The sequence below is a fragment of the Pseudophryne corroboree genome, chromosome 9 (genome assembly GCF_028390025.1).
Source record: "Pseudophryne corroboree isolate aPseCor3 chromosome 9, aPseCor3.hap2, whole genome shotgun sequence".
Classification (NCBI taxonomy): Eukaryota; Metazoa; Chordata; class Amphibia; order Anura; family Myobatrachidae; genus Pseudophryne; species Pseudophryne corroboree.
The window spans coordinates 78,114,497-78,186,585 of NC_086452.1; the positions used below are offsets into that span (position 1 = coordinate 78,114,497).

Here is a 72,089-nt window from a genome sequence, read left to right on the forward strand (position 1 = left end):
CCCTGCCTCTGGGCAGAAAGGACGCGCCATTAACCCGCTTGCCTTTCTGGGGCCGAAAGGACTGTACCTGATAATACGGTGCTTTCTTTGGCTGTGAGGGAACCTGGGGTAAAAATGTCGACTTCCCAGCTGTCGCTGTGGAAACGAGGTCCGAGAGACCATCCCCAAATAATTCCTCACCCTTGTAAGGCAAAACCTCCATGTGCCTTTTAGAATCCGCACCACCTGTCCACTGCCGAGTCCATAATACTCTCCTGGCAGAAATGGACATTGCATTTATTCTAGATGCCAGCCGGCAAATATCCCTCTGTGCATCTCTCATGTATAAGACTACGTCTTTAATATGCTCTATGGTTAGCAAAATAGTGTCCCTGTCAAGGGAATCAATATTATCAGACAGGGAATCAGATCACGCTGCTGCAGCACTGCACATCCATGCTGAAGCAATAGCAGGTCTTAGTATAGTACCTGCGTGTGTATACACAGACTTCAGGATAGCCTCCTGCTTTCTATCCGCAGGCTCCTTTAAGGCGGCCGTATCCTGAGACGGTAGTGCCACCTTTTTTGACAAGCGTGTGAGCGCTTTATCCACCCTCGGGGATGTCTCCCAACGTACCCTGTCCTCTGGCGGGAAAGGGTACGCCATTAGTAACTTTTTAGAAATCACTAGTTTCTTATCGGGGGAACCCCACGCTTCTTCACACACTTCATTTAACTCATCTGAAGGGGGAAAAACCACTGGTTGCTTTTTCTCCCCAAACATAATACCCTTTTTAGTGGTACCTGGGTTAATGTCAGAAATGTGCAACACATTTTTCATTGCCGTAATCATGCAACGGATAGCCTTAGTGGAATGTACATTTGTCTCGTCGTCGTCGACACTGAAGTCAGACTCCGTGTCGACATCTGTGTCTGCTATCTGAGGTAGCGGGCGTTTTTGAGCCCCTGATGGCCTTTGAGACGCCTGGGCAGGCACAGGCTGAGAAGCTGGCTGTCCCACAGCTGTTATGTCATCAAACCTTTTATGTAAGAAGTTGACACTGTCGGTTAATACCTTCCACATATCCATCCACACTGGTGTCGACCCCGCAGGGGGTGACATCACATTTATCGGCACCTGCTCCGCCTCCACATAAGCCTCATCAAACATGTCGACAAAGCCGTACCGACACACCGCACACACACACAGGGAATGCTCTGACTGAGGACAGGACCCCACAAAGTCCTTTGGGGAGACAGAGAGAGAGTATGCCAGCACACACCACAGCGCTATATAATTAGGGATTTACACTATTACAGAAAGTGATTTTTCCCTATAGCTGCTTAACATGTATAGTTTGCGCCTAAATTTAGTGCCCCCCCCTCTCTTTTTAACCCTTTGAGCCTGGAAACTGCAGGGGAGAGCCTGGGGAGCTGTCTTCCAGCGGAACTGTGAAGAGAATATGGCGCCAGTGTGCTGAGGGAGATAGCCCCGCCCACTTCTCGGCAGGCTTATCCCGCTCTTTTATTAATATTATGGCAGGGGATTTTTACACATATATAGTTTATTAGATTATTAGACTATATTATGTGTTTTTTTGCCATGTTAAGGTACTCTAATTGCAGCCCAGGGCGCGCCCCCCTCCCCCCTAGCATCCATCAGTGACCGGAGTATGTGGTGTGCATGGGGAGCAATGACGCACAGCTGCAGTGCTGTGCGCTACCTTAATGAAGACCGGAGTATTCAGCCGCCGATTTTCTCCTCGGAATCTTCCGTCTTCTGGCTCTGCAAGGGGGGCGGCGGCGCGGCTCCAGGACCGGACGACCGAGGCTGGGCCTGTGTTCGATCCCTCTGGAGCTAATGGTGTCCAGTAGCCTAGAAGCCCAAGCTAGCTGCAAGCAGGTAGGTTCGCTTCTCTCCCCTAAGTCCCTCGTAGCAGTGAGTCTGTTGCCAGCAGATCTCACTGAAAATAAAAAACCTAATAAATACTTTCTTTACTAGGAGCTCAGGAGAGCCCCTAGTGTGCATCCAGCTCGAGCCGGGCACAGATTCTAACTGAGGTCTGGAGGAGGGGCATAGAGGGTGGAGCCAGTGCACACCAGATAGTACCTAATCTTTCTTTTAGAGTGCCCAGTCTCCTGCGGAGCCCGTCTATTCCCCCATGGTCCTTACGGAGTTCCCAGCATCCACTAGGACATCAGAGAAAGAAATAATATTAATTTCAAACTTAATGACGGGGCAAACATATTGTATGTTTCCCGCCAGTGCCTGCATTCTGGGATCTACACTGTTACTGTTGATGCAGTGACTGTCAAACCCGCACAAGAAAGATTCTGACTTATTTAGGGCTTGTGCAATAATTCTGTTTTGGTATGGATCATTAAGTGCAGAGTGCATGATAGAACCATTGGACCTGCCCAATCAGTACAGCTGTGTCCAGACGATGAACACACAAAAGTCATTTACAAGTGTTAGCAATAAAAATATGCTGTATTGCTAGTCTGGAGGTATGAAGCGCACCCTCATGGTAAACGTGCCCCTGACATGATGTGCTTCTTAAGGAGGCGTGGGCAAACCACAGAGAGGACGTTGGTGTCTTACCTAGTCCACCCTCCCACCACCTGACTTTCCCTCCATTATACACTGAATTTTGTTAGGTCAGCTGTCTAAATTCAAAACACAGTAGCGGAAATAGGCCTCAATTTGTTTCCCAGAAGATGCAACACCATACATCACTCACCTTTCAAGTAGTTTGCAAATCATCATCAACTGCTTAGTACAGGTTGAGTATCCCATATCCAAATATTCCGAAATACGGAATATTCCGAATTACGGAACTTTTTTCATGAGAGTGAGATAGTGAAACCTTTGTTTTCTGAAGCTCAATGTCCACAAACTTTGTTTAATACACAAAGTCATTAAAAAATATTGTATTAAATTACCTTCAGGCTGTGTGTACAAGGTGTATATGAAACATAAATGAATTGTGTGAATGTACACACACTTTGTTTAATGCACAAAGTTATTAAAAATATTGGCTAAAATGACCTTCAGGCTGTTTGTATAAGGTGTATATGAAACATAAATGCATTCTGTGATTAGACTTAGGTCCCCATCGCCATGATATCTCATTATGGTATGCAATTATTCCAAAATACGGAAAATCCGATATCCAAAATTCTTCCGGTCCCAAGCGTTTTGGATAAGGGATACTCAACCTGTAATATATCACCCATTTAACTATTGGTCAGTAATATATCAACCAGCGACCATCTATTGGTCAGTAATATGTCACCCAGAGACAACCTATTGGCAGTAATATATCACAATATAGGAACAAGAGAGCATGTGCACCATACAACCATTAGAATTATAATAAATTTAATTTTACATAATGTCTGAGGTTCTTGGCATAAATAGGCCAATACATTAGCCTGCCCACCAATCATCAAGGTGACCTCAACGGACAGGTCCATTACATTATAAGGGTTCGCCTCTGGGACGCAGGGCAACACCTACACCACCCTAGGACACAACACAAATAAAGGATAAGTGAAAGTAACTGCGGAGTATAAGAAAGAGGACAGTAGTAAGGTGTAGAGTGTTAAAAGGTGAGACTAGCTGACCAGCAGGGCTGCCATCAGAAATTGTGGGGCCCGGGACTGTCAAAATATGGATGGTGGAGGGGGTCTGGAGGTGCTGTGCGTGGTGGAGGGGCGGGGGAGTGGGAGCAGCAGGTGGTGTAGGGGGTCTGGAGGCACAGCGTGTTGGGGAGAGGTGGGGAGCCGCATGTGGTGGAGGGGAAGGTACGGAGGTGTGGTGCATTGGGGAGGGGTCTGGAGGCGCTGCGGGTACTGTACCTGCCAAAAAGGGAGTTGGAGGGTATGCAGTGACAGGGTCAGAACAGGGGTGACGGGGCCAGGATAAGGGTGACAGGGCAAGGCTAGGGGTTACAGGGACATGACAGAACCCAGGGCACGGGAGAGATTGGTATAAGGGACAAAACAGTGGTGACAGACAGATGTGTCTTACCGGAGCCACTGCTGCTGTTCCACTCCAACCTGTTGGGATCTGCTGCTGCTGGAGACTTGCCATGGCTGACTCTCTCAGGCTGGAGTCCTGCTTCCTCTGCCCACCCGCATCCCTCCCCCCACTCCTCAGTCACACACTGCGGACCTCGCGCGGCTACCAGGCACTGTGGTAAGGGGAGACTGGGAGTGACTGGTTAGCCCCCAGGAGACGCTACGGAAGGAGGGGGTCATAGCATGCACGCGGCTGCCGGGCACTGTGGTAAGGGGAGTCTGGGAGTGACTGGTTAGCCCCCAGGAGACGCGGCGGCTGGAGGGAGGAGGGGGTTGGAGCCTGCAAGCAGCGCAGACTTCTGCAGCGCTGCCCGCCAGCTAAAGTGTGAGAAGGAGCTGGGCGCACCTCACTGCGGGCAGCAGAGCTGCAGCTAGCGGTGGGGTTGCCAGGGCTGGAGATAACAGAGGCAGTACGGAACCTGCACAGCGGCAGGTGCCCCACAAAACTGCAGCTATGAAGCGTGGAGTGTGCCAGAAAGTGACGCTCCTCCGCGCCAGAGAGACCCTACTGAGTATGCTGATGTGGGGAGGGGGGGCAAGCACACAGTGAGCCGGTGCCAGTCTGTACGGCATACCCCCTCACACACCTCCATACCTCCCAAATGTCCCGATTTTCGCAGGACAGTCCCATTTTTGGGGTCTGTCCCGCCCACGGGCCGCAGTGTCCCCCGTTATGGGGGGGGGGGGGGGGGGGGCAGTTGGGAGGTTCCTGTACTCGCTGTTCTGCTTAGCAAAGCAGCGGTGAATAGACGCTGTGCGCACAGCGTCTATTTAGTGGAGACAGGAGGAGAGGGGGCATGCCAGCAGCTCACAGAGCGCTGGGCATGCCCCCTCACCGATGAAAATGGGGGCGTGGCTCGCAATAGCGTGTCCTCCCACGAAGCCACACCCCTTTTCCGTTGGCCACGCACCCTTTTCGCCGCGCGTGTCCCTTCTGCCTAAAGAAAGTTGGGCGGTATGCCCCTGCCTGTGCCATGCCCATACCATCTGCTTCTGCTCCTAGTCTCCTATAGATTTGCCCAGATCTGTGACTCATTTGACTAACTCCACCCAGCGTTAGCAAATGAGGCACAAAGTCACAGATCTGGGCTAATACATACATACATACATAAAATATATATATCTCTATCTATATATCTATCTATATCAAAAATTACGTAAAAAAATAGGATTTTAATACCTACCGGTAAATCCTTTTCTCTTAGTCCGTAGATGGTGCTGGGGATACTTCAAGAACCATGGGGTATAGACAGGATCCGCAGGAGACATGGACTTTAAAAGGGGTGTGAACTGGCTCCTCCCTCTATGCCCCTCCTCCAGACTCCAGTTATAGGAACTGTGCCCAGGGAGACGGACATCTCGAGGAAAAGGATTTATTTAATTTTTAAACTAAGGTGAGACACAAACCAGCTCACATCGCAAACACGCCGTACAACATGGCATTCAACAACGCATGCAACGGCATGACTAACATCAGCCACAGACTGACTGAACTCAACACAACATGTGTGTAACCATAACCAATAACTGCAGATACAGCCCGCATTGGGACGGGCGCCCAGCAACCTCTACGGACTAAGAGAAAAGGATTTACCGGTAGGTATTAAAATCCTATTTTCTCATACATCCTAGAGGATGCTTCAAGAACCATGGGGTTTATACCAAAGCTCTAGAACGGATGGGAGAGTGTGGATGACACTGCAGCACCGATTGACCAAACAAGAGGTTCTCCTCAGCCAGGGTATCAAACTTGTAAAACTTCGCAAAAGTGTTTGATCCCGACCAAGTAGCAGCTCGGCAAAGCTGTAATGCCGAGAGCCCGCGGGCAGCCGCCCAGGATGAGCCCACCTTTCTGGTAGAATGGGCCTTCACAGATTTCGGTATCGGCAATCCTGCTGTAGAGTGAGCTTGCTGAATCGTATTACAAATTCAGCGTGCAATAGTCTGCTTGGAAGCAGGAGCCCCAATCTTGTTGGGAGCCCACAGGACAAACAGAGCCTCTGTTTTCCTAATTTGAGCCGTTCTGGCGACATAGATTTTCAAAGCTCTGACCACATCGAGAGACTTTGATTCCATCAAGGCGTCAGTAGCCACTGGCACCACAATAGGCTGGTTTACGTGAAACGATGAAACCACCTTTGGCAGAATTTGCTGATGAGTTCTCAATTCCGCTCTTTCAGCATGGAAGATTAAATAGGGGCTTTTGTGAGACAAAGCCGCCACTTCAGATACCCGCCTTGCGGATGCCAAGGCCAACAACATGACTACTTTCCAAGTAAGGAATTTTAACTCAACCTTACGCAAAGGTTCAAACCAATGAGACTGCAGGAACTGCAACACCACATTAAGATCCCATGGTGCCACCGGGGGCACAAAGGGAGGTTGGATGTGTAGTACGCCTTTCACGAAGGTCTGAACTTCTGGAAGGGAGGCCAATTCTTTCTGAAAGAAAATTGATAAGGCCGAAATTTGTACTTTAAGTGAGCCCAACTTTAGGCCCGCATCCACACCTGCTTGCAAAAAATGGAGCAAACGCCCCAGCTGAATTCCTCCATAGGAGCCTTCTTGGATTCCTACCAAGACACATATTTCCTCCAAATACGGTGGTAATGCTTCGCCGTTACTTCCTTTCTAGCCTGAAGTAGTGTTGGAATGACTTCACTGGGAATAGACTTTCGGGCTAGGATTTGGCGTTCAACCGCCATGCCGTCAAACGCAGCCGCGGTAAGTCCTGATACACACACGGTCCTTGCTGTAACAGGTCCTCTCGTAGAGGAAGAGGCCAGGGATCTTCTATGAGTAATTCTTGAAGATCGGGATACCAGGTCCTTCTTGGCCAGTCTGGAACAATGGAGTATCACCTGAACCCTTGTTCTTCTTATGATCCTTATCACTTTTGGAATGAATGGAAGTGGAGGGAACACATAGACCGACAGAAACACCCACGGTGTCACTAGGGCGTCCACCGCTATTGCTTGAGGGTCCCTCGACCTAGAACAATATCCCTGAAGTTTTTTGTTGAGGCGAGACGCCATCATGTCTATTTGAGGAATTCCCCAACGACTTGTCACTTCTGCAAAGAACTCGTGATGAAGACCCCACTCTCCTGGATGGAGATCGTGTCTGCTGAGGAAGTCTGCTTCCCAGTTGTCCACTCCTAGAATGAAGACTGCTGACAGAGCGCCTGCATGAGTTTCCGCCCAGCGAAGAACTTTTGTGGCCTCCGCCATCGCCGCTTTGTTCCGCCATGGCGGTTTATGTACGCCACTGCTGTTATGTTGTCTGACTGAATCAAGACGGGCAGACCGCGAAGATGATGTTCCGCTTGCCGAAGGCCGTTGTAAATGGCCCTTAATTCCAGAATGTTTATGTGCAGACAAGCTTCCTGGCTTGACTATTTTCCCTGGAAATTTTTCCTCTGTGTGACTGCTCCCCAGCCTCAGAGACTTGCATCTGTGGTCACCAGGATCCAATCCTGAATCCCGAACCTGCGTCCCTCTAGGAGGTGAGAACTGTGCAGCCACCACAGGAGAGAGATTCTGGTCCTGGAAGATAGGATTATTCTCCGGTGCATGTGCAGGCGAGACTCGGACCACTTGTCCAACAGGTCCCACTGAAACACTCTGGCATGGAACCTGCCAAACTGAATGGCCTCGTAGGCCGCCACCATCTTCCCCAGCAACCGAGTGCATTGAAGGATCGACACTCTTGCTGGTTTCAGAATCTGTTTTACCATGTTCTGTATTTCCAGAGCCTTTTCCACTGGAAGATAAACGCTCTGTAATTCTGTATCCAGAATCATACCCAAGAACGACAGCCGTGTTGTCGGAAGCAACTGTGATTTTGGCAAGTTTAGGAGCCAACCATGTTGTTGCAGAATTGTCAGGGAGAGCGTAACGTTTTTCAGTAATTGCTCCTTGGATCTCGCCTTTATCAGGAGATCGTCCAAGTACGGGATAATTGTGATTCCCTGCTTGCGCAGGAGAACCATCATTTCCGCCATCACCTTGGTAAAAATCCTCGGACCAAACGGCAACATCTGAAATTGGTAATGCCAATCCTGAACAGCAAACCTCAGATAAGCTTGATGTGGAGGATATATGGGGACGTGTAAGTAGGCATCCTTTATGACGACCGACACCATGAAATCCCCCTCCTCCAGACTGGAGATCACTGCTCGGAGAGATTCCATCTTGAATTTGAATTTTTTTGTGATAGAAATTGAGGGATTATAGGATCAGAATCGGTCTGACCGAGCCATCCGGCTTCGGGGCACGAACAGGCTCGAATAAAAGCCTTCCCCCTGTTGTGACGGGGGTACCGTGACAATGACCTGATTTTGACACAGCTTTAGTATTGCAGCGCATACTACCTCCCTTTCTGGAAGAGAAGCTGGCAAGGCCGATTTGAAAAATCAGTGAGGGGGCACATCTTGAAACTCCAATTTGTACCCTTGGGCTACTATTTCTAATACCCAAGGATCCAGGGACGAGCGAACCCAGACCTGACTGAAGAGTTGGGAGACGTGCCCCCACCGATGCGGACTCCCGCAGAGGAGCCCCAGCGTCATGCGGTGGATTTGGCAGAAGCCGGGGATGACTTCTGCTCTTGGGAACTAGCCACAGCCTGTGACCTTTTTCCCCTTCCTCTCGTAGCAAGGAAGGAAGACCCTCATCCTTTTTTGTATTTATTGGGCCGAAAGGACTGCATCTGATAGTGAGGCATTTTCTTCTGTTGTGCAAGAACATAAGGTAGGAGCGATGACTTACCCGCTGTAACCGTAGATACCAGGTCAGCGAGGCAGTCACCAAACAAGACACTACCATTAAACGGCAGAGACTCCATAGTCTTCTTAGAGTCAGTATCAGCATTCCATTGATGAATCCACAATGCTCTTCTAGCTGAGACTGCCATGGCATTGGCCCTTGATCCCAAAAGGCCAATATCCCTCACAGCTTCCTTTAGATAGGCTGTAGCATCCCTGATATGACCCAGTGTCAAAAGCACGCTATCCCTGTCCAGGGAATCTATATCAGATGACAAGTTATCTGCCCACTTTTCAATAGCGCTACTCACCCATGCCGACGCAACGGCAGGTCTGAGCAGCGTACCTGTAGTGACATAAATGGATTTCAATGTATTTTCCTGCTTACGATCCGCAGGATCCTTCAGGGCTGCCGTATCAGGAGACGGAAGCGCCACCTTTTTGGACAAACGCGATAGAGCTTTGTCCACCCTGGGGTTTGACTCCCACTTTTCCCTGTACCCAGAGGGGAACGGATATGCTACCGGAATTCTCTTGGGAACCTGTAACTTCTTGTCAGGATTTTCCCAAGCTTTTTCAAAAAGAGCGTTCAGTTCATGAGAGGGAGGAAATGTCACCTCAGGTTTCTTTCCCTCAAACATACAGACCCTAGTATCAGGAACAGCAGGGTCCCCCCGTGATATGTAACACGTCTTTTATCGCCACAATCATGTACTGAATGCTCTTAGTCAGTTTAGGGTTCAATCTGGCATCACTATAGTCGACAAAGGAATCAGAGTCCTTGTCGGTATCTGTATCCGCTACTTGGGTAAATGAACGCTTCTGAGACCCCAAGGGGTTCTGAACCTGCGACAATGCATCCTCCATGGATTTTCTCCATGTCTGGTTCTGAGACTCAGATTTATTTAATCTCTTATTCAACAGAGCCACATTTGCATTCAAAACACTCAACATATTTACCCAATCAGCCGTCGGCGTTGCCGACACAGTCACTCCCTCAGTCTTTTCTGAGCCCACTCCAGCCTCCTCCTGGGAAGAGCACTCAGCCTCAGACATGTCGACACACGCGTACCGACACCCACAACACACTGGGCTATAGGGGACAGCAAAGCCTGTTAGAGAAACACAGAGGGAGTTCTGCCAGCTCACAACCCAGCGCCTATCCCGGTTCTGAAGCGTGTAATATACTGCCCAGACCTGTTAGCGCTTTTACGGTCAATAAATTAGCACCAAATCAACTGTGCCCCCCCCATTTTGCAACCTGTTGCTTGTACAGCAGTGTGGGAGGCCAGGCTCAGCATCTCTGCAGCTGTGAAGAGAAAATGGCACTGATTAGAGCTGTGGGGGCTAAGCCATGTCCCCTCAATGGCGCGCTTTAGTCTTGCTTATTTTTATATATTTATACTGGCGGGGGTCTGTATTTAGTGCCCAGGCACTGTATACTCTTATGCCAGTTGCTATTATGCTGCCCAGGGCGTCCCCCCTGCGCCCTGCAGTGCCTCTGTGTATGTGGGAGCATGGCGCGCAGCGCGGCACCTCAAAGCCGTCACTGAAGTCTTCTGATCTTCGTCTACTCACCCGGCTTCTGACTTCTGGCTCTGCAAGGGGGGTGACGGCGCGGCTCCGGAAACGAGCATCTAGGCGTACCTAGCGATCATCTGGAGCTAATGGTGTCCAGTAGCCTGAGAAGCAGAGCCTTGAAACTCATAGAAGTAGGTCTGCTTCTCTCCCCTCAGTCCCTCGATGCAGGGAGCCTGTTGCCAGCAGGTCTCCCTGAAAATAATAAACATGTCTTTTTTTTTTTTTTTTTTTTTTTTAACTCTGGAGAGCTCCTCAGTGTGCATCCAGTCTCACTGGGCACAGACTCTAACTGGAGTTTGGTGGAGGGGCATAGAGGGAGGAGCCAGTTCACACCCCTTTTAAAGTCTTAAAGTGCCCATGTCTCCTGCGGATCCCGTCTATACCCCATGGTTCTTGAAGCATCCCTAGCATCCTCTAGGACGTATGAGAAAAATAAATAAATCATGTGCACATACGCAGCAACACCATTTTAATGCCCCCCCAGTAGCAGTGCCGCTTATACACAATGCCCCCCAGTAGCGGTGCCGCTTATACACGTAATGCCCCCCAGTAGCGGTTCCACTTATACATGCCTCCAGTAGTAGTGCCACTTACACATAATGACCACGCACATACCCATACATACACTTTCTCATTCACTCAACTTACCTATCACAGGCTGGCAGGAGCTGTTGCAGATCATTCTCCTGTGGTAGCAGCCTGGTCCCGTGTAGCTCCGCCCCCTCCATTCTGTGTAGCTCCACCCCCTTTTATGCCCCTGGTGAGAGGACACTGCAAGCCTCAATTGAAAAATGCCCTCCCCAAAATGGACGCCGCCTCAGAGGAGACCATTATTAAAGATGCTATACTATCTTTAATAACGGTCTCCTCTGAGGCGGCAGCCATTTTGGGAGGGACGTTTACAATTGAAGCTTGCAGAGTCCTCTCCCCCTCCTGTGACAGTGTCAGAACTCGGGCATGAAAAGGGGACGGAGCAGAGTGGCGGGCAGACGGCTATATGAGCGGCCCAGGCTCTCTCCGTTAGAGAGGCCAGGCCTGGGACAGCTGTGCCTGCAGCACCCACTTGATGGCGGGCCTGCTGATCAGTGTTACAAGTGTAAAAGATGTGTGAAAAATTCTGCATAAATAAAAAACACAGGGTGATATAGGTGTTAGAAATAAATGTAAGATGGTGATGCCTCAAAGTGGCCCAGCTAGAGTAATCCAAGGAGCCCCATGCCCCAAAAGTTCACTTCTCAACTCACTTGCTAATTATTTATTAGGATCTTACCTGTAGCTTTTGTGCAGCCAGCATGTGCTGGGTCCCTGTTTAAAAGCTTTTGTACAGCCAGCACATGCTGACTGCACAAGAGCAAGAGTTTGGTTTGATTTTGGTCTTTTATGTAGCATTATGTTTTTCACACGAGAACAACCTTTTCATTTCCCAGATTCCAAAGCTGTGAAAAGCGGCCATATTCTGAGATCTGTACCTTTTTTCAAAACACATTTAACCAAAACGGCAGCGATCATTGATCATAAGAAGCAAAGAAATAGGACTGTCTGTACAAATAAATGATGTTTACAGGTTTTACTGTGCATTTATGGAATAAACCCTTCAGTCGCATCAGAGGTTTGGTACACCAGTGATCCACACACTATCAGTTCATCGTTCTGGAAGAAATCAATTTGAACACGACCTGCAAAGACCATGCACCTAAATCACCGTTTAACATAAAATAAAATAAAAGTAAACTACAAACAGGGCTTCTTATGGGATGGATACAATTGCGATATAACAAATGTATCACCGGGGTTGCAGATTTGGGAGTTGAACTGCTGAGAACAGAAGCTATTCAGTAATGGGTATTAAGCATTTTGAAGCACAGCCAAATCAGGGTTTTAAAGTTTAGGAATACACAGCTTTAATCTGATGCTGAGCTAGCAACACCACTTTGAAAGGCTGATGAAAATACAGTTTGAGTTTAAACAAAGTAAAAAAAAAAAAAAAATACTGTAGTGATTACATAAACATAAATGTAACACAAATGATAGTTAATCCCTTCAAAGTCAGCGGCCTTATGTGTCGGTGTGCAATCAGAGGCCTTGACAGAGGAGGGGTTAATACACAAACAAAAAAATAATATTATGCAGGGCATGTCCTTACATTGAATACACTGTTTAAACAATCAACCAACTTCATTAATGTATCATGTCGAAACGCTGCTTGATTCTACCTTGCGAGGCGAAACAAACGTAGGCGCTCTTAATACACAACGCTGTGCAGGTGAGCCTGTCCTGCAATATCGAAGTTCACCTTATAGAGACCTAACGCCATGGAATTCCATTTCCAATGTAAAGAAATAATAATTATAATAATAATATTAGAAGGTGCAAATATTTCCTCCGATGTAAGAGGAGCCAGAAGCCCGACATTGGGCATTTCTGGCAGCCAAAGGGTTAAAACTAGTTCGCCAGTCCTTTAAAAAAAAACAAACGTGAAATGTATCCACGAGTCTATGATTTGTCAGACTGCTTTGGCACAGCAGTGCCCTGATCCAGAGGGGTGTAGGTCTGCAAGAGAAAGAAACGCTAATACACACCAGGTTCCTCCACTATTTTTCGGGGAGGTAATGTATGGTGGAGGCTATAAACCGCTGTACGGACGTCCTCTCAGATATAACTTATCGGATGGGAAAGCAAGACGATGGGATGAAATGGTGAGTATTTATCAGCAGCTCCTCTTCTGAATGTCCACATGTAAAAACAACAAAAACCACCATAGCCTGGATGGCAACCCCATTCCAGGCCTGATATTTGGGACACTGTCCGGAACAGGGCAAGTCTCCACCCCATACATTTATAGACACGGACCCCAACAATTACACTTCGAACAACATAACAGGTTATTAGAGGAGAGGTGGAAGGTTCCGAGTATCTGTGAAATTTAGAAGGCAGGAAACAATATAATCAATATACACCTGCTAGTTAGGCCTTGTATCTAATGATAACGACACATAAGTAATTAAGAGTATAATTCCTTGCGCACATTAAGAGAAATAGATAATTATCCATTAAGCAGGAGCTGCTGCGTTAAAGTCTGCGGTAAGACAGGTTTCCCTCCTAGGCTTGTCTGCCAGCAGATACGTAGGTTCTAGGGTTGGTGTGCATTCTCCTAATCCCTATGCTGCGGCTCTTTGGGCTCTGACCAGGCGGAGCCTCCGCAGCGATGTCCCGTGTGCGGAAGTCCAGACACAGGCTCAGTTAGTCTCATAGGAGGACAGCAGTGCCGCATCCACTGGTTCCATGCAGGAAGGGCAAGTGAAGGATCGCATTAGCCAGTCGTCTATACAGTCCATATGGTAAATGTGCATGCAGGGGAGAAATCGTATGGGGTCGCCATACACAAAGTCCATCATACAGATCACACATCTGCAAAAAGAAAAGTAATTAGTCAGGTTACAGTAAATTCCGGATCGTTAGTCTTTCAGATAGATAGTATTATACTGTATATAAATGACATGGTATAATCAATAATACATAGTACAAAGTGTGAGGCTGGCAGGGAATGGAGGTCAGTATAAGCACCTATACGCAGCTGTGCTGGACACAATATAACACTGTCCAGTAATCAGGTGTGCGGTGTATGCTGGAGGTCTAGGACCCTATCAGGGAATAGCTCATTTTGCTGAATTGCTCTAAAATATAAAACAGCTACCTTCGTTAGTGTTCGTGTCATTATGTCAAGATTAAAATAGATACGTTCTAATACGGCACTAGAAGAAAGCTCTGCCTGGTCCAGTCGGTAAGTGACTACATACCATACTGCAGAGTGGTAGATGTGTGTACATACGGCTACATATCATACTGCAGAGTGGTAGCCGAGTGTACATACGGCAAAAAAATCATACTGCAGAGTGGTAGCTGTGTGTACATACGGCTACGTATCATACTGCAGAGAGATAGCTATGTGTACATACGGCTATGTCTCATACTGCACAGTGGTAGCTGTGTGTACATACGGCTACCTATAATACTGCAGAGTGGTAGCTGTGTGCACATACAGCTACGTATCATACTGCAGTGGTAGATGTGTGTACGTATGGCTATATAATCATACTGCAGAATGGTAGCTGTGTGTACATACGACTACATGTCATACTACAGAGTGTTAGATGTGTGCACATACAGCTACATATCATACTGCAGAGTGTTAGATGTGTGTACATATGGCTACGTATCATACTGCAGAGTGGTAGCTGTGTGCACATACAGCTACATATCATACTGCTGAGTGGTAGCTGTGTGTACATACGGCTACATATACTGCAGATAGGTAGCTGTGTGTACATACGGCTACATATCATACCACAGAGTGGTAGCTGTGTGTACATATGGCTACGTATAAAACTGCAGAGTGGTAGCTGTGTGTACATATGGCTACAGATCATACTGCAGAGTGGTAGCTGTGTGTACATACGGCTATGTATCATACTGCAGAGTGGTAGCTGTGTGTACATATGGCTACAGATCATACTGCAGAGTGGTAGCTGTGTGAATACATGGCTACATATACTGCAAAGTGGTAGCTGTGTGTACATACGGCTACGTATCATACCTCAGAGTTGTAGAGGTGTGTACATATGGTTACGTATCATACTGTAGAGTGGTAGATGTGTGTGCATACGGGTCCATATACTGCAGAGCGGTAGCTGTGTGTACATACGGCTACATATCATACTGCAGAGTGGTAGCTGTCTGCACATACAGCTACATATCATACTGCAGAGAGGTAGTTGTGTGTACATACGGCTACGTATCATACCGCAGAGTTGTAGCTGTGTGTACATATGGCTACGTATCATACTGTAGAGTTGTAGATGTGTGTACATATGGCTACATATACTGCAGAGAGGTAGCTGTGTGCACATATGGCTACAGATCATACTGCAGAGTGTTAGATGTGTGTACATATGGCTACATATACTGTAGAGTGGTAGCTGTGTGTACATATGGCTACATATACTGCAGGGTGTTAGATGTGTGTACATACGGCTACATATCATACTGCAGAGTGTTAGATGTGTGTACATACGGCTACGTATCATACTGCAGAGTGGTAGATGTGTGTACATATGGCTACATATACTGCAGAGTGGTAGCTGTGTGTACATATGGCTACAGATCATACTGCAGAGTTGTAGCTGTGTGTACATACGGCTATGTATCATACTGCAGAGTGGTAGCTGTGTGTACATATGGCTACAGATCATACTGCAGAGTGTTAGATGTGTGTACATATGGCTACATATACTGTAGAGTGGTAGCTGTGTGTACATATGGCTACATATCATACTGCAGTGTGTTAGATGTGTGTACAAACGGCTACATATCATACTGCAGAGTGTTAGATGCGTGTACATATGGCTACGTATCATACTGCAGAGTGGTAGCTGTGTGCACATACAGCTACATATCATACTGCTGAGTGGTAGCTGTTAGTGTTCACTCTAGGTGTCTTTCACAGGGCGCTGCGCCCTGCCCCTTTTTTAGACACCTGAATGCCGCCCTGCCCATTTGTGTGCGCCCTCCCGCCCCGCACTTTGCTGCCCGCCGGACCCCGCCAAGCCACCGGACACATTACTGCAGTAATCCAGTGTGCTTAATCACAGTCACACTGTCTCCCTGCATGAGAGACAGAGACCTCCGCGGCCCGCCCCGTCTGTACCGCCCCATCTGTCCCGCCCACCTCGTCCGTCCCGCCCGCCCACCTCGTCCGTCCTTAGTGGTCAGCCGCCGCATCTCCCCTCCTCTGCGAGAGACAGGAGGGCTGGGTTTGCCTCTCCCGCCGAGGCAAACCCAGCCCTCCCTCCTCTCTGTGTGCATGGCCAGACACCCGCGGGCAGCCCCCATCTCCCACCAGCCAGTGCCACTGGCCAGCGTACCCATCTACCGGAGTGTGACCCTCAGCTGCCAGAGTGTGAGTAAGTAGATACACACAAAGTAATGAACATGTATTTTAATGCATTGCCATATCCTGCCCCCACCCCCTGCATGTGACCCCATTTAACCCCAGCCTTTGTGTGTGGCACACTTTACCCCCCTCACCCTGGTTTGTGCGCCCCCCCCCCCCCCCCGTGTGTGTGACACCTTGTGCCCTCCTGCCCCCCCCAACCCCCTGTGTGTGGCCCCACTACCCCTTGTCTTATGTGTGTGCGGAACCATCTACCCCCCCCCCCCCCCCCTCCTCCTCCAATGTGTCTCAGTGCTTTCTACCTGGTGCAATGTTTCTCGGTGCTCTCTACCTGGTGCAATGTTTCTCGGTGCTCTCTACCTGGTGCAATGTTTCTCGGTGCTCTCTACCTGGTGCAATGTTTCTCGGTGCTCTCTACCTGGTGCAATGTTTCTCGGTGCTCTCTACCTGGTGCAATGTTTCTCGGTGCTCTCTACCTGGTGCAATGTTTCTCGGTGCTCTCTACCTGGTGCAATGTTTCTCGGTGCTCTCTACCTGGTGCAATGTTTCTCAGTGCTCTCTACCTGGTGCAATGTTTCTCAGTGCTCTCTACCTGGTGCAATGTTTCTCGGTGCTCTCTACCTGGTGCAATGTTTCTCGGTGCTCTCTACCTGGTGCAATGTTTCTCGGTGCTCTCTACCTGGTGCAATGTTTCTCAGTGCTCTCTACCTGGTGCAATGTTTCTCAGTGCTCTCTACCTGGTGCAATGTTTCTCGGTGCTCTCTACCTGGTGCAATGTTTCTCAGTGCTCTCTACCTGGTGCAATGTTTCTCGGTGCTCTCTACCTGGTGCAATGTTTCTCGGTGCTCTCTACCTGGTGCAATGTTTCTCAGTGCTCTCTACCTGGTGCAATGTTTCTCAGTGCTCTCTACCTGGTGCAATGTTTCTCGGTGCTCTCTACCTGGTGCAATGTTTCTCGGTGCTCTCTACCTGGTGCAATGTTTCTCAGTGCTCTCTACCTGGTGCAATGTTTCTCGGTGCTCTCTACCTGGTGCAGTGTGTCTCAGTGCTCTCTACCTGGTGCAGTGTGTCTCAGTGCTCTCTACCTGGTGCAGTGTGTCTCAGTGCTCTCTACCTGGTGCAGTGTGTCTCAGTGCTCTCTACCTGGCGCAATGTGTATAACGTGCTCTGCCTGGCGCAAAGTGTAGAATGTGCTCTGCCTGGCGCAATATGTATAACGTGCTCTACCTGTCGCAGTGTGTATAGGAGGTTCTACCTGGTGCAGTGTGTATTAGCTGCACTATTGTGTGGTGTAATGTGAATTGCCACTATTATGTGGCCATGCCCCTAACCCCACGAAAAACAACGCCCCTAAATTTTCGCCTTTGGCGCGCACTGCCCATTCTTTATCATGTGGGAATGGGAGGACCAAGCATTATAGTATGTACCTAATTTTGCCCTTCTAATTGAAAAATGTGCCCTCCCGAACGAAAAATGTGCCCTCCCGAATGAAAAATGTGCCCTACCCGTGATCAGCACCCTGCCCTAAAAAATTCCTAGAGTGAACACTAAGCTGTGTGTACATACGGCTACATATCATACTGCAGATAGGTAGCGGTGTGTACATACGGCTACATATCATACCACAGAGTCGTAGTTGTGTGTACATATGGCTACGTATAAAACTGCAGAGTGGTAGCTGTGTGTACATATGGCTACAGATCATACTGCAGAGTGGTAGCTGTGTGTATACATGGCTACATATACTGCAAAGTGGTAGCTGTGTGTACATACGGCTACGTATCATACCTCAGAGTTGTAGAGGTGTGTACATATGGTTACGTATCATACTGTAGAGTGGTAGATGTGTGTGCATACGGGTCCATATACTGCAGAGCGGTAGCTGTGTGTACATACGGCTACATATCATACTGCAGAGTGGTAGCTGTCTGCACATACAGCTACATATCATACTGCAGAGAGGTAGTTGTGTGTACATACGGCTACGTATCATAACGAAGAGTTGTAGCTGTGTGTACATATGGCTACGTATCATACTGTAGAGTTGTAGATGTGTGTACATATGGCTACATATACTGCAGAGGGGTAGCTGTGTGTACATATGGCTACAGATCATACTGCAGAGTGTTAGATGTGTGTACATATGGCTACATATACTGCAGAGTGTTAGATGTGTGTACATATGGCTACATATACTGCAGAGTGTTAGATGTGTGTACATACGGCTACGTATCATACTGCAGAGTGGTAGATGTGTGTACATATGGCTACATATACTGCAGAGTGGTAGCTGTGTGTACATATGGCTACAGATCATACTGCAGAGTGTTAGATGTGTGTACATACGGCTACATATACTGTAGAGTGGTAGCTGTGTGTACATATGGCTACATATCATACTGCAGTGTGTTAGATGTGTGTACATACGGCTACATATCATACTGCAGAGTGTTAGATGTGTGTACATACGGCTACATATCATACTGCAGAGTGTTAGATGTGTGTACATATGGCTACATATCATACTGCAGAGTATTAGATGTGTGTACATACGGCTACGTATCATAATGCAGAGTGGTAGATGTGTGTACATATGGCTACATATACTGCAGAGTGGTAGCTGTGTGTACATATGTCTACAGATCATACTGCAGAGTGTTAGATGTGTGTACATATGGCTACATATACTGTAGATTGGTAGCTGTGTGTACATATGGCTACATATCATACTGCAGTGTGTTAGAGGTGTGTACATACGGCTACATATACTGCAGTGTGTTAGATGTGTGTACATACGGCTACATATCATACTGCAGAGTGTTAGATGTGTGTACATATGGCTACAGATCATACTGCAGAGTGGTAGATGTGTGTACATACGGCTACATATCATACTGCAGAGTGTTAGATGTGTGTACATACGGCTACAGATCATACTGCAGAGGGGTAGCTGTGTGCATATACGGCTACAGAGCATACTGGAGATAGGTAGCCGTGTGCACATACGGCCAAAGATCATACTGGAGAGTGGTAGCTGTGTGTACATATGGCTACATATCATACTGCAGAGTGTTAGATGTGTGTACATATGGCTACAGATCATACTGCAGAGTGGTAGCTGTGTGTACATATGGCTACATATACTGCAGAGTGTTAGATGTGTGTACATACGTGTACATATCATACTGCAGAGTTTTAGATGTGTGTACATATGGCTACAGATCATACTGCAGAGTGGTAGCTGTGTGTACATATGGCTACAGATCATACTGCAGAGTGGTAGTTGTGTTTACATACGGCTACATATCATACTGCAGAGTGTTAGATGTGTGTACATACGGCTACAGACCATACTGGAGAGAGGTAGCTGTGAGCACATACGGCTACAGATCATACTGGAGAGCGGTAGCTGTGTGTAGAGTTCCCAGGGCACTTACTCTCTTATCTTTTTCTCTGAACCATCTCTACCAGGGTCGTACACTCCCTTTGGCAGGTGCTGTATGAGTCCTATCCTCTGCGCTATCCTGATCTGCTCCTCCTCAGTCAGCTGCGTAGCTAGGCGAGTCTGGCTTGGGGTTGGGTGATACACGGGCACTGGGGCTTGTTCCTGGAAAATAAGAAAACAAGTGTGCCAATGAGTTCGATGTATATAGATACCAATATTATGGTGTGCAGGGTACAGAGAATTCTGTTTCCTAATATTCTCGCTCTAAGGGGGCAATTTAATTCCAGGTAATGCACCATCACCTCTACAACACCAACTGTTCTGTGCGAGGTGGTGTGCATGTGACATAACACCACTTGGAACTGAACTGTCCCCTTTGTATTACTTTATACATCACATGCAATATCATTTAATATTTTTGATCATAGGCAAAATACACTTAACTCTATTCCACCAAACACTCTGCAGGAAAAGGCAATATCTGGCACAGAACTTTGAATACACAGTGAAATGCTTCAAGGAGCAAACAATGTCTGTATTGTCATGCATTTTACATAGATTGTGAATAGAACACGATCTCTCTGTTATAATATTGTGGACATTCAGTGTTCAGTAAAGACTTGCCACAAAGCCTGTAACTCTTCTATGGCCCAGGTTGTGCGTGAGCGCTCTGGGTGCCAATATATACGGCAACTGTTCCTTCTAACACGCAGTCATCGGAGGAACCCCAGAGTTGCAAAATCAGACTAGCGAATGGACCAAGCAGTTGTTATTGATATGAATACCAGCTGTGCCCACTGTAAAACTAAGGTGGCAAAACATGAGAGAACCAAATGTTGCACCCAAAGAGAAATAGCTTCAGGTTTCCACGGAACTCCAGAATATCTTTATAGGCACCGTCACAATTTTACATCTTTAAATAAGACACTATTTAGATAACATATTGTTACAGGACCATTTTAATCCATGAAAATTCCAGTGGCCATGCACCTGCATAAATATTCTATAGATCAGGAGTATTCAACACTCGGCTATCCAGCTGATGTGGTACTACACATCCCAGCATGCTGGAGTCTAATGACTCCGTGCTCCAAGATGAACAATTATAAAATATAAACCTCACATATATACAGGTTGAGTCTCCCACGTCCACAATTCCAAAACACGGAACATCACAAACTACAGAACTTATTGAGCGCGACCAGGATAGTGAAACCTTAGAATTCTGATTGCTCAATGTACACAACTGTGTTTCATGCATAAAATTATTAAAAATACTGTATAAAATGACCTTCATGCTGTGTATATAAGCAACAAATACATTCCGTGTATAGACTTGGGTCCCATCCCCAAGATATCTAATTATGCCATGCAAATATTACAAATTACGGAAAAATCAGATAACTTCTGTTCCCAAGCATTTTGTATACGGGAGACTCAACCTGTAATATTCCATAGAGTTTACATTTCCTTCATCCTATTAGCAACAAAGGACTCTGGCTCCGCCTCCTGTTACTAAGAACAGCATACATTGCAGTATCTGTGGGACTTTATCAGACAGGAACTCTGTACCAGACATTTCCACACAACAGCCTGGAGAAAGTTGCTGGATCCAGAAGGGTAGTATTTCTGTAACAACAGTAGTATTTCTGTAACAGGGAGCTGCCTGCTCTGAGGGTTAGGAGGAGGATATACACTGTTATGTAACAATGAATGTATGGAAGGAACACTGTGCAACCTTTATGTTTCAGCCTAAAACGAGTCCTGAAGCAATAATCTGCCCCCCATCTCCTATATATTTGCCCAGATCTGTGACTCTGACTCATTTACTAGCACTGGGCGTGGCTAAGAGCTCTCATTGGCTTAGCGCCAGGTCTATCACACCCAGCCCACAGCTGATTGGCCGAGAAACGCCCTCCCACACAGGTTACATCCAATGGAGGGCTCTGCCCTTTTGCCTGCTGCGTGTTCCCTGGACTCCACTCGGCTGCAGAGGGACTCGCCGTTGGGGAGAAGCTACGGCGCCTGGCCTGGCCACAGGCGCCTTCACCGCCTGCTGTAGGGAGCGCCAACAAAGGTCAGCAGCTTAGCTGCTTCCAGGAGGAGAAGTGGGTGAAGCATTAGCCGCACTTCCCCCATTCCCAGCACCACCGGCCCCCTCCCCCATCCGCAGCACCACCGAAGCCAATCCTCCTCCAACCGCGGTGGCTCCAGAACCCCCCCCATACCTGCGGCACCCCTGCAACCGCTCCTCTCCCACCTGCAGTGGCTCTAATCCCCCTCCCCCACCCGCCCCACCTGCGTCACCCCCACCCACAGTGGCTCCGGACTCCCTCCCTAGCCCGAGGCACCCCTACTCCCGGCCCTCCCACACCTGCCCCTCTCCCACCCGTGGCAACCTCGGACCCCCTCCCCATCCGCGTCTCCCCCGCACCCGCCACTCCCCCAACCACAGCACCTACTAGGTGATTCATCAGGACCTGCGTGCGCTGTTCACGCCGTTGCAAGGGGCTACGACCCCATAACCATCGCACGCCCTTTGGCCATGCAATATTTAACCACTCACAAAATTAAGATTGGAGGCAATACTCCATATAATAAAAATATTGCACGCCCCAAGGGCGTGCAAGGGTTAAAGGGGCGAAGCCCCTTCCGATGGTGTGAAGAGCGCCCGTAGGGCACAATGCGTTACCTAGTAAAGTAATAATAATCCACGCTCACTTCTAGGATAGTCTGGCCCCATCTGATGTGCACCAACTCATAGACTGCCACATAGAGGATCGGACTCTTGGCAAAGTACACCCACAGTGTCTTCCCACTGAACATATCGTCTCGATCCCTTCATGATACACTAGTCAGCGGTTATTCATACCAAAGTAAAATTGGGTAATGCTAAACATTTTCATGCTGTCCCTAATTAGTTTATTTAGTCTGGAATCAATTGTTTTTGTGTCTCTTTATGTCAGGTATTCCGCTGGATGGAGAGGTCTGACACATCCAATTATCTCAGGAGGCTGCTTGGCCGGGCAGCCTAGGCTTTAGATGCGATGTGCCAGCCAACAGTTCCTCCTCCCAGGCCAGCTGTCTCCCGAGACCATGCCAGTTGCTGCTGTCTTACACCATTAAATCACCAGACTGCTGACACACGTGCAAGGCACACAAAAAAGAAAGGAGGCTTTTGCTTCTATATTCCTCTTGGCGCTCAGAAATGCAAGCTCATGTGGCTGTAAAACAGTTGCGAAGCCCCCAGGAATATTTTAACACTTCAGATGATCTGTTTCTCTACTGATACGAGCAGTAAGTATGGAATTAGTCACCTAAAGAAAATCAATAGGAAAAGAAAAAGATTCTTCAGCATTCCAGATGCTGCTGAACCACGACTTGACCACCTAGCCACTAGTGAGTGCTCACGTCACACGGGGGTGAGCAGGGAGGGGGGACTCTAAGCTACACATCTCATCACACCTTGCTTCAGAGCCAGACGTTCCCCTGTTCAGACAGAGACTTCATGCAACCAACAAACAAAGGGGGTTGGGACAGATATTCATACATACTAAATGTAAAAAAGAAAATTGAAATAAAATGTTTGCGTAGGAATAAAAAAAACCTGTACTTTTGATGCGCAAGAAGGGGATCCAACCATATGATGTTCACAAGGGTGCGGCCCACATAATTCTGGCTGCTCGGTTTGGCACAATTTTAGCTTTTCCTGGGCTGGACTATCCCCAGCGCACAATTCATGTAGTTTGAGAGTTTGTGCCGTAGATGTTCCAATGGCCTAGTAGCTGAAAACAGAAAGGGGGCTTCCCCCACTGTACACTACATAGTACTTGCAACAATACTTGAAAACCAAATCAAAAGATATTTGTTGCATGTATTTGCAAATACATAGTAAGCTGCTGAGCCCCTTCACAGCTTCTCTCATCGGCAGTCCCTACACTGCATGATAACAGTACCCACTTGGGGCCCATGTCATTTTCTATTGTAAGGCCTCATGATAAAGGCCCATACAGAAATACATCCAAGTTGAAGGCTAGCTTACCTAGGAGCCACCCCTGGGATCACCAAGTAGCACTACAGGAACCAGCATGCCTTCACAATCCCATACAATGCCTCTCACAATTGCAAGCACAGTGATAGCTGCTCAATCAGTCTGGCAGCACTTATCAGGTGCATGAAAGGGAGGGGGTCACAGCTAACAGAATAGAGGGATGCTTTCCCCCCCTGGTATCCCTCTGCACACTAAATAGTACACACTCATTATACCCCTTTCACATCGCACAAATAACCCGGTATCGACAAGGCATATTGCCGTGTCGAAACGGGTCAGTGTGCGATGTGAAAGCGCCTATGCCGAATTAGCGGGTTGAATACCGGGTCAGGTGCAGTGTGAATGGGAGCCTTTTCGATGCGACATGGCTCCCATTCACAGCATAGGGAGAGGCGGCGCAGGAGATGAGCTTATCTCCCAGTGCCGCCTCCACCCCCGCCCCTTCTGCGCCCCCCGCTGCTATGGCAACCGACCCGGTATATTGTCGGAAAGCCAGCAGAGGAGAGCAAATGCCGGATCCCACCCGGTAAGGACACGTTTCTCTTACCGGGTAGGATCCGGGATTTGCAATCTGAAAGCAGCATTACTGTTGCGTGCACTGGTAGATAGACTGGGCCACTTGCTAATGTTTGCCGCCGCCCCCCCCCCCCTCCCAGCTTCATCCGCCTGTGTTCAGTGTGACATATCAGCCCCACTCTCAGTCTACCTTTTATATGTGGAATACTCAACTACCGTACGTAATGCCTACACTTAAGAAAAGTAGCCAAATACTTAAAATATCACTTTGCCTTTAAATACGAATGACGACCAAAATATCCTAAGAAGCAGCAAAAGAAAAACTGCTTATTACAAAGTCCAATCCTAAACCACAGCGTACATGGCTGCCAACTGTAAGATAAGCAGGGGAAAGCCAGAAAGGTACAGAGCTTCAGCCAGCACAACCCACCCTGACCCATAATAAGTACTGCTTACCAAACCATCACTTCCTAATGATAAAGTCCCCAAAACACAGTGGCTATACATATACAAAAACAAACCTTCTTCCGACGCACACATAGCTACGAGGCTGCCTGTGTACTAACACAAAGGCAGGAGAGGTCTTGCTCTCAGCTAGACAACATTATGTGATGCAGCATTTCTGAGATACACTCCCTGTACAGTGTTATTTTCCAGGGAATTAACTGGGTTTTTAGGTGTCAGTACCCTTAACGGAACACTTGTATCAATTCACATGTTCACACTTTGGGCCCATTAAAGCCACACAGGGTTTGCCCCAACATCATAACTAAACAAGATGGCTGAACTGCCCTTGGTATAGAGAGCAAAGAGGAAGTGATCACATCTTGTGCCTTATTAACTAAATAAACGTCAATTATGTTGCCAGGAAGTGGAAGTGCTCATTGTTACACCCGCAGTAATGTATACCTGGATACATATATTATATAGTCCTAATTAAGAAATATAATTTACACCCACCATAGCTCCAGCCCACCCTACTGAACTTTGGCACTAGTACAGTGTGACAGAGCTGTATCCTACTTGCAGGCAGAGCTACAAGGTCTCAGGTTCTATCACGCTTTACAACAAATGGTTAATCGAGGACCATTTTCCTCCTATAGGTCGTCAGATTAAACTAGGGATTACTCCAAACACAATTTGCTAAGTAATGTACTCGAAACCCCCCCCCCCCCCCCCCACCCCACTGACAGCAAAGTGCAATGCAGGCATTTCTAACCATCGACAAGGTGTATAACATCCAAACTTCACAAGCACTTGGTGTATGCAGAAGCTGGCCTGATCGAATCATGAGCGGGGATTAAAATCTAAACATTCGCTGGCAAACAGACGGAGTATGTGGCGCACTGGAAAAAAAGAGGTCAATCAGTGTTGGATGCAGAGCTCGGTGGTAATCCAAGGGATAAAGATTAGAGAAAGATTACAGAGCTCAGTACTTCTGGAAAGGAAAAAAATAAATAAATAAATAAAATGGCAGCCTAGACCCAGGGAACATGGCTTGTTAGAAATTATTCTAGTGTATAAAAAGTGAAAAGATGCCATAGATGAGATGATCGCAGTCTGCCTGAAATGGACCATATGGAGGTATTGGGAACAGCAAGTAGAGGAAGGGATAGTGTAAGGAGATCAGTGTCTGAAGGGGGGATCTGACTTAACCATGGGATTACATTCCGAGACTAACTTTCTAGGGCCTGAAATTTATCTGTTAGCTGCTGGACTCTATTCTGCAACACGTACATGCCTCCATGTAAAAAATATACCTCTACTATATGTGTACGGCTGCCTCATGATGAGTAGTCAAAACACCAACTGAGGGTACCAAGCGACTTATAAAAATAAAAAATAAAAACTATAAAAACACTACGCTGAATGATTTATTCTGAAAACAAAGGTGCTATCTAAAGGCGCTTTGCTGAAATATAACCACGCTTCCATATTTTGGCTGCTGAATGTTTTATATATCAGCCTATTGGGGAGGCATAGTTTTATATACAGATATTTGTCCCAAAATGACACAAAACACTGAACCATTTGGTCAAATAAGAGTATGGGGACTTAGATTAAAATAGACAGCTTTTGGGATAAAGTTTCATATGTAGGGTGCTCAGATTTATACAAGTATAAATACAAAGCAAAAAATGGGTAAAGGAATACAAAAAAAATAATTAAAGGGTAATTGTTATAGGCCCTACACACTGGGCGATATAACTGAACGATATGAACGTTCGCGGTCATTAATGACCGAGAACGTGTTCATATCTTTCAGTGTGTAGGCACAAACGATGAGTGGCTCCGCGTTTGTTCATCCTTGGTGCCCTTTCGCTTATGCAGGCCAATATGGACAATCTCGTCCATATTAGCATGCACTGCTACGGAACTTCACTCCCCCCGTCACTGCCCCCCCCCCCCCCCCCCCCGCGTCTCCCATTGGCCGTATCAGCAGTCGGGCAGCTCGGCGGCAGATCGGGTAATGTGTAGGGCTCGTAAGTTGTAGCGGCAATCTTAACTGACTCAATAGATAGACAGCTGTTACATAGAAACATAGAATTTGACGGCAGATAAGAACTACTTGGCCCTTCTGTCTGCCCCTTTTTTTATCCTTTAAGTAATCTCAACCCTATTTGAACCTTAATTCTTTGTAAGGATACTCATATGCCTATCCCAAGCATGTTTAAATTGCTCTACAGTCTTAAGGTGGGTACACACGGGAGATGTGTGCTGAGTGATCTATCACAGACCGCTCAGCACACATCTCTCACCCCACTCAGCACAGCGCGATGTGTGCTGAGCGAGGGGGGAGGACTGCTCATTTCACCCAGCGGTGAAATGAGCGATCTACTAGATTTGGCATGCATGCATGTCCAATCTAGAGCCGCTGTCGCCAGCACCCCTACACACGGAGCGATGTGTTCTTAATTTCTAAGACATCTAGTCAGATTGCTTAGAAATTAAGTGAACATCACTCAGTGTGTGCCCCCCTTTAGCCTCTACCACTATCCACCTACCCTTTATGTGAACTAATTTTTCCTGAAATTTCCCCTGAACCTACCTACCTCCCTCCAGTTTCATTGTATGTCCTCGAGTTTTAATATGTCTCTTCCTTTGAAGAATGTTTCCCTCCTGAACTTTGTTAAGACCCTTGGTATATTTGAAAGTTTCTATCATTTCTCCCCTTTCCCTTCTCTCCTCCAAACTATACATGTTAAGATCTTTTAGCCTTTCCGTGTAAGTTTTGTGATGTAGGCCATGCACCATTTTAGTTGCCCTTCTTTGTACACTCTCTACTGTATTTCTATCCTTCTTGAGATATGGTCTCCAGAACTGTTGACTCAGATGTTGCTCAGTGACAAGTCCCATATTTCTGTGAAAGTCTGGCTCATATACCAAGTTAATGACTCAGCCCTATCAATTATACAGTAAGTATGCTACTCATCCTTAAGCACGTCAGATCTGTAGAAACTATACATATTAAATTTGACACCAATCTGGCCCCTTACTGATTGGATCAAACACCTTCTAGGGACACATTGGTATGACTGATCAGGACAAACACATTCTGACCTGATTTCATATGCGGTCCATCCCATTCCAATAAGTTTGCAACAATAAAAGTCAGTGTACTTACGTACAGAGAATCAGTGACTTGAGGTCAGAGGCTTGGGATGCACTGTGATAGATATAGAGATATATATAGATATATATATATATATATATATCTATATCTCTCTCTCTAATAAAGATATGGGGTTCCCATACTTAACCATAACCAGCACTGAGCCAGCCAGGTGGGGTAATGCAATAGCAGGGAGAACACTCAGTGTGGGGTCCCCCTGCCATCACATTAACCGCTCCCAAGGAAAGTGGGTACCCCAGACAAAATAAATCTGCTTGTGAGCAGGGCCCTCTGACCTCTTTGTCCATTATTACCCAGTCTTGTCTTATTAAATGTTTTGTGCTCAATTGTAAAACACAAAGGAACATGTTGGCACTATATAAACAGCGGTTAATAAATCTAGAAGTATGGACTGGTTTAAACCTACCTCAGCAGTACAGTCACAACACTGCACAACCCACGCGTTTGTCTTTCCTCTAACTGCTTAAACACTCATGACTTTGAGAAAGGGAGGACATAGTGTCATGCCTCAAGATTCAAGTGGCAACCTGAGTAATTATGACCTTGCAAAGTGACATCACTTGGTCACTCATGACTAGCTGTAAAGGCTTTCATTCCTCTTTACACAACACACCCACTGTGTACACTAAACACATTTACTTATCTCTCTGGCTGCAGGAATGTCTGATACCTCGTGAGAAGCGTGCAAGGTAAACGCCACACTACAAGGTTCCATAATAGTCTACAATTTCAGGACCTTCCCAGAAAAGCAAGTCTGTACCCTGTATACGGGACTGGTGCTATTTTAATAAGAGTGGGCACTGAACAGACCAAGAACGTGACGGAGAATTGAGGCTATGTATGTGCCAGTTAATACAGCACAAGGAAGCATTCCAATATATAAATGACAGATAAAAGATTTCCGAGCAGCCACAACTGTATATGTATATATAAAAATTCCAGAAGCCTGACTCAGAAAGGAAGCACTCAGCGCTGACATGAAAAAGTCTGCATCTATATTATTCATGCAATGATGTGGCTATAACCTGGTAAGCAGCGACATCAGTACTGCTACTGTTTCAGTGACAGCAGAGACACTGCTTTAGTATCTCTTCTATTAAATATTGTATAGGTAAGGATATTCCACATTAAGAACACCGACACAGCCTTTATACAGCCATAGAGTACCGCAGAGCTATACAACAGCTAGTCTGCATCTGCTAAATGATTCTATATAATCTATATAGAATGTACTATACAAATACTGCGTGCAGGCTGCAATCAAATGCCCTTATTCTTCTATATAAGTGACCATCTCTTCCTCATGTGTAACCCTTTGTACAGGTATTTCTGACAGATCTCATCTTCGCTACAACATAAAACACCCTACAAGCTCTATGTTACTAGGTGCTCCTGGTATGTAATACGGCAGATCAGCATGTAAACTACACAGGATGCGGATTACCGTTCTATTCCCATAAAACAAGCAGATTCTGCTGGCTGGGCAAAATATGAAGGTTACATGAAGAGCACAGTAATGGGCTTAGCATGGTCTACAGTCTAACCAGAGAAATACAATTCTCACTTTATTATTTAATAATCCATTTTGCGGCAGCATCCATTTATCTCCAGGTAACCTTCAATCCAGCCCCCTACATTGAGTACTTCCTGGTGACACTGCTATATTATACATGGGTGGGAACAGTATAACAAAGGGCACTTTGTTGAGGCAAAAAAATAAAATAAAGGACTTTCTGTAATATTGTAACAAGATAATAGGGTTTTGGCACTTACCAGGTAAATCCTTTTCTTTAAATTCATAAGGGGTCATTGGAGTACTCTTGGGATATGGACGGTGCGATAGCAGGAAGAGAGGCACATTTAAAATATTTAAATATCCTCCATACTCCCATAGAGACCTCAGTGTTTTTTACGGAGCCCAAATAGGAGCGAAAGAGGCGATGAACAATAATTACATATAATAGTATAACATAACAGACAACTATAAAGTTGACACATAACATAACGGTCAACTAGAAAGTTGACACGGCCATAGATAACAATCACCTTAACATCAGAATAAGTTGGTGAAAATGTGTTACCATAAGGTTTTCTGAACTTACCACAAGCCAGGTGAAAACTGCTCTGGGTGGGCGTCCAGTGACCCCATGGATTCAAAGAAAAGGATTTACCTGGTAAGTACCAAAATCCTAAGTTCTTTTTCATCCACTAAGGGTCACTGGAGTACTCTTGGGACGTACCAAAGTTTCCCCCTTGGGCGGGAGAGCTGTTTGGCACCTGTAATACTAGACGGCCAAAGCTAGATGCCGCAAACGTATCAAACGTGTAAAAGCGCACAAACCTGTCCACTGATGACCATGTAGCCGCATGGCAAAGTTGTGTCGTAGAAGCTCCACGACCTGCTGCCCATGACGTTCCCACACATAACGTGTGGAATGCGCTAAAACTGATGCAGGAGGTTGTAGACTAGCATGAAGGCAAGCGTGACGAATGGTCAGCTTAATCCATCTGGCCAAGGTTTGCTTGGAAGCTGGCCAACCTATCTTGACTGCATTATAGAGAACAAACAATGTATCCGTCTTACGTACTGTAGATGTTCGGCCTACATAAACCCGGAGCGCGCGTACCACATCCAAAGAAGCTGGAGTTCCTGCACCTTCTGATAACACAGGAACTACGATCGGTTGATTGATGTGAAAAGAGGATACCTTTGGTAGAAAAGCAGGATTCGTCCGAAGTTCCGCTCTATCATCATGAAACACCAGATATGGTGGCTTGCATGACAAGGCACCCAATTCTGAAACTCGCCTTGCTGAAGCTAAGGCTAGGAGAAAAACTGTTTTCCAAGTGAGAAACTTAACATCCACTTGTTGTAAGGGTTCACCAATTGAAGACTGTAAAAACTCTAAACCCAGATTCAAGTCCCATGACGCTGTAGGTGGTATAAATGGAGGTTGTACTCTGAGGACACCTTGCAGGAAAATGTGAACTGTTGGTTAAAGAGCCAAACGCCTTCGAAAGAAAATTGACAAGGCAGAGACCTGCGCCTTTAGTGTAGATAAACGTAGTCCTCCATCTAACCCCGCTTGTAAAAAAAACAAAAAAAAAAACAAGAGACGGGATAACTTGAAAGATGTCGGAAACTTCTGAGATTCACACCAACCTATATAAGCTTGGCAAATTCTGTGATAATGAGCTGCTGTAACTGGCTTCCTAGCACGTAACATGGTTGGAATAACAGACTCTGGAATGCCCTCTCGTCTTGAGAGTGGTTTCAACAGCCACCCCCTCAAACGCAGCACCCGCTCAAACGCAGCCGCGCTAAATTGAGGTAAATTGTTGTAGTAGGTACAATGTAGATATAAATTCGGTGCTACAAAGCGGAGTGCAGCAGAAACCTATATGCCCACCCGCAGGACAAAAAGTAGTTATGGAAAACACCTTTATAAAGGCTCTGGAGAGCCGAAACGCATCGGTGATAAGCATCTGCCTGGAAAGCAACCCAGCTTTGGACTCGGACGGTGGATTCTTGTTCCAGGGAGACACCACAGATATTTAACAAAGCGAAACTTGGTGTGCATTATACACCTTCATTTAAGGTACGCTGCCAGCCACGTTTCAATTGTCATTATTCTTATATTAAAATTTAGTTACACTATTGGTTCCTCCTGTTTTTCTTTACATATATCGGAGATGAAGAATAACCACTCTCTGAATTTAATTTGAAGAAAAAATTGGAGAACCTATAACTCAAACGGATTTGAGAGAATAAGGGAAAAACGTACTTTGGGCTTTTTTATTGGAACCATATACTGTTAATTTAGAGGAATTCGAAGAACTCACCCCACCATAATACGTGGGAAGCATGAACATAATACTGTGACTGTATTACACCACAACAGGAGATTGCGTGAAATCACACCCTGTTGTAGTAGGTCTGGACGTAACGGAAGCGGCCACGGATGATCTGAGAATAAACCGCAGAGATTCGGGAACCACGCTCTCCGAGGCCAATGAGGCGCTAGTAGTATGATGGTCGTGGACTCTCGTTTAATCCACTTTAGCAACCGAGGAAGCTGCGAAAATGGTGGAAATAGATACACGAGGCTGTACGGCAACGCTATTGTGATAGGTGTATTTCAATATTGAAAATGATTAAGTATCTATAAACCCATGCACAGTTCCAGCAGGTCTAAGTCAAAGGGAAACCGTATCCTTTACCATAAAACATATTGCCAAGACATTAGACAACTGATCTTACAAGTTCAGCAGAAGCTCATGGTACTAACCGTCTTCCTTTAACTTAGTGAACCTTGACCATGGTAGAATAGGTCAGAGGGTATTGGCAGCAGGAGTAACCAAGCCCTCTTACACACAGTGGACACTCATGTGACCCTTCTTCCCGCATGGATGAAGATCTACTGAACATTTTAATCATACAAATATTAAATTTCAGGAAGATGATTTTCTTATGTTTGAGGCGCCACACAGCTTCTGCAATGGCACACAGGAAAAATACAAAAACAGAGGAACGGACGTAACAATGGTCCAGTGACTTTAAACTAAAATAAATGTGGTACAGTACATTGAAAAAACCCAATGTTACTTTGTTTTTTTTCTAACTAAAACTATGCACGAGCCCTAAGACAAATGTGGATGAGAACGAGTGACCTAATCTTGAAGGCTATGAACAGTGACTGTGCTCTTACTGAGTCACAGCTGCACAGACAGGTTTACGCAACAGATGCTGGGCAGAGCACAAGGGAAAGGTTTCCACAGAGCAGGAACTCTGGTCAGCAAGGTGATGGTAAATGCATGCTTCATGTAATGAAGGGACACTCACACCATCCACTAGGGAGTGGGCATTTATTATCATTATCAGCAGTGCTGCCATCAAATTGTGGGGCACCATTCCCCCTCCCTCGATGGCTGCCCTGATGGAATTGACCCAACCTATACTTGGTGCAAAGGATTCCCCTTGGAAACATTTACGCCTGCAGTTACATGGGCACATCCTCACTGAACTTGGGCTACGTGTGTATGCGTCACTACAGGCTACTTCCGCCTCTTCAGTCGCAACTATAGATGCAATCGGAACCCACAGAACAGCGTGTCACACCTACAGAGTACTGGAGCATGTGCTCTGCCAAAACATGCAAAATACGCTCCGCAAATAGGCACACATTCAACTATTCAGCTGTCCCAGAGTGTCCTGACCTTATTACATGTACAATGTTTTGAACAGGTGAGAATAAGTCTAGTAGGGCGGCTGGAAGAGAAGGCAATTATGAGTAAGTGCTCATACTCGCTGTGTGTGTGTGTGTGTGTGTGTGTGTGTGTGTGTGTGTGTGTGTGTGTGTGTGTGTGTGTGTGTATATACACACACACATATATATATATATATATATATATATATATATATATATATATCACAAGTTATAATTACTGTGTGCTGTAATCCTATACTACTCTGTATATTCATCTTTCACTTGTCTGCATGTACTTCGTGTTGGACAGCCGTATATAGTGTGAGCAGCCTATATACTGCTAGAATATGCACTGCGCTCCGTGACATGAAACCACAGGAAGTACTCAGCTATCAGTAGGCGGACTCAGAATGGTCACAGTAATATAAGAGGCATCGGACCTTCAGCCACAACAACTAATTTATATAATAATGCCTAGTATAGTTATATAGCAAAGGAAAGGCACAGTCTGGTTACGGAAAACGGTGCATTAGCGGTACACTGTAAATAGGCTTCCAGTCAGACTATCTGGCATTAGAAATTCCACATTGAAAAAAAGCTTGAATGGCAATTGCAGAGACCACGGACCTGAGGTGCACAATGGCAGTTTCAGAGACCACAGACCTGAGGTGCACAATGGCGGTTACAAAAACCACGGCTCTCAGGTGCACAATGGCGGTTACAAAAACACGGCTCTCAGGTGCACAATGGCAGTTACAGAGACCACGGACCTGAGGCGCACAATGGCAGTTAGAGACCACGGACCTGAGGTGCACAATGGCAGTTAGAGACCACGGACCTGAGGTGCACAATGGTAGTTACAGAGACCACAGACCTGAGGTGCACAATGGCAGTTACAGAGACCACGGCTCTGAGGCGCACAGTGGCAGTTACAGAGACCACGGCTCTGAGACGCACAGTGGCAGTTACAGAGACCACGGCTCTGAGGCGCACAGTGGCAGTTACAGAGACCACGGCTCTCAGGCGCACAGTGGCAGTTACAGAGACCACAGACCTGAGGCACACAATGGTAGTTACAGAGACCACGGCTCTGAGGTGCACAGTGGCAGTTTAAAGGCATGCACACAGTAGATGATTTTGTACAAATAAAGATAAATATTTCCCTTGAAATGTCTGCAGCTGCAGAATAAAATATAAAGAGTATACACACTGAACGACATAGTGAATAATACCGTTCAGTGACGTCAGCCCTCCCATCCCTGAACGGGTTGGGTATGTGTTACCAGCAGCCGGGATTCTGGCGGTCAGCATCCAGAATGCTGGTGGGGAAGGGGGGTGGGGCGAGCACAACAAAGCCCCTTGTGGGCTCGGTGGCGAGCTATGCTCCCCACAGGTTCTATTCCCACTCTATGGGTGTCGTGACTGTGGATTATTAGTGTTCGGGATGCAGGGGGAAGTATTGTGACCACCGGCCACATACTCCAACTACATCCCCCCTGAACATGCAGTAATGAAAGATATAGCCTAAATTGGACTACATGTTCAGTTGATAAATGATAACGACCAACAGGAGCGCTTTTCATACATATACACTTAACAATATGAACGAGAATATCTTTATTGTGCATATTGTCCACTTAAATCATTTAGTGTGTATGCACTAGAGACCACAGATTTGAAGCACACTTCTTCAGTATACCTGCGGCTGTCACCTGAAACCAAGAGGCCTCTAAATTTCACCTGAGAAAGATCGTAAAGACCAGGGATATGATAATCGCAAATCAAGATTTGGTCACGGCTACTGGTAACGCATCATGAAGTGCTTGCTTGTTTTTAACTAAGTATGTTGAAGTCCCATAAGGTTTTAAAGGAAATTACATTTATTTGTATTTGGTAAAAAACAAACAAAAAAAACTATTGTTAGTAATGGCGTTCCTTTTCTTCAATATGTGCAATAGCACCTGCTTGTTACTGACCGCGAGAATTCCCGCAGTCTAAACCAATATTCTAGGCACACGCTCCAATGAGCTAAGCTTGGGTCACAGTCCAAACAAACCCCACCCACCCTTAAACCTTGAATGTGTAATATATAGGTTATAGGTGATAGTAAACCTCATGATCCAGCATCATCAGTCAGGACTGAAGTCAATAAACACGACACTGAAAAGGAAAACCTCCAACATGAGCCGTCCTGTGTCTCAGGAGGAACAGAAGTACTCCTATAACTGGAACACGCATTATTATACAGATTATCTGGTGAGGACAATCATTCATACATTTTTTTAATTGTGTTTCTATGTGATTGGAACCCCATCTGTACATAACACCAGCACAAGTTTTACTTATTTCTATGCCTGCAGACTGATGAAACCCTCTCCCAGGCAAGATGCAACGAGTTTGCAAACTTATTTGCAGATAAAATATCCACCATACGGGCAGGAATCTCTACAGTGCCATCAACGGAGTGCCAAACTACAAAGCCTGCCAATATAAGCCACCTGCCTTCATGGACCAGCTTTGACCCATTGGATGTAAAGGACATTGCTGAAATTGCTCGGATTCGCGTCCCACCACCTGTGATCTAGACCCTGCATCAACCAAGCTTCTAATAGGTTGTATGGATATAATTGGTCCTGTCTTTGCAAAAATTGTGCAATGCTCTTTGCAGACAGGCATTTTTCCTGGACCCCTAAAGGAAGCAATTGTTAGACCTCTTCTTAAAAAAAAAACTATTTTAGATCCCGACTGCATGACCAACTTCAGACCGGTATCAAACATTCCTTTCTAGGAAAGGTTATTGAGAAAGTGGTTGCAAATCAACTGGAAACCCACCTTACAACCCATGATATTGGGTGTGGTGTGGAAGGCAGATAGTAACTAGGTCGACAGGGTCTCTAGGTCGACATGAGTTTGTTTTTTTGGTGTAGTTTTCTTCGTAGACTGACCGGGAACCCCAATTAGTGCACAGTGTTCGCTCGCCATGCTTCGGCAGGTTACCATTCCAATCGTAGTCCACGTGGACCGTTAAGTATGAAAAAAAGTGTCCAAAAAAAAGAAAGAAAAAATCGTGAAAATCTCATGTCGATCTTTTGACCTGGCGACCTAGAAACCCTTGCGACCAATAGTGGTCGACCTGGATAGTGTCAACCAAGTTACTGTTGATCTAGAGACCGGATCCCCATGATATTTATGATAGATTCCAATCAGGATTCAGGAGAAGACATAGCACTGAAACAGCCCTGGTGTGTGTGTTAAATGATCTTCTGACGGCAAGAGACAGAGGTGACTGTTCAATATTAATCCTTCTGTACCTCTCTGCAGCATTTGATACCGTGGACCATGGGCTTCTGATTGACCGACTGATACATTTTTGTGGACTGGATGGCACAGTCCTAAGCTGGTTCAAATCTCACAGGCAGGTCACAGAGAGTTATCGTCTGGAGTATACTCATCACCATCAGTGCCATTGACATGTGGTGTCCCACAAGGTTCTATACTATCCCCCATGCTTTTTGCAGTATACATGCTCCCGCTGGGTGAAATAATCAGGCGCCATGGCCTGGTCTACCACTGCTATGCAGATTATATACAACTGTACTTGTCCTTTGCTCCGGCACTGATAACCCAATAGCAACCCTAAATGGCTGTCGGAGTGGATGAGTGCCAGTTGGCTGCGACTGAACCCGAATAAAACAGAGGCCCTTATGATAGGACAGCAACATCACAGGACAAGACTTCAGCATAGCCAACCAACTGGACTTACACTCTGGGATTCAAAATTACAAACCACTGATCTTGTGCGGAATCTTGGCGTTGTCCTGGATGGTGGCTTGGCACTTAAACATCAGCTATCAGCCACAATCAAATCCTCATTCTTTCACCTGAGGAACATAGCCAGAATCAAGCACTAAATTCCGTCAGATGATCTGCCAAAAGTCATCCATGCATTTGTATCTTCTCGATTAGACTACTGTAATGCCCTCTACCTTGGTCTCCCAGCAAAAGAATTGCACCGCTTACAGCTGGTGCAAAACACAGCTGTCAGGCTGCTAACCAACCAGCCCCGCTCTAGCCATATAACACCCATCCTCTACTCCCTTCACTGGCTGCCGGTGAGATGGCGAATCATCTTCAAGATTGGCTTACTGAGTTTCAAAGCACTACATGACCAGGGCCCAAGGTACCTGAAGCAGCTTCTGACCCCATACTGCCCCACTCGATTACTGCGATCTGTAGATGAAGGACTTTAAGCAGTACCTAGAATCTCCCGTAATTCATTTGGGGGTCGAGCTTTTAGTCATGTGGCTCCGACTCTATGGAACTCAGTTCCTCGAACAGTGCGAGAGGCCCCAACTATAGAATCCTTCAAAAGCAGACTCAAGACTTTCCTGTTTACTCAAGCATTCCCATAATGTCCCTTTAGTATCTATGAAAAGCTGTTCTGTACTTCATTATTTTCTGTACTATAATAAGATTTTACTCACCGGTAAATCTATTTCTCGTAGTCCGTAGTGGATGCTGGGAACTCCGTAAGGACCATGGGGAATAGCGGCTCCGCAGGAGACTGGGCACAACTAAAAGAAAGCTTTTGGTCTACCTGGTGTGCACTGGCTCCTCCCTCTATGACCCTCCTCCAGACCTCAGTTAGGATACTGTGCCCGGAAGAGCTGACACAATAAGGAAGGATTTTGAATCCCGGGTAAGACTCATACCAGCCACACCAATCACACCGTATAACTCGTGATACTATACCCAGTTAACAGTATGAACAATAACTGAGCCTCTCAACAGATGGCTCAACAATAACCCTTTAGTTAAACAATAACTATATACAAGTATTGCAGACAATCCGCACTTGGGATGGGCGCCCAGCATCCACTACGGACTACGAGAAATAGATTTACCGGTGAGTAAAATCTTATTTTCTCTGACGTCCTAAGTGGATGCTGGGACTCCGTAAGGACCATGGGGATTATACCAAAGCTCCCAAACGGGTGGGAGAGTGCGGATGACTCTGCAGCACCGAATGGGCAAACTCTAGGTCCTCCTCAGCCAGGGTGTCAAACTTGTAGAATTTAGCAAATGTGTTTGACCCCGACCAAGTAGCTGCTCGGCAAAGTTGTAGAGCCGAGACCCCTCGGGCAGCTGCCCAAGAAGAGCCCACCTTCCTCGTGGAATGGGCTTTCACTGATTTAGGATGCGGCAGTCCAGCCGCAGAATGTGCAAGCTGAATCGTACTACAGATCCAGCGAGCAATAGTCTGCTTTGAAGCAGGAGCACCCAGCTTGTTGGGTGCGTACAGGATAAACAACGAGTCAGTTTTCCTGACACTAGCTGTCCTGGAAGCATACATTTTCAGGGCCCTGACTACGTCCAACAACTTGGAAGCCTCCAAGTCTTTAGTAGCCGCAGGCACCACGATAGGTTGGTTCAAATGAAAAGCTGATACCACCTTAGGGAGAAACTGGGGACGAGTCTGGAAAATCAGATAAGGGCTTTTACATGACAAAGCCGCCAATTCTGACACACGCCTGGCCGAAGCCAAGGCCAACAGCATGACCACTTTCCACGTGAGATATTTTAATTCCACGGTTTTCAGTGGCTCAAACCAATGTGACTTTAGGAAATCCAACACCACGTTGAGATCCCAAGGTGCCACTGGAGGCACAAAAGGGGGCTGAATATGCAGCACTCCCTTAACAAAAGTCTGAACTTCAGGTAGTGAAGCCAGTTCTCTCTGGAAGAAAATCGATAGAGCCGAAATCTGGACCTTAATGGAACCCAATTTTAGGCCCCTAGTCACCCCTGACTGTAGGAAGTGCAGAAAACGGCCCAGCTGAAATTCCTCCGTTGGGGCCTTCCTGGCCTCACACCACGCAACATATTTTCGCCAAATGCGGTGATAATGGTTTGCGGTCACTTCTTTCCTAGCTTTAATCAGCATAGGAATGACTTCCTCCGGAATGCCCTTTTCCTTCAGGATCCGGTGTTCAACCGCCATGCCGTCAAACGCAGCCGCGGTAAGTCTTGGAACAGACAGGGCCCCTGCTGCAGCAGGTCCTGTCTGAGCGGCAGAGGCCATGGGTCCTCTGAGATCATTTCTTGAAGTTCCGGGTACCAAGCTCTTCTTGGCCAATGAGTATAGTTCTTACTCCTCTTCTCCTTATTATCCTCAGTACCTTGGGTATGAGAGGAGGGAACACATAAACCGACCGGTACACCCACGGTGTCACTAGAGCGTCCACAGCTATCGCCTGAGGGTCTCTTGACCTGGCGCAATATCTTTCTAGCTTTTCGTTTAGGCGGGACGCCATCATGTCCACCTGTGGCCTTTCCCAACGGTTTACAATCAGTTGGAAGACTTCTGGATGAAGTCCCCACTCTCCCGGGTGGAGGTCGTGCCTGCTGTGGAAGTCTGCTTCCCAGTTGTCCACTCCCGGAATGAACACTGCTGACAGTGCTAACACGTGATTTTCCGCCCATCGGAGAATCCTTGTGGCTTCTGCCATCGCCGTCCTGCTTCTTGTGCCGCCCTGTCGGTTTACATGGGCGACTGCCATGATGTTGTCTGACTGGATCAGTACCGGCTGGTTTTGAAGCAGGGGTTTTGCCTGACTTAGGGCATTGTAAATGGCCCTCAGTTCCAGAATATTTATGTGTAGGGAAGTCTCCTGACTTGACCATAGTCCTTGGAAGTTTCTTCCCTGTGTGACTGCCCCCCAGCCTCGAAGGCTGGCATCCATGGTCACCAGGACCCAGTCCTGTATGCCGAATCTGCGGCCCTCTTGAAGATGAGCACTTTTCAGCCACCACAGCAGAGACACCCTGGTCCTTGGAGACAGGGTTATCAGCCGATACATCTGAAGATGCGATCCGGACCACTTGTCCAACAGGTCCCACTGAAAAGTCCTTGCATGGAACCTGCCGAATGGAATTGCTTCGTAGGAAGCTACCATCTTTCCCAGGACTCGGGTGCAGTGATGCACCGACACCTGTTTTGGTTTTAGGAGGCCTCTGACTAGAGATGACAGCTCCCTGGCCTTCTCCTCCGGGAGAAACACTTTTTTCTGTTCTGTGTCCAGAACCATCCCCAGGAACAGTAGACATGTCGTAGGGACCAGCTGTGACTTTGGAATATTTAGAACCCAACCGTGCTGTTGTAGCACCTCCCGAGATAGTGCTACCCCGACCAACAACTGCTCCCTGGACCTCGCCTTTATCAGGAGATCTTCCAAGTACGGGATAATTAAAACTCCCTTTTTTCGAAGGAGTATCATCATTTCGGCCATTACCTTGGTACCCTTGGTGCCGTGGACAGACCAAACGGCAACGTCTGGAATTGGTAATGACAATCCTGTACCACAAATCTGAGGTACTCCTGGTGAGTATGGTAAATGGGGACATGCAGGTAAGCATCCTTGATGTCCAGTGATACCATGTAATCCCCCTCGTCCAGGCTTGCAATAACCGCCCTGAGCGATTCCATCTTGAACTTGAATTTTTTTATATATGTGTTCAAGGATTTCCAATTTAAAATGGGTCTCACCGAACCGTCCTGTTTCGGTACCACAAACATTGTGGAATAGTAACCCCGTCCTTGTTGAAGGAGGGGCACCTTGACTATCACCTGCTGGGAATACAGCTTGTGTATTGCCTCTAACACTGCCTCCCTGCCTGAGGGAGTTGTAGGCAAGGCAGATTTGAGGAAACGGCGGGGGGGGGGGGGGGAGACGTCTCGAATTCCAGCTTGTACCCCTGAGATACTACTTGAAGGATCCAGGGATCCACCCGTGAGCGAGCCCACTGATTGCTGAAGTTTTTGAGATGGGCCCCCACCGTACCTGGCTCCGCCTGTGGAGCCCCAGCATCATGCGGCGGACTTGGAGGAAGCGTGGGAGGACTTTTGCTCCTGGGAACTGGCTGTATGCTGCCCGCTTGCCCTTATGGGGCCGAAAGGACTGTACCTAATAATACGGTGCTTTCTTTGGCTGTGAGGGAACATGGGGTAAAAATGCTGACTTCCCAGCTGTTGCTGTGGAAACGAGGTCCGAGAGACCATCCCCGAACAACTCCTCACCCTTATAAGACAAAACTTCCATGTGCCTTTTAGAATCTGCATCACCTGTCCACTGCCGAGTCCATAACCCTCTCCTGGCAGAAATGGACATTGCACTTATTTTAGATGCCAGCCGGCAAATATCCCTCTGTGCATCTCTCATGTATAAGACTGCGTCTTTAATATGCTCTACGGTTAGCAATATAGTGTCCCTGTCTAGAGTATCAATATTTTCCGACAGGGAATCTGACCACGCAGCTGCAGCACTGCACATCCATGCTGAAGCAATCGCTGGTCTCAGTATAATACCTGTGTGTGTATATACAGACTTCAGGATAGCCTCCTGCTTCCTATAAGCAGGCTCCTTTAGGGCGGCCGTATCCGGAGACGGTAGTGCCACCTTCTTTGACAAGCGTGTGAGCGCTTTATCCACCCTAGGGGATGTTTCCCAACGTGACCTATCCTCTGGCGGGAAAGGGTACGTCATTAGTAACCTTTTAGAAATTACCAGTTTCTTAATCGGGGGAAGCCCACGCTTCTTCACACACTTCATTTAATTCCTCAGATGGGGGAAAAACTACTGGTAGTTTTTTCTCTCCAAACATAATACCCTTTTTTGTGGTTCCTGGGGTAACATCAGAAATGTGCAACACATTTTTCATTGCCTCAATCATGTAACGTGTGGCCCTATTGGAAGTTACATTAGTCTCATCGTCGTCGACACTGGAGTCAGTATCCGTGTCGACATCTGTGTCTGCCATCTGAGGTAGCGGGCGTTTTAGAGCCCCTGATGGCTTTTGAGACGCCTGGGCAGGCACAGGCTGAGAAGCCGGCTGTCCCATGTTTGGTATGTCGTCAAACCTTTTATGTAAGGAGTTGACACTTTCACGTAATTCCTTCCACAAGTCCATCCACTCAGGTATCGGCCCCGCAGGGGGTGACATCACATTTATCGGCACCTGCTCCGCCTCCACATAAGCCTCCTCATCAAACATGTCGACACAGCCGTACCGACACACCGCACACACACAGGGAATGCTCTGACAGAGGACAGGACCCCACAAAGCCCTTTGGGGAGACAGAGAGTATGCCAGCACACACCAGAGCGCTATATAACACAGGGATGAACACTATAACTGAGTGATTTTCCCTTATAGCTGCTTATATATATATATATACTACTGCGCCTAAATTTAGTGCCCCCCCTCTCTTTTTTACCCTTTGTAGTCTTGAAACTGCAGGGGAGAGCCTGGGAGCTATCCTTCCAGCGGAGCTGTGAGGGAAAAATGGCGCCAGTGTGCTGAGGGAGATAGCCCCGCCCCTTTTTCCGCGGGCTTCTCCCGCTTTTTTATGGATCTCTGGCAGGGGTATTTTTCACATATATAGCCTCTAGGACTATATATTGTGATTTTTTTTGCCAGCCAAGGTGTTAATATTGCTGCTCAGGGCGCCCCCCCCCCCAGCGCCCTGCACCCATCAGTGACCGGAGTGTGAGGTGTGCATGAGGAGCAATGGCGCACAGCTGCAGTGCTGTGCGCTACCTTGTTGAAGACCGAAGTCTTCTGCCGCCGATTTTCAGGACCATCTTCTTGCTTCTGGCTCTGTAAGGGGGACGGCGGCGCGGCTCCGGGACCGGACAATCGAGGTCGGGCCCTGTGTTCGATCCCTCTGGAGCTAATGGTGTCCAGTAGCCTAAGAAGCCCAAGCTAGCTGCAAGCAGGTAGGTTCGCTTCTTCTCCCCTTAGTCCCTCGTAGCAGTGAGTCTGTTGCCAGCAGATCTCACTAAAAATAAAAAACCTAAAATATACTTTCTTTTCTAGGAGGTCAGGAGAGCCCCTAATGTGCATCCAGCTCAGCCGGGCACAAGATTCTAACTGAGGTCTGGAGGAGGGTCATAGAGGGAGGAGCCAGTGCACACCAGGTAGACCAAAAGCTTTCTTTTAGTTGTGCCCAGTCTCCTGCGGAGCCACTATTCCTCATGGTCCTTACGGAGTCCCAGCATCCACTTAGGACGTCAGAGAAATTATGCTATGTATCTGTTAAGCGCCTTGAGTCCTATCGGAGAAAGAGCGCTATATAAATAAAATTATTATTAAATTTAGTAAACAGATGCTGACATATGGTGACTTGTCAATGGGGAAACTAAACCGCATCCACAGACCTCAATAAAACAGATAAGAGTATGAGTGCATTAGGCTGACGCGGGGTAACCCAACCCATTCAATTACACTCAAAGTAAGGGGATGCAGTCAATATACTGGCTGTCGTGATCCCGGCGTTCAATAGACTGACACCGGAAACCCAACAGCCAGCGTTTAACCGGCAAACGTAATCCAGGCACCCGTCCGGTATTCCCATTCGGTAGGTGGGTCCAAGCCACCAACTAAGTGAGACTAGAACCTGTGGCGAGCATAGCTATGCGTGGCGAGTGCCGGGATTACAGAAGACAGGCTGCTGCTGTCTGTATAATGACAGCCGTCTGTTTGGATATCATATGTATCCCAAAGTAAAGGTGCATACACACTTGCAGAGAAAATGAGCGATGTCGCTCATTATCACCCTTCCTGAGCGACGACGCTCACTTTCTCGGCAAGTGTGCATGCTGCCGACCAGCAATCCGTGGCCCCGCGGTTCGTTAAAGACCCTCGCAGTTGGCAGTGCAGGAAGCTCAATTTGGACTGTCATCCAAGAGCTGCCTGTACCGGCCGCGGCCCGTCTGTACGTCATAGAACACGTCGCCTAGTGTGTATCCACCTTAAGACATGCTATATAACTGTATTGCTTTGTCAAAGAGCTCACTGCAAAATAGGCACATAGCAGTTTTAGGAAGTTTATACACACGGGGTATTTGGAATAAATTGATGCACAACAGGAATTACTATGCAACAATAATCCCTCATAGCACCTAATACAGTATATAAAGGAAGACATTGATGTACAGCATGGTGAGACTAAACTACAGACATACACACACACACAGATACATATATACATATATATATATATACATATATATATATATATATATATATATATATATATACACATATACATACATATATATATATATATATATATATATATAAAACAAGGGTTCCACACAAGTGGAAGGGGCACTCACAATTGAATAATGCATACATACAATTGAATTGCATAAAATATTCATAGTTTAATAGTTGGATATTCAATTACACCAACTCGCCCTTTGATCGACGTTTCGACCCCATGACTGGGTCTTTCTCAAGATCGGCAGGATCGGTGAAAGTTCAAATAACTTTTAACGATGTACACATAATAACATCAGTAGAGATCTGGGAAAAAGGAACATAAGAACACACTTAATGCCTCCCAGGCCCCATTGTTGCGCATTAACCATATATTAAATAGCACACGGCGCACTTCACAGTGCACTCCTCAGATAAACCTTAAAACCCAGTGGGTAACAACATGCTACAGTGACCACCATCGTGAATCCAATTGGCAAAAAAAAAAGGCTTACATGGACAAATCTCTTGAGGGAGATGTCCAGACCACATCTATCCACTCAACTGGTGTGCAGCTCGAACGCCTAAGAAACCAATATAAGTGATGTGTCAGTGAATAAACAAATATATACGTAAATGGACCCGATGTTAATTAGCTCAAGAGACACGTGAATATATAATATAATACATACTCCAGCAACTCTGCCTCCACAGGTAAATGCCTGTAAGTTTCTTAGCATGTGGTTCACGTGATAGTCACTGGGTTTTAAGGTTTATCTGAGGAGTGCACTGTGAAGTGCGCCGTGTGCTATTGCCCCTTCCACTTGTGTGGAACCCTTGTTTTGTATTTGTGGCTGACCTTGTCAGTTCCACTGGGTGCACCCAAAACATATATTTATGTATTTTTTGATGTGAGTGCGGATCACCAATGATATATATATATATATATATATATATATATATATATATATATATATATATATAGTGACTTTCCATTTGCTCCAGTGTAATGTAGGACTGAGCAATATAAGCTATTTTGTGTGCTGCAATTTACTGTAATGGATGATAAAATAAAAGTCACTGCCGTATGCCAAATCTGCACCCGTTATGAGGAGACGATGGACGCAGAGCACTCACAGGACTGAAGTAAGGGTAAAGTCGTAACATTTATTATCTATGAATCAAGCACACTGTCTGGTAAGAATGCTGTAAGATTCCTTTGCGACTTCCATTACCCACCTTCACATTATAGGTATTGTATTATGAACAATTGTAATTGCATATGACTTTATTAGAAGGCTGAATTAAACTACACAGCAGTCATCCTGAGTTAATTAGTAACATAGTAACATAGTATCTGAGGTTGAAAAAAGACAATTGTCCATCGAGTTCAACCTATTAGTGGTGTCCTATGCATGATGATTTGACTAAAATTTCTGACTGATGCTGCTGTCAGCCGTTACATTTTATCCCTATTTATAGTAACTATAATGCATGACTATGCACCATACCCCTGGATATCCTTATCCATTAGGAATTTATCTAACCCATTCTTAAAGGTGTTGACAGATTCCGCCATTACAACTCACTCGGGCAGGGAATTCCAAACACGTATTGTCCTTACCATGAAAAAGCCTTTACGCCGTATTGTGCGGAATCTCCTCTCCTCTAACCTGAGCGAGTGTCCACGAGTCCTCTGTGTTGATCTAACCAAAAACAGGTCTCGCGCAAGCTCTGTGTATTGTCCCCTTATATATTTGTAGATGTTGATCATATCCCCTCTTAGTCTCCGCTTTTCCAATGTAAACATGCCTAGTCTTTCAAGCCTTTCCTTGTATTCCATCGTCTCCATGCCCTTAATTAGTTTGGTCGCCCTCCTCTGTACCTTTTCAAGCTCCAGGATATCCTTTTTGTAGTACGGTGCCCAGAATTGTACACAGTATTCAAGGTGTGGCCTCACTAGTGATTTATATAACGGGAGTATAATACTCTCGTCCCTAGCATCAATACCCCGTTTTATGCATGCTAATATCTTATTAGCCTTCTTTGCTGCAGTCCTACTTTGGGTACTACTGCTTAGCTTGCTATCTATGAGAACACCTAAGTCCTTTTCCAGTACAGAATCCCCTAATTTTACCCCATTTAGTAGGTAGGTGTAATTTATGTTCTTGTTACCACAGTGCATTACCTTACACTTGTCTGTGTTGAAGCGCATTCTCCATTTGGCTGCCCATGCTTCTAATTTAACTAAGTCGTTCTGAAGAGACTCGGCATCCTCCTCTGTATTTATAGCCTTACACAATTTGGTATCATCTGCAAAAATTGACACCATGCTCTCTAGACCTTCTGTTAGGTCGTTAATGAAAATATTGAACAATAGCGGTCCTAATACTGAGCCTTGCGGCACACCACTTAGCACTTCAGTCCAAGTTGAAAAAGATCCATTAACCACAACGCGCTGCTTCCTATTATCTAACCAGTTTTTGACCCAAGTGCATATTGTGCTTCCTAGCCCTGAACCATCCAAAGTTCTACAGAACACAGTAATAAAGACGTTTTTGAAAAGGTACAATGTCCATTATCAATTTCAAACATCAGTTTATTTCAGACAGCCCATAATCCCATTTCTATGATGAGTGGCAACTATTTTACTGTTCATCCTGTTTTTATTTTTGGTGTCTTCAACCTAAAAACTTAAAATATGTAATGTGGCAATGTACCCGAGCCTTGCCACCAAAATGTCCATACTGGGGTGCCTTGAAGGGAAAATGTGGCGATATGCTCTTAATGTGGACCGGGTATGTAGTTACTGTTATGCAAAGTATATTTAAATAGTGTTCATTCTAACACCCTGCACCTTTCAAATCTTGTGCAGTTCCTCTTTCCTGCTTGGGGTGTCGCTCTCTGCTCTGGTGCTTCTCAGCGCACACAGGTCTTTATAAAAGCATGGAGTAACAGATCAGAGTGTGCTGAGAAGCACCACAGCAGAGAGCGACACCCCTGGCAGGAAAGAGGAACTGCACAGATTTTGAAAGGTGCAGGGTGCTAGAATGAACACTATTTAAATATGTCCATTTTTAATCATTATTACAGTAGAGCCAGAAATGTGTCTGGTAACTGCAACAGCAAAGCAATTAAGTGCTGAGACTAGAGAAACATTATTTTGAAAGCAATTCAAAGGTTATACACGTTTTAATATTTAAAAATTGGTGGCACCGAAAAGCTGTAATAATTAAGGTACAGCATTGTAGCGCCAAACAGTGTTAAATCTGACACTATAAGCAATTGAATAAACATTTTAAAATGCATTGATTTTTAAAGGTATTTTCAGTTTGGCATTCTGACATAGGAAGCCATACTGTATGTTAATAACCCTGGTCTCAGCAAGGAATTAGGGTTAGATTTTCTAAGCAGCGGCTTGCAGATTTGAACGTGAAATTTAAAACTGCAATATTAAATGAATAAAATTCCTTCATTTGCATTTAATACCACTGCCGTTTTAAATTTCAGACTCAAACCCGCAGCAAGTTGCAGAGCCACTGATTACTAATACCCCTTTCACACCACAATGCCGGGTCGCTCACGGGAATTGGAAACGGGTCCTTCCCGGGTGCGAGCCAGCAATGGACCCTAAGGGCTGTAATACACGCGGCGGTTTCTCCCGGATGGCAAAAATCCGGACAAACTTTGTCCGGCTTTTTGCCATCCGGGAGAAACCGGCAGTCTCTCTCACACACAACGGCTTTGAGCCGTGTGTGATGCTGTGCGCATGCGCAGCATTAGACATGGCTTGGAAAAAAAACGTTGCGTTTGAAAGCTCCACTTCACACACACGGTTCACTGACTGCAAAGACGGCCCGGCAGCCGGACCTTCCAGTGGATAGTTCCGGCTGCAACCCGGCAGCCAGGCCGGGGCCGTGCAGTGTGTAAGGAAACTACGCCTCACACTGTTCATTACAATGCCGGCACGGGAAAAGGCCATCCGGCTTTTTCCCGCCCGGCAAAAGCCGGCTCGTGTGTTTTAGCCCTTACACACTGGCTTCCTGTTACCATCAGGGTCGGGGACCGTAGCGATATCGAAGACGGTGATGGGAGAGTAGATCATCTCCACGTCGCCTCTGCTGTGAACAGGTCCCGCCGACCCGGCAACCCGTTCACACTGCACCTGACCCGGTAATAACCGGGAATTCGGCAGTGACTCCTTTGACACTGCACAGCGACCGATACCAGGTTATTTGTGTGGTGTGAAAGGGGTATAAATGTAGCCCTTACTATTAACTTAACTGACCCAACACATTTCTTTAGCTGCAATTGACACCAGGGGATTGCCTGTGTGTATGAGTGTAGAATTTAGTGTGCAAATATCACATTGATAAAGTTATTCTAATGAAATTAGATTGTGGTTTAAGTCCAAACAGATCATTTGGCTTGCTTCCTGATGACTATTATATGTGGCTATTCTATATGTTAAGTGGTGACTATCTGAACATGAATACACATGATGTATTGGTGGGGGGGAGGGAGGGGGGGATGAAGGACTCAACTGTTTTAAGTGCCACAATATTTAAATGGAAGCCCAACTGATCAATTCAACTATTTATCATTAATTATTGCTCATGTTGCGCCAAAATAGATTGGGACAGCTAAGCCTGTCTAAAGTACCAGATAACACGCCCAAATCATGGACTATTCGCACATTTCAGCTTGCCACCTCTACAGTCTTTTACCCGAATATGGTGGAGGGAGACTCGTTATCGGACACTGAGCAGATCCTGCTTTGTACCAATAAGAAGTATGGCTCCAGTACTACTCTATACTGCCCATTACTTTAAGGACTATTACGTTCCATACATGCGTGTTCCGCACGTTAGTGTGAGACAGACTGGTGGGCAGTGCAAATGCTGGGGCAATCCTCCTATCAGGGCAGATCAAGTTGCAATAGCAATCAGGGACCAAGGTAAAGTAAAAAAGAAATTGGCAGTAAGAATGTGGCAGTTGAGGAAACAATTATATACTGTTGAAAGGAAAACAGCACTACACAAAACCTGGTGCATGCAGAAATCGCAAAAGGGGGTGGGTGGGGGGGCAGACAGAGAAATGCTTGTTTTTTGTTTGGGGGTGGGCAGCAGACCGGTGCAGCTTTTTCTAGGGATATACAGTAGGTCGGTGTCATTTTATGAAGGCAGAGTATAGCATGGCTTGCGAGTGCTGAAATTGGCATGTAATTATTTCTGTCAGCAAAGACTAGTTGTGGTGTTACCTGCTGTATAATGTGTTGGGCACAGGCTGTGTATAGTATTCCAGTAATCTGTACTGTGTTAGCTATCCTATGCTGGGAGCGTATGAGGTTAGTGTCTGCCAATGTACATAACTCCACCCCTAATAATTTATCTGTGGCTCATTATTTTTAATTACAAAAAAATAATGACTCATGACCCTCGCTCCTAACATCTGAATAAATGTACCCAGGCATCCATTAACCTATGAGTTATGGTGTCACTTCAGTGTTCATTAGGAAAATGTGTCAGCATTACAAGGAATAACAAACCCCTCCTTTAAATCTATTACAAATATTATTGTGGGTATACAACTGCGGGCAATGCCTGCGACATGAATGGTGCCCTTTATAAGTGGTCTCCTGCCTCCCAAACCTTGCACTTAACGTTCTCATCTGTGGTACCCAACAGCCATGAACTGGGACAATGAGGGGATGTGACCACTGGAACCACAGCACCAAGATAGCCAATGTTAGAAAAACCCTATTCTACCAGAACGTGCGCAGCCCACCACTGCAGAGAATTGAATTGGGTCCTACAGACTTCCCATCAGTAAAGCCACTTAAAAACACAGAGCCATACTGAAGCCTAGTAAACACTAGACAAAGCCCCCTTGCCGATTCCAGCGGGGAAGGGAGCGACGGCTGGGGGAGCGACACCCATGATGAATCTGCAGCATAGCTGTCGTTAACGAGGACCTCCTTCGTCTGTACATGTTCAGACGAGGGAGGGGGCCGTTTACGATGTGCGGGAGCGCGCATTGTTAACATTGAGTGTACACACTGGAAGAGATAGTAAAAGATGTCGCTCAGATTGGCCGTTCTGAGCAAGTTCTTTTACTTTCTCGTCTAGTGCGTATGGGGCTTAGGCCGCTAAACAGCGGATACCAGAAATAAGCACTAGCGTATGTAAATACCATGTGAAATATCGCACACTCTGGCAATTTAGTGGCCATTGCATGCAATTTATTACAAATATACACGTGACGCCAGAAATTAGAGTTCACATAGAAGGTAAAGCTTTGTTTCTTTGTTCAGTTTCCAGAGCGGATCACAAAGAGACCTCATGAAATCCTTTGTCTCCATGCCTATAAAGTGCAGACTAGGCCCATGTAAGAACGGTTACAATTCACAAGGAAAACATGCTGACCAGGTCCTGCGTTCCTACATATGGATCACCTCTCTGTTCCATTCCCTCATGCCATTATTCCGGCTTTTAAAAAGAAGCAATAAGAAGCAGGGAATTATAATACAGCACTATTAGATGTCAAGAAGAAACAATATATTATTCACAAAGGGAAACGGTCAATGAAAAACCAGTTACCAAGCACAACTACTGTGTTTTAAGTAAAATCAGGGGTCAATAAGTGGGCGGCTGTGTTAAAGGAAAGTTATGTCTGCAATTGAAAAAGAAAAGAGGGCGAGACGCAGACACGGACAGTGAGATCACCATCTTGCACATAACAAAGGAAACTACACACAGAGCTAAGGCCTGCCCTGCACCCAAACACAGGAGACGTGCTGACCTCGGTGTCCCCTCCCGAGTGACTAATGTGTTAGCAGATCACACAAAACACACATTACCTCTAATCAACCTATCTAGAGGTAGGGAATTGCAAAACTTCTGATTAATGCCCTGGGGGGAGAAAATGACATCACTGGAGAAGGATGCAGGCAATAGACAAAAAGAAGTTTAACTGCTCCAATGCCTGAGACATAGGGGGACATTTACTAAGCAGTGATAAGAGCGGAGAAGTGAGCCAATGGAAAAGCTGCACAATCAACCAATCAGCAGCTCTGTATAATGTTATAGTATGCAAATTATAGATGTTACTTCAGTGCTAATTGGTTGCCATGGGCACTTCTCCACTGGCTCACTTCTCCGCTCTTATCACTGCTTAGTAAATGTCCCCCAAAGTAACTTATTGAAAGTGTTCAACCTTCAAGGGTTAATGAAAACTTCACCATATAGTAGACACCAAAAAAGATGCCGATCAAGTGGAACAGCAATGTTTTATAAAATAAGTCCTGTGCTTTACAAGCCTACATGCAATATAAAACATACATATACGTGTGTATTACTGAGGCCCACCAGTGAAAGACAAGGACATGATAGTAAGCGGTGTTTACAGCACAGTATACAACCGTTGACGGGAGACGCAGGTGGGAATGAAAGTCATGCACGCTATAGGATACTGTTGAATATTCAGACCTACCCATCCTACAGTCAGATGTAGCATTATAATAAATGAATACTCAATAACAGGGCAGAAATACAGTAATGCAAATGAGCCATAGCCAATCAATATACTGTAACTTGCATTTGTGTGCCAATGCATGCTGCCAGACAATTAGCTTGTTACAGAATAGAGGGCCACTGATGGCCACCACATCTGATCACCATCTAACTGGTGCCAACTGGGACAGCCAGCAAATGTGGTCAGCTTATGCGCCTGATCTGACTGCGCCCGTATATTCCTTGCCATCTGACATACTGTGGCCAAACTGGAACACAGATCAATATACAAAGCAGATAACACAAGACAGGCTTCTGCCACTGTTTTAGGTCTTCAACACCAGTGTTTGATAAAGTGTAATTATCCAGATGGACAATTAATTCACATTGGGGGTCATTCCGAGTTGATCGCTCGCTAGCAGTTTTTAGCAGCCGTGCAAACGCATAGTCGCCACCCATGGGGGAGTGTATTTTCGCTTTGCAGGAGTGCGACGCTTGTGGAGCAGAGCGGCTGCAAACACATTTTGTGCAAAACAGGACCAGCCCTGTAGTTACCTATCCTGTGCGATGATTGCTGCGACGAGTGACACGGTAATGACATCAGATACCCGCTCAGCAAACGCCCGGCCACACCTGCATTTTTCCAAACACTCTCAGAAAACGGTCAGTTGACACCCAGAAACGCCCTCATCCTGTCAATCTCCTTGCGATCGGCTGTGCGTTTGGAATCGTCGCTAGAACCAGTGCAAAACCACAAAGGACTTTGTACCCGTACGACGCGCGTGCGCATTGAGGTGCATACGCAGATTAGCCGTTTTTTTCACTGATTGCTACGCAGTGAACAACGGCAGCTAGCGATCAACTCGGAATGACCCCCATTGTGGGGTATTAATAAAAGTATGCAACAAAAGAATTACCAGCACAAAGGAAGAGAAGAGGGGCGTATTTTGGGAAAGAAGGTGGAGCACCTGGACCAACAATACAATTATCAACAATTTAAAAAAATAAATAAATAATGAATTTCTCCTCTGCTATTTATACCCATTATAAAATGAAGCATATGACAGGGTACATATGGTATAAATAAACAAAAAACGTTTGTTTTTATAAGTATACAAATGTCATAAAAGTATTGCAGAGAAGTGGTTAAAGTTGGACCTAATGAAACATTCATGTCAGTCTGTATACCAAGATGCACCAGCTGAGCTATGTTTACACAACCTGTACATACATGTTACTTCAGTCAGACACGTGTTAGAGCACCCGCAAAGCTTCACTCTCACAGAAACTGGTTCTACATAAAAGGAACTAATGGTCATGATGGTTGTAGTATTAGATTCTTCCTCTTTCCCCACATGGTCACTAATAAACTCTAGGACTGGCAGTTCATTGTCCCAAGATGTTCTACAGCAGCTGCCATCTGGCGTGGGTAAACAAACACCCAAGTACAGGGGACACACACAGCACACACCTGAGTATACAGGAGACATATACAGCGCACAAACACCCAAGTACAGAGGACATACACAGCACATACCTGAGTATACAGGCGATATATATAGCGCACAAACACCTAAGTTCCAGGGACATACACAGCACACACCTGAGTATACAGGAGACATATACAGCACACAAACACCCAAGTACAGGGGACATACACAGCACACACCCGAGTATACAGGCGATATATACACTGCACAAACAGCCAAGTACAGGGGATATACACAGCACACACCTAAGTATACAGGCGATATATACACTGCACAAACAGCCAAGTACAGGGGACATACACAGCACACACCTGAGTATACAGGAGACATATACAGCGCACAAACATGAAGTACAGGGGACATACACAGCACACACCTGAATATATAGGAGACATATACAGCGCACAAACATGAAGTACAGGGGACATACACAGCGTGCACACACACGAGTATACAGGAAACATATATAGCGCACAAACAGGTATAAGAGAAGCAACACACAGCACAAACACCCAGGTATAATGGGGGCATATACAGTGAACAAGGACACTGACACAAGTGACAGAGTTTGGTGATGTGGATATACTTATGGGTGGCCTTATCTGGTGAGGAGGGTATATGGTTGGCATTACCTGGTGAGCTGGGTTCTGTAGGTGGCATACCAGGGGAGTGGTGTTTATAGGTGGCATTAAATGGTGAGGCGGAACTATACAGGCAGCATTACCTGGTGAGGAGAGGTATTTAGGTGGCATTGCCTTATGGTTGCAGGTATACAGGCGTATAGGTGGCATATTAACTGGTGAGGTGTATATATATATATATATACACACACACACACACACACACACACACACACACACACACACACACACACACGTGGCATTAATTGGTGAAGGGGATATACATAGGTAGCAATACCTGGTAAGTGGGAAATAGGGGTGCCTTTACTTGGTAAGGGAGGTATAGGGGTGCCATTATTTTGTGTGGGAAATATATACTGTTGGTGCCATTACCTGGTGAGGGGACGTATACAGGTGCCATTACCTGGTGAGGGGACGTATACAGGTGCCATTACCTGGTGAGGGGACGTATACAGGTGCCATTACCTGGTGAGGGGACATATACAGGTGCCATTACCTGGTGAGGGGACATATACAGGTGCCATTACCTGGTAAGTTGAGGGATATAGTTGGCATTATTTGGTGTAGGAGGCATATACTGTTGCTGACATTACTTGGTGAGGGGAGGTATACAGGTGGCAGTACCTGGTGAAGGGATGTTATACAAATGGCAATGCCTGGTGAGAGAGTTATATAGGTGGCAATCATTACCTGGTGGTGGAGGTATATAGGTGGCAATCATTACCTGGTGGTGGAGGTATATAGGTGGCAATCATTACCTGGTGGTGGAGGTATATAGGTGGCAATCATTACCTGGTGGTGGAGGTATATAGGTGGCAATCATTACCTGGTGGTGTAGGTATATAGGTGGCAATCATTACCTGGTGGTGGAGGTATATAGGTGGCAATCATTACCTGGTGGTGAAGGTATATAGGTGGCAATCATTACCTGGTGGTGGAGGTATATAGGTGGCAATCATTACCTGGTGGTGAAGGTATATAGGTGGCAATCATTACCTGGTGGTGGAGGTATATAGGTGGCAATCATTACCTGGTGGTGAAGGTATATAGGTGGCAATCATTACCTGGTGGTGGAGGTATATAGGTGGCAATCATTACCTGGTGGTGGAGGTATATAGGTGGCAATCATCACCTGGTGATGGAGGTATATAGGTGGCAATCATCACCTGGTGATGGAGGTATATAGGTGGCATTACCTGGTGATGGAGGTATATAGATGGCAATCATCACCTGGTGATGGAGGTATATAGGTGGCATTACCTGGTGATGGAGGTATATAGGTGGCAATCATCACCTGGTGATGGAGGTATATAGGTGGCATTACCTGGTGATGGAGGTATATAGGTGGCAATCATCACCTGGTGATGGAAATATATATGTGGCATTACCTGGTGATGGAGGTATATAGGTGGCATTACCTGGTAGGGGGGTGGGGGCTCCTGGTCCCCCTCGGGCCCATCCCCATAACTTGCTCGGTCAGACTGTGATTCGTGTAGAAGGGAGATGTCATCCGACGTTGGAGACTTCAAGCAGTTCCCCATAGCGCCGTCCGGGGGCTCCTGACTGAGGGATACCCGGGGCCTCCCACCCAATGCCGTGTCTCTGAGGGACGGACAGGCAGCGCTCAGTCACCCTCCAAGTCTGAGTCGTCTGTTCTCAGTGATCCGAATCCCGGGCGCTGCGCCAGTTCCCGGGCCGGTCACCCTCTGTCCCCACTACGCTCCGCCAGCAACACACCGGCCGCCATTACCGGGGTCTGCGCTCAGACAGAGCGTGACGTCATTGCCAGCTGCAGGCCCCGCCCCTGAGCCTGGGAGGAGGCGGTCACGTGTCCTGGCGGCGGCGGCGGTACACCCTTTCCTGCCCTGATGCGTCGCTGCGCGATGTACCGGTCTTCTGCCCTGATACTCTGTTACTCTGATACTGTGTTACTACTACTATAAAACTACTATTACTATGGGGGTCATTCCGAGTTGATCGCTCGCTAGCAGTTTTTAGCAGTCGTGCAAACGCTATGCCGCGGCGCCGCCCTCTGGGAGTGTATCTTAGCTTAGCAGAAGTGCGCACGAAAGGATCGCAGGTTTAGGGGGTGATTCCGAGTTCGCTCGCTAGCAGATTTTAGCAGCATTGTACACGCTAGGCCGCCGCCCTCTGGCAGCGTATCTTAGCTTAGCAGAATTGCGAATGAAAGATTAGCAGAATTGCGAATAGAAAATTCTTGGCAGTTGCTGAGTAGCTCCAGACTTACTCCTACACTGCGATCAGCTCAGCCCGTTTCGTTCCTGGTTTGACGTCACAAACACGCCCTGCATTCGGCCAGACACTCCCCCGTTTCTCCAGACACTCCCGCGTTTTATCCTGGCACGCCTGCCTTTTTCCGCACACTCCCAGAAAACGGCCAGTTTCCGCCCAGAAACACCCACTTCCTGTCAATCACACTCCGTTCACTTCAACGATGGAAATTCTTCGTACAGACGTGAGTAAATCTACTAAGATTTGTGCTAAAATACTTAGCGCATGCGCACTGCGTACCATGCGCATTTTCGCCTTAATCACTCCGTTGCGAAAATCGGCAACGAGCGAACAACTTGGAATGACCCCCTTAGAATAGCTGCAGACCTACTCCTAGCTTGCGATCACTTAAGACTGTTCAGTTCCGGATTTGACGTCACAAACACGCCCTGCGTTCTCCCAGCCACGCCTGCATTTTTCCTGGCACGCCTGCGTTTTTTCGAACACTCCCTGAAAACGGTCAGTTGCCATCCAGAAACGTCCTCTTCCTGTCAATCACTCTGCGGCCAGCAGTGCGACTGAAAAGCTTTGCTAGACCTTGTGTAAAAAACCATTGGCTGTTGTGAAAGTACGTCGCCCATGCGCATTGCGCCGCATACGCATGCGCAGTAGTGCCTTTTTTGCCTCATCGCTGCGCAGCGAACATTTTCAGCTAGCGATCAACTCGGAATGACCCCCTATGTCAACGTGGTAATGTTATTCTCGTACTATATTACATACAGAGCCTGACACTATGGGGGTCATTCCGAGTTGATCGCTAGCTGCATTTGTTCGCAGTGCAGCGATCAGGCTAAAAAACGTCTTCTAAGCATGCGTATGCGGCGCAATGCGCACGCGCGTCGTACGGGCACAACGAACGATGTCGTTTTGCACGGGGTCTAGCGAAGCATTTCAGTCGCACTGCTGGCCGCAGAGTGATTGACATGAAGTAGGCGTTTCTGGGTGGCAACTGACCGTTTTCAGGGAGTGTTCGAAAAAACGCAGGCGTGCCAGGAAAAACGCAGGCGTGGCTGGGCGAACACTGGGCGGGTTTGTGACGTCAAAACAGGAACTGAACAGTCTGAAGTGAGTAGGTTTTGAGATACTCTGAAACTGCACTAAAAAACTTTGTAGCCGCTCTGCGATACATTCATTCACACTTCTGCTAAGCTAAAATACACTCCCAGTGGGCGGTGGCTTAGCGTTTGCATGGCTGCTAAAAACTGATAGCGAGCGATCAACTCGGAATGACTACCTATGTTACATGGTGTTACCCTTATGTTACTCTGACTGTGAGGTATATTTGCTAAAAGGAATGTGAAATGACTATGGGGGTGATGCCGATCTGATCGCTGCTGTGCGTTTTAGCACAGCAGGCGATCAGATCCTAATCAGGGACGTGCAGTCAGGGGAGGCAGGGGAGGCAGTGCCTCCCCTGTCATTAATGATTAAGTTAATACAAAGAAGATGCATATGACACATATTCTGTGTCATATGTATCTTCTTAATATTATTCTTTACATTGCTCCCCTCTGTATGTGTTTGGGAGGCACCGATCGTGGTGCCTCCCGTTGTCACTGGGGAAAGTATGGGGAGCGGGGGGCGGGCACGGGCGGGGACTAGCCATGGGCTGTAAAAGCCCATTGAAAATATATGGGAAAGCGGCACCATTAGAGGTGCCGCTTTCCTACAGGGAGTGCTTTCAACCTATGAAAGCACGTCCCTGTCAGTGAGGCCACAGTGATTGGCCAGCGGATCCGTCACTGGATCCGCTGTCAATCACTGTGTCGGCGACGCTGGCGGAGGAGGTGCGGGCGGCTGGATGCGGCGATGGTGCGGGCGGCGGGATGCGGCGGTGGTGCGGGCGGCGGCGGTGCGGGTGGCGGGGTGCGGCGGCGGAAATGTACCTTTATCTGCAGAGTTTGGCAGCGGAGCGGTTCCAGTTTCAAAAATGGCGCCTCAGCGTCATTTTTGAAATTCAAGATGGCCGCCGCGAGCCAATCACGGCTCGCCGCGTCATCGCCCCGCCCCCTCCGGCTGACTTATATAAGTCAGCGCGAGGCGGAGGAGAGTCAGTCCGACGGCGGAGGAGGAGCAGTGAAGAGCTCCTGAAGAAAGAAGACGCCGGAAGTCCTGGCTGGGCGGCGGCTATGCAAAAGAGCTTAGCAGCCGCCGCCCACCAGGTGAAGACGCTGGAAGCCCTGGGGGGGGTGGCGCCCCCCAGGTGAAGACGCCGGAAGCCCTGGGAAGGCGGCGGCCACGCAAAAGAGCTTAAAGGCCGCCGCCCCCAGGTGAAGACCCAGTTTAATAAAGCTTATTTTTGTGTGGTGTTTTATTTTAATATTTTCTTTACAGGTGGACTACAGGTGCCAGCGGGCCATTTATGTCCGGGCATGCTGGCACTTGTGGTTCTCCAAGTGCCAGCATGCTGGGGCAGGCTTGCTGGGACCTGTAGGCTACCTGTAAAGAACAATATTACTATTCTTTGCAGGTGGACTACAGGCGCCAGCAGGCCCTTTATGTCCGGGCATGCTGGCACTTGTGGTTCTCTAAGTGCCAGCATGCTGGGGCAGGCTTGCTGGGACCTGTAGGCCACCTGTAAAGAACAATATTAACACACAATGAACCCCGCACCCACCGCCACCAGGGGTGCGGGGCATAGCACTGGGCTATCAGCCCAGTGCTGGTTATTGCTCGGGAGGGGGGACCCCATTTTTATTTTTTGGGGTTCCCACTTTCCGAGGAATTCCAACCCTGGGCTGACTGGCTGGGGGGGCAGATTAATGTTATGGCAGGGGGACACCACACTGAGTGTCTCCCCTGCTATGGCATTACTCCCCCTGGCTGGTTCTGCCTAGTGCTTGTTTTACTGGTGTGTTGGGGGACCACACTTTTTTTTTTTTTTTTCGGGGGGGGGGGGGGGGGGGGGGAGGGCTTGTTAGCTGCCAGTGCCTCCCCAACCAGTGACCTCACCGCACGTCACTGATCCTAACTGCATACTCACATCGCAATGCGCACGTGCGTCGGACGACAGCATCAGACATTGCCGGCCAGCGACGGGATGGTGCAAAAAAGACGATCGCATGGTCATTCACAAGGTGATTGACAGGAATAGGCCGTTAGTGGCTGGCGACTGAGCGTTTACAGGGAGTGTTCAGGAAAACGCAGGCGTTACCAAGCATTTTGAGGGAGGGGGTCTGACGTCAGCTCCGGCCCCGATCAGCCTGATTTAATTGCACTGGAAGAGTAAAGTTCTGGGCTGCGCAGAAACTGCACACACAGAATTTTTGTAGCTCAGCTACACATGGGATCGCACACTTGCACAGCGAATTTACACTCCCCATGTAGGCGGCGACTATCTGATCGCAGGACAGCAAAAAACGCAGCCCAGCAATCAGGTCTGAATTAGGCCCTATAATGGGAGTAGAATGACAGCTGTTTGGTGTGTTTTGTGATTTTTTTGTGGCTGTTTTACTAGCTGAAGTACCCAGCGTTGCCCAGGTTTAAATCTTCAAGTTATCAATGAGTTGGATGTAACTGTCAGCATATTAAAACTAAGTAGCAGCTCTTCCAACACACCCATGAGGTCAATAAAAAGAATTAATAGAGGCGCTCATAAATTCCACACTCCATGTATTCACAGATTCAAAGAACAACCAAAGAATCAATTGATTATAAAAAGAGGGTATACAGTTTTTATTTTTCACAATAATTGATAAAAAACCTTCTGGTGTAGATGATTATTAATAGTAGCTATCGTAATTACCACATACATATGTTTATAGATATAAAATTGCATAGGTTATCTGTGCTTTAATCAATTATATGTATAACATTCAAATTTCCACTAAACTAAAATAAATTAAAATAAATTAAAGTTCCAGGTAATGTCCCAGTGACTGCACGTTTTGGGTGTGCACTTCAATCAGAATTATTGTATAAATGACGGTGTGGAATTTAAGGTATTACGTCTCCAGAGGGGCTGGTGAACCCGAGCGTCCCCGGGTGAGTCCAAATTTTGCCCTGTAGATAATGCAGCTGGAGGGTGCGTGAGATGAATAAACGTCTCCACTTGCTGCAGAATTTGGCTCAGTTACCTGATGTTCCAATGTAAGCCGTGCAGGCAGGAGCATAAGGCAAACGGAAAGCCAATCTGGTGTAAGCCGTCCACAAAGATCAAGCAGCACTGATATTTCTTTCGGACTGCCTGGACGTGCACCGTCCGCCGACAGTCAGCAGTGTAGAAAGATGGTGAGGCCAATTTTAGCCGCCGTGCAGATCCCACAGTTGGATTATCTTCAAAAAGAGTAGTCACCTCTTACTGCCGCTGATAGAATACAGGCAGGGGGATCTGCGTGCCAAAGGTACCTGGATAGGTGTTCAGTGGAAAAGACGCGGGGGAGGAGTCCTGACGCGTTTCGTCACGTGACCCGTGACTTTCTCAAAGATGATCTTTGAGAAAGTCACGGGTCACGTGACGAAACGCGTCAGGACTCCTCCCCCACGTCTTTTCCACTGAACACCTATCCAGGTACCTTTGGCACGCAGATCCCCCTGCCTGTATTCTATCAGCGGCAGTAAGAGGTGACTACTCTTTTTGAAGATAATCCAACTGTGGGATCTGCACGGCGGCTAAAATTGGCCTCACCATCTTTCTACACTGCTGACTGTCGGCGGACGGTGCACGTCCAGGCAGTCCGAAAGAAATATCACAGTGCTGCTTGATCTTTGTGGACGGCTTACACCAGATTGGCTTTCCGTTTGCCTTATGCTCCTGCCTGCACGGCTTACATTGGAACATCAGGTAACTGAGCCAAATTCTGCAGCAAGTGGAGACGTTTATTCATCTCACGCACCCTCCAGCTGCATTATCTACAGGGCAAAATTTGGACTCACCCGGGGACGCTCGGGTTCACCAGCCCCTCTGGAGAGGTAATACCTTAAATTCCACACCGTCATTTATACAATAATTCTGATTGAAGTGCACACCCAAAACGTGCAGTCACTGGGACATTACCTGGAACTTTAATTTATTTTAATTTATTTTAGTTTAGTGGAAATTTGAATGTTATACATATAATTGATTAAAGCACAGATAACCTATGCAATTTTATATCTATAAACATATGTATGTGGTAATTACGATAGCTACTATTAATAATCATCTACACCAGAAGGTTTTTTATCAATTATTGTGAAAAATAAAAACTGTATACCCTCTTTTTATAATCAATTGATTCTTTGGTTGTTCTTTGAATCTGTGAATACATGGAGTGTGGAATTTATGAGCGCCTCTATTAATTATTTTTATTGGGCTAAATTCGATAGGAGTTCCGCATATCTCCTTATAGCGGCGAACGTATATTCACACTATCAGTTCCAGGTTCATCTCATTTGAGATTGATTAGTTTATAGTTCAACACAGGCGCAGCAAAAGAGGTTCTCTCACACCCATGAGGTGGCTCCCTGTGCGAGATTTCAAAATGTGCCCCCCCCCCCCCATTGACATAAAAAAAAATCTGTGCCCGCCCCCCCCATAACTATAAAAAAAGCGTGTGCGCGCCGAAGGTGCGCGCACGCTCCCGACAAGGGGCGTGGCCTCATTAAAATGTGTGTGTCCTCATTAAAATGGGCATGACCTCATCTGATATCATCACGCCCACCACAGGGGAAAAAACAAAAAACAAAAGTCCCCATTTTACACAGTACGGCAGGCAAGAGTCCCCATTTTACACATTACAGCAGGCACGTGTCCCAATATTACACAGTACGGCAGACAAGAGTCCCCATTTTTTCCACATTACTCAGGCAATACTCCCCATTTTACACAGTACGGCAGGCAAGTGTCCCCATTTTACACAGTACGGCAGGCAAGTGTCCCCATTTTACACAGTACGGCAGGCAAGTGTTCCCATTTTACACAGTACGGCAGGCAAGTGTCCCCATTTTACATATTATGTAGGCAAGTGTCCCCATTTTATACAGTACGGCAGGCAAGAGTCCCCATTTTAAATATTATGTAGTCAAGTGTCCCTATTTTACACAGTACGGCAGGCAAGTGTCCCCATTTTACACAGTACAGCAGGCAAGTGTCCCCATTTTACACAGTATGGCAGGCAAGTGTCCCCATTTTACATATTATGTAGGCAAGTGTCCCCATTTTATACAGTACGGCAGGCAAGAGTCCCCATTTTACACATTACGCAGGCAAGAGTCCCCATTTTATACAGTACGACAGGCAAGAGTCCCCATTTTACACAGTGCGGCAGGCAAGTGTCCCCATTTTACACAGTATGGCAGGCAAGTGTCAAGTGGGGGGGGGGGAGGAAGGGGGAGGGGGGGAGAGAGAGACTACTTACATTTGAAGAGGATCTTCCCGCTCTTCGGGCCGCCTCTCCTTCCTCCTCCTTCCTCCTCCTTCCAGCTTGTCTCTCCCTCCCGAGTACTCCTGCTCGGGGGGCGGGGTTTCGCGGAATGACGCGATTGCGTCGTGACGTCACGACGCAATCGCGTCATTCCGCAAAACTCCTCCCCCCGAGCAAGAGTACTCGGGAAGAGGGAGGAGGGGGAGACAAGGACCCACAAAGTGCAGCGGCGGGCGCCCCGTGCTGTTGCACGTCTCGCCCGCCGCAAAAAACGGCACTGATCCCCAGCTTTCCTTTCTGTTCAGTTTCATAATCACTTTTACATTGCAAGATAGGTTTAAAGTTTTCCTTCTGTTATTAATGTTTCTATTGCAAGGCTTTTGGGTCCACAATATTGTTTGTCTCCCCACCTCCATTTCTGTCAGTTATTTCAGGTCATTAAAGTTTTCATTCATATCATCCAGTGGAAGGCCCAGAACTGGCTCTCCAGGTCAAAGTTCTGCCTAGCATACACCGGTGGGAGGTTCGACCGGGACCCTAACCAGCCTAAAACCCAGCCAGGATCCAAATGGACCACCTCACATTGGTTTCATCCCATTAGATGCAGGTATGCTTGCCGATATTCTGGTTGCCCCATGCGGGAGGGGGCAGCTAGGTCGGCACAAGGAGGGACGTGGCTCGAGTACGCTGCATGGGGGCGGATCTGTTGCATGGCCACGTGATTACGTCATCGTGGGCCCGTCCCCTGCAATGCAAGGAAGAGATTACGGGCATTGAGACGGAGGGGGTGGGGTCATGATAATGCGATTCAGCATGAATCGCGTCATCTGACACTCCCGGACCGCGCACTTCAGACAGCAGCGGTGGCCGGTGGGGGGAGGGGTTGTTGAGCAAAGCGGAGGGTGCGGGCTGACAGTGCCCGGCCAGGAGACTTGACCACTCTTCCGGGAGGCCGGGAGAGCCATCCAATTTTTGGGAGCCTCCCGATCATTCCGGGAGAGTAGGCAAGTGTGGGTGCAGGGTGTACGAATGCATAATCAGACAGACAGACTGAAAGTTGCTTTATAGACATCAAATAGTACATAGTACAAGTATTTAGAATTACAGCCAGTAAAAGAATCACACAGAAATAATTAAAAACAACAAAACATAGAGAACAATACACATCAGAAGCGGATTTACCACTACACAGCATAGGCGGCCACTAAGGGCACGTACAGCCGAGGGGACCCATCCGCCAGCACAGTTAATTAATGATTCATCAATCGAACACCTGGTGAGAAGCTGCTGAATCAGTAGTTAACAATGCCGACTGGCACCATCTCCTCTGATCAGAGCCACTGGCCGCGCCTGGTGTCAGTCTATGGGGGTCATTCCGAGTTGATCGCTCGCTAACTGTTTTTAGCAGCCGTGCAAACGCTATACCGCCTCCCACTGGGAGTGTATTTTAGTTTAGCAGAAGTGCGAACGAAATGATCGCACAGCGGCTGCAAAAAAAATTGTGCAGTTTCAGAGTAGCTCCAGACCTATATATAAACCCACTAGATTACCACAGCAGCTGGAAGGGGTTTGTCAGACCCCACAAAAAGTAATCAATATAAAGGAGAATACCAGCGCTGGGAGTTGTAGCTCTAAATAATCAATGGATCAATTATAACATCAATGGATCAGTTAAAAAAATATTTAATAATTAATAAAAACATAAACACTGATTAGTCACACATATGTAAACTGATAAAAATTAGAATAAAATTAAAAATAAACACTGGCTCTGAGGTGATGGTTTTTTCAATCTGCTGATAGGAACCAAACCATTGCTTAGTGATCCCGGACTTAGTATGGACAGAAATTCCCTCCTCCTTAGAAATTGTTTGCACAGTCAGCTGGTAATACCCTGATAGTACCTCACACACAGTTCCACGAGGTGGTATTTGTAATTGCTCATCTGCGTAGATAGTTCAAGGGGTTTCCATAGTTTGCTGGATATGCTGAAAAAGGAGTGGTTTATTTCCTGGTCCTTGGAAATCCAAGTTGAACAAAATAGTCCTTATCTGGATCAATCTCAGGTAGTAAGGTTAGGGTTCCACAGCGGTACCTTGACGCGTTTCTCTGAGCTAGGTCGCTCAGCTTCTTCAGAAGTAAATCTCAGAGTCACTGAGAGCCATTTTTATACCTCACTAATGAGTGATTCACACTACAGCTGTATTTGTTAACTGATCCAAGTTGAAAAATAAAAAATAACATATATTTCTAGAAGAACAGTCCTAAACTAGTTACCATATATTCGATTATATATAGTTATTTATAATAGATTTAATAAAACAGATACATATATGCCGGTCACGTGACCCGTCTGTCACTCACCGGTATTTTCAGTAAGATATCAGGTGTGTTGTAAGCCCTCTGAGAGGTCCGGTGTGTCCCCCAATGCATCAGAGGCGGGCGCAGCTGTGTTACGCTGCGCCGCGCGTTGCCACAACTCACGGACTCTGCACCCGTGAGACGCACGGCTGGAGTGCACCCGATGCACTGTGGGACCACATCACGTGCGCCAGAGTAGACACGTGATCGGACCAGTCGGACAGCCAACCCTGTTTTTGCGTTGCTAAGATACATTCAACATAGAAACGATCTGTTCTTATATAAAGCAACACGTTATAAATCATTTGTTAAGGTTTGATTACTCGTTCTTGAATTCATCAATGTAATAGAAACATAATAAAGAAAGTGATAAGGAGAGTGATATTTGTTTTTCATTATTTCACGTATACATATAATATAAAAACATTATGAACTCAATTAGAAAGGATTTATCAATATAATGAATAGCAGCATCATTTCAATATTATTATTTATATACTAGTTATTTATTTGCTCCTATTCAGAAATCATGGGAAAGGGGAGAGAAGAGGATAACAGAGACACAAAGATCTTGGGGAGACCCACGTTCTCACTAAATTAATATATATAAATATATATATGTAGATACATAAGTATGTATAACAGTTGCGTGCGGTGAGGTCAGTGGCTGGTGAGGCATGCCCACTAAAGCCGCCGCTATGGCCTCTGCCAGAGGCGAGTTTAGACCTCATGGGGCCCTAAGCATCACACCGATTTGAAGCCCCCTTCCTCATACAATCCATAGCACTATATCCTGTCATCACCGCCCCTGGCTGTGCCTGCTGTGCTTGTGTCTCCTTCTACCTGCACTAAAGCAGTAGGGGGCAGATTCTGGAGCCTCCTCTCGGACATCATGGGGACAGACTCTGCTCACCTCCATTCTCCGCCAGCAGCAGCAGGTCTCCCAACAGCTGCGCTGCCGCTTATGATGGAGACTGGAGACAAGTAGAGTCATCCCTGACCAGCAGTACCAACTTAGGAATGGGCTCTACCTGGCGCAGTTTAGGTACAGGCTGCAGGCCAGGAGGGTTTAGGGGGTTGTCCGGATCCTGCACATCGGGATGACGCTGTCGGTATTCTGACCGTCGTCATCTCAATCGCCAGGATTCTGATACCATCCCTCACAGTGGTTGAAGTGGAATTTTGAAGTGGGGATATGGAAAAGTGAAGGTTGCAATAATGTAGGCGCCGAAGGCGTGTGCGCTCCGGATAAGGGGGCGTGGCCACTCACAAGGGGGCGTGTCCTTCAGTGTAGTTTACCACACCATATACTCCTTATACACCACAATAGTAGGACCCCTTATACTGTCTAGTACTGGTGCCCATTTCACATTATACCACACAGTATATGCAGAAATTCACATTATAACACACAGAATGAGCCGAAATTCACATTATAGCACACAGAATGAGCCAAAATTCACATTATAGCACACAGTATGAGCCGAAATTCACATTATAGCACACAGTATGAGCCGAAATTCACATTATAGCACACAGTATGAGCCGAATTTCACATTATAGCACACGGTATGAGCCGAAATGCACATTATAGCACACGGTATAAGCCGAAATTCACATTATAGCACACAAAATGAGCCGAAATTCACATTATAGCACACAAAATGAGCCGAAATTCACATTATAGCACACAAAATGAGCCGAAATTCACATTATGCCACATGGAATGAGAAAAACTTCAGGGAGAGTGACAGCAGGGACATAGGGACAGGGAGAATGACAGAGAGCGACAGGGAGAGTGACAGCAGGGATATAGGGAGAGTGAAAGAGGGACAGGGAAAGTGACAACATAGACATAGGGACAGGGAGAGGGACAGGGAAAGTGACAGCAGGGACATAGGGACAGAGAGAGGGACATGGAAAGTGACAGCAGGGGCATAGGGAAAGGGGGAGTGACATGGAGAGGGACAGGGAAAGTGACAGCAGGGACATAGGGACAGGGAGAGTGACAGAGAGCGACAGGGAAAGTGACAGAAGGACTGAGAGAGTGAGATAGAGGGACAGCAAGGGCATACAGTAGGGACTAGGGAGAGAGAAAGGCAGCAGGGTAAGATTACCTATTTAGTAGCAGCGGTGCTGAGGATGCTGTTGTCTGCGGTGCGGTGCATGAGGAGGCTGTGGTCGGCATGGTGCGGAGGATGCAGAGGTGCAGAGAAGGACTGAGGGCGGCTGAGGGTGGCGGAGGTGTAGCGAGGAGGAGTCTGTGGTTGGCGGCACTGCGGCTCCTATGACTGCGGCGCTACTATTTCAAATCTTTTCATGCGGACCGGCAGCCAATCAGGAGCAGTACACCACAGGATAGCCGCTTATACACGATACACCAGAGAAGAGACGCTAATACAAGTCACACCACTGAAGAGACGCTTATACAAGTCACACCACAGAAGAGCCACTTATACACGTTACACCACAGAAGAGCCACTTATACACGATACACCACAGAAGAGACGCTTATACACGATACACCACAGAAGAGACGCTTATACAAGTCACACCACTGAAGAGACGCTTATACAAGTCACACCACAGAAGAGACGCTTATACACGTTACACCACAGAAGAGCCACTTATACACGATACACCACAGAAGAGCCGCTTATACACGATACACCACAGAAGAGCCGCTTATACAAGTCACACCACTGAAGAGACGCTTATACAAGTCACACCACAGAAGAGACGCTTATACACGTTACACCACAGAAGAGCCACTTATACACGATACACCACAGAAGAGCCGCTTATACACGATACACCACAGAAGAGCCGCTTATACACGATACACCACAGAAGAGACGCTTATACAAGTCACACCACTGAAGAGACGCTTATACAAGTCACACCACAGAAGAGACGCTTATACACGTTACACCACAGAAGAGCCACTTATACACGATACACCACAGAAGAGACGCTTATACAAGTCACACCACTGAAGAGACGCTTATACAAGTCACACCACAGAAGAGACGCTTATACACGATACACCACAGAAGAGACGCTTATACAAGTCACACCACTGAAGAGACGCTTATACAAGTCACACCACAGAAGAGACGCTTATACACGTTACACCACAGAAGAGCCACTTATACACGATACACCACAGAAGAGACGCTTACACACGATACACCACAGAAGAGCCGCTTATACACGATACACCACAGAAGAGACGCTTATACAAGTCACACCACTGAAGAGACGCTTATACAAGTCACACCACAGAAGAGACGCTTATACACGTTACACCACAGAAGAGCCACTTATACACGATACACCACAGAAGAGCCGCTTATACACGATACACCACAGAAGAGCCGCTTACACACGATACACCACAGAAGAGCCGCTTATACACGATACACCACAGAAGAGACGCTTATACAAGTCACACCACTGAAGAGACGCTTATACAAGTCACACCACAGAAGAGACGCTTATACACGTTACACCACAGAAGAGCCACTTATACACGATACACCACAGAAGAGCCGCTTATACACGATACACCACAGAAGAGCCGCTTACACACGATACACCACAGAAGAGCCGCTTATACACGATACACCACAGAAGAGCCGCTTACACACGATACACCACAGAAGAGCCGCTTATACACGTTACACCACAGTAGAGCTGCTTATACACGTTACACCACAGAAGAGACGCTTATACAAGTCACACCACAGAAGAGACGCTTATACACGTTACACCACAGAAGATCCCTTTATAAATGATACACCACAGTAGAGCCGCTTATACACGTCACACCACAGAAGAGACGCTTATACACGTCACACCACAGAAGAGACGCTTATACACGTTACACCAAAGAAGAGCCGTTTATACACGTTACACCACAGTAGAGACGCTTATACACGTTACACCACAGAAGAGACGCTTATACAAGTCACACCACAGAAGAGACGCTTATACACGTTACACCACAGAAGATCCCTTTATAAATGATACACCACAGTAGAGCCGCTTATACACGTTACACCACAGAAGAGACGCTTATACACGTCACACCACAGAAGAGACGCTTATACACGTTACACCACAGAAGAGCCGGTTATACACGTTACACCACAGTAGAGGCGCTTATGCACGTTACACCACAGGATAGCCGCTTATACACGTTACACCACAGAAGAGCCGGTTATACACGTTACACCACAGTAGAGGCGCTTATACACGTTACACCACAGGATAGCCGCTTATACACGTTACACCACAGAAGAGCCGGTTATACACGTTACACCACAGTAGAGGCGCTTATACACGTTACACCACAGGATAGCCGCTTATACACGTTACACTACGGAAGAGCCGCTTGGGGGGGAGGGATGGAGCTAAGGGGAGAGTAGGCAAAATAGCATGCACCCACGGAAAATGATGAGCACCCATGGGGCAACCGGGCCATATACAGGTCCTTGTAGTCACCCACTCACCCCTGCTGGTGGCTCATCTGGTGAATGACTATGCTGTGCTCACCCCCGCTGGCAGCTCATGTGGTGTATACAGACATCACATGAGTCGCCAGCGGGGGTGAGCGCAGCACTCTCAGCGGAGCCCCAGGCACAGCACTGCAGCTTCCCCCAGCCGACATTCAATGAGCCGCCAGCGGGGGGTGAGCGCAGGATAGTGTCAGTGAAGCCCTGGGCCCGGCATTACAGCTTCCCCTGTGCTCCCTCCAGCTGACAGCTCAGCTTAGCTGTCAGGTGAACGTCGGGCGGCAGTGGGGGGGGGGGGGGGGAATATGAGCAGGGAGCTGCGCTGAACTGGGGGTGATGAGGGGGGGTGATAAGCAGTGAAGGGGGGAGCTGGGGGTGATGATTGGTGAGCTGTGGGTGATGAGCAGGGGAAGGGGGGGGGGGTGTACCTGCCTGGGGGGGGGGTGTGATGAGAGGTGAGCTGTGGGTGATGAGCGGGGGTGCCTGGGGGCTGTGGGTGATGAGCGGGGGCTGCCTGTGAGCTGTGGGTGGGGGGTGTGCCTGGGGGTGATGAGAGGTGAGCTGTGGTTGATGAGCGGGGGGGTGTCTGCCTGTGAGCCAAGGGTGATGAGAGGTGTGCCTGGGGGTGGTGAGAGGTGAGCTGCACCCAGCGGTGAGCAGCGGGGTCTTGATGAGCGGCACCCAGCGGTGAGCCGGTGGGGGGGGGGGGGGAGCGGCGCCCAGCGGTGAGCAGGGGATGGTGAGTTGCGGGACCATCGGTGACCGGGGGGGGGGGGGGGGGTGAGCGGGGGGAAGGGTGATGTGCCGGGGAAGCGGGGGATGAGCGGCATCAGCGGTGAGGGAAGCTTGCTGAGCGGCGCCGGCGGTGAGCGGGTGATTAGCGGTGCTGAGCAGGGGTGAATTCACCAGCGCCCGTCGCTCAATGCAACCGCTAGTCAGGAGAGGCCAGGGTAGCAGAGGCCGCCAGAGCTGCAGAGGGTCTGGCCGGAGCAACGGAAGCGGCCAGCGGGTGAGCTCAGCTTCTAGTGTCCAATCATATTTCCATCAGTAACAGGGGCGTGCTTTCATATGGGCTGAAAGCACGCCCCTGTCACTGTGGCACTCACACTGGTGCCGCTTATCTTGGTTTTTTTAATGGGCTTTTACAGCCCTGTCCTTGGTCGCGCCCCCTGCCCACCCCCCGCTTCCGGCTCTTTGCCATTATACACAGGAGGCACCGATCCTAGTGCCTCTAAAAAAAATGTTAACCTGTTTTCAAATGTAGAAATGATACAATAATATAAAGCATATATTTAGGACACAGAATATGTGTCATAAGTATGTTCTTTATATTATTGTGATCATTAATGATAGGGGAGAATGACAGGGGAGGCACTGCCTCCCCTGACTGCACGTCCCTGATGTATAACCACACACATATATATACATGTTCCCCACTTAATATACATACAGATTATAACCCTAAGGTGTATATATAGATAGATAGATAGATAGATAGATAGATAGATAGATAGATAGATAGATAGATAGATAGATAGAACAACCTTTAAATAAAGGAGAACCAGATACCCTTAAACTTACAGCTTTAGAACTAATACAGCCTACAGCGAGAGGAGGGGGGGGGGGGGGGGGGATAGGTATATCAATCTCTGTAAGAGGGAAGTTTTTTGGATGCTGCAATTTAATTCTCTGTACCCAGATGGGTTGAATGAGAATATGGAAATTAATTCTATTATATGAAAGTCAATCCTATCTGGTTCTACTTTATTTAAAGGTTGTTCTATATATATATATATATATATATATATACCTTAAGGTTATAATCTGTATGTATATTAAGTGGGGAACGTGTATATATATATATATGTGTGTGGTTATACATGCTTATGTATCTACATATATATATATATTTATATATATTAATTTAGTGAGAACGTGGGTCTCCCCAAGATCTTTGTGTCTCTGTTATCCTCTTCTCTCCCCTTTCCTATGATTTCTGAATAGGAGCAAATAAATAACTAGTATATAAATAATAATATGGAAATGATGCTGCTATTCATATGGAAATGATGCTGCTATTCATTATATTGATAAATCCTTTCTAATTGAGTTCATAATGTTTTTTATATTATATGTATACGTGAAATAATGAAAAACAAATATCACTCTCCTTATCACTTTCTTTATTATGTTTCTATTACATTGATGAATTCCAGAACGAGTAATCAAACTTTAACAAATGATTTATAACGTGTTGCTTTATATAAGAACAGATCGTTTCTATGTTGAATGTATCTTAGAAACGCAAAAACAGGGTGGGCTGTCCGACTGGTCCGATCACGTGTCCACTCTGGGGCACGTGATGTGGTCCCACAGTGCATTGGGTGCTCTCCAGCCGTGCGTCTCACGGACCACTTCCGGGTACGGAGTCCGTGAGTTGTGGCAATGTGCGGCGCAGCGTAACACAGGTGTGCCCGCCTCTCACACAGGTGGGCGTCCTCATGCATTGGGGGACACACCGGACCTATCAGAGGGCTTACAACACACCTGATATCTTATTGAAAATACCGGTGAGTGACAGACGGGTCACGTGACCGGCATATATGTATCTGTTTTATTAAATCTATTATAAATAACTATATATAATCGAATATATGGTAACTAGTTTAGGACTGTTCTTCT

The 72,089-nt window shown here is 46.8% G+C and overlaps 1 protein-coding gene across 1 annotated transcript; it reads right to left on the minus strand.

The window, feature by feature from the left end:
- Positions 1 to 12,284: 12,284 nt before the first annotated feature.
- Positions 12,285 to 55,733, minus strand: RNF11 (ring finger protein 11). The gene is made up of 3 exons (XM_063939559.1): positions 55,312 to 55,733; positions 19,796 to 19,965; positions 12,285 to 13,816 (listed from the first exon to the last, which is right to left on the minus strand). The coding sequence occupies exons 1-3, from the start codon at positions 55,432 to 55,434 to the stop codon at positions 13,645 to 13,647; spliced, it is 465 nt and encodes a 154-aa protein (XP_063795629.1). The 5' UTR covers positions 55,435 to 55,733; the 3' UTR covers positions 12,285 to 13,644.
- Positions 55,734 to 72,089: the final 16,356 nt, after the last annotated feature.

Excerpts from the sequence above, each read along its gene's own strand:
- RNF11 (XM_063939559.1), bottom strand. The coding sequence starts at position 55,434 with ATGGGGAACTGCTTGAAGTCTCCAACGTCGGATGACATCTCCCTTCTA. Across the intron at positions 19,966-55,311 it reads AGCCCCCACCCCCCTACCAG|GAACAAGCCCCAGTGCCCGT; the intron begins GTAATGCCACCT and ends CTTATTTTCCAG. Across the intron at positions 13,817-19,795 it reads TCAGAGAAAAAGATAAGAGA|ATGTGTGATCTGTATGATGG; the intron begins GTAAGTGCCCTG and ends TTCTTTTTGCAG.